At 49.5% G+C, this 50,463-nt stretch overlaps 2 protein-coding genes across 8 annotated transcripts; both read right to left on the bottom strand.

The window, feature by feature from the left end:
- Positions 1-1,664: 1,664 nt before the first annotated feature.
- Clptm1 (CLPTM1 regulator of GABA type A receptor forward trafficking) lies at positions 1,665-32,891 on the bottom strand. 2 transcript variants are annotated; one of them, XM_038340058.2, is made up of 14 exons: positions 32,805-32,891; positions 24,757-24,869; positions 15,014-15,137; positions 14,161-14,319; positions 11,803-11,920; positions 8,153-8,238; positions 7,258-7,378; positions 6,224-6,468; positions 5,636-5,729; positions 4,097-4,287; positions 3,741-3,836; positions 3,323-3,458; positions 2,478-2,645; positions 1,665-2,376 (listed from the first exon to the last, which is right to left on the bottom strand). In XM_038340058.2, the coding sequence occupies exons 1-14, from the start codon at positions 32,874-32,876 to the stop codon at positions 2,105-2,107; spliced, it is 1,995 nt and encodes a 664-aa protein (XP_038195986.1). In that variant the 5' UTR covers positions 32,877-32,891; the 3' UTR covers positions 1,665-2,104. The 2 variants fall into 2 exon arrangements, with proteins under 2 accessions (XP_038195986.1, XP_038195987.1); XM_038340059.2 differs by lacking the exon at positions 32,805-32,891 and adding an exon at positions 28,105-28,170.
- An 8,893-nt stretch (positions 32,892-41,784) lies between these two features.
- On the bottom strand, positions 41,785-50,234 carry Apoc2 (apolipoprotein C2). 6 transcript variants are annotated; one of them, XM_038339748.1, is made up of 4 exons: positions 50,077-50,231; positions 42,564-42,638; positions 42,246-42,405; positions 41,785-42,044 (listed from the first exon to the last, which is right to left on the bottom strand). In XM_038339748.1, the coding sequence occupies exons 1-4, from the start codon at positions 50,150-50,152 to the stop codon at positions 41,957-41,959; spliced, it is 399 nt and encodes a 132-aa protein (XP_038195676.1). In that variant the 5' UTR covers positions 50,153-50,231; the 3' UTR covers positions 41,785-41,956. The 6 variants fall into 6 exon arrangements, with proteins under 6 accessions (XP_038195676.1, XP_038195673.1, XP_038195679.1 ...); XM_038339745.1 differs by having other exon boundaries at positions 42,564-42,740; positions 50,077-50,216; XM_038339751.1 differs by lacking the exon at positions 50,077-50,231 and adding an exon at positions 45,007-45,417.
- Between the last annotated feature and the right edge of the window lie 229 nt (positions 50,235-50,463).

Consider the following 50,463-nt stretch of genomic DNA (forward strand, 5'->3'; position numbering starts at 1 on the left):
AGCATGCTAAGTCCTGTTCTGTAGCCCAGGCTGGCCAAAACCATCAAATCCTCCTGCCTCAGCCTCTCAAAATCGAGGATGAGATAGGATACAGAAGTTTCTAGGGTTTCTGCCAGGTTGTGAGCTTCACAGGGCTGTGATGGAATGCTGGTCCCTGTGGTGTATATAGAACTGAGCCAGTGGGGCTCAGAAGCTGCTAACCAAACATTATAGATCCACCCACCAGCACACCAGTAAGGGCTCCGGACATGTTCAGATGTCTGTGAAAGCAAAAGGACATGGCAGTCACTAAGACAACCCTAGCCATGTTCTCACAAGTTAAGTCTCGGTCCAGGGAAGGGACCTTGCCATGATGTACCAGTGGGCAGAGCTGCTGGGAGAGCATCAGGACTTGGGGGTGAGAGATTTCCTGGAAGAAACACCAATGCATCCTGCAGGTACTTGGGTCCCATGTAGGGAGGTTATGGGGCATGCAAAAGCCCCTGAGATCTCACCTGTAGGAGTCTTGTGCTTTTTTTGTTTGTTTTTCAAGACCTGTTTTTTTTTTGTGTGTGTGTGTGTAACAGTTCTAGCTGTCCTGAAACTAGTTCCTGTAGAAGACCACGCTGGCCTCAAACTCACAGAAATTCATCTGCCTCTGACTCCTGAGTGCTGGGTTAAAGGCATGTGCCACCACCACCCAGTGAGTCTTGTACTCTTCTGAGGACCCTGGGGAGCCATGGCAGGTTGAGTAGGAGCCCAGCAACTACCCTGAGCGAAAGACTTCTGACTTCCTTGCTTGACTCAGGAGGGTGGGGAAGCAGGTGGAACCTGGGTGGACCTTGGTCCAGGGCCTCCTTGCAACATGGATGAGTCTACAGTATCTGAGAAGATATGGTGAATAGCCAAGTAGCTATCACTTCTCTAGAGTGAGCAAACCCAGTTCCTGGTACTGACAGCTCAGCTGGCTCTTGAAGCCAACGTTGTTTAGGGACATTGCAATGTCAACCAAGAATTCACTCTGTACTGTTGCAGCCCAGGTGGTAAACTGGTACAAGACCCATTCAGGCATCCCCATTGAGGAGTGCTGAGTAGGGCCTATCCCTCTTGGGGGTGGCCTCTTTATACTGGTAGTGTCTAGTGTTCCAACCCTGCCTGGTTTCATGTAGCTGAACCACAGGGACACTGGATGTTTTCAGCCAGCACTCTCATGGGAGTCTAAGATGAAGAATCCTTTGGGAGGCCCCTTGCAGGGCAGTGTCATGCGTTTGGGTACGTGTGCCACCATGTATGCATGGAAGCAGACAATACTGCACCTGGTTCCCTCCCTTCTGCCTTATGTGTGTCCTAGTGATCAATTTAGATTGTGTGGCCTTGTGGCACAATAGTACTAACCCAGGGTGTCAGGGCTGTGTAGCAAATGCCTTCACCCACCGAGCCACTTACTATCTCTCTGAGACAGAGCTGCCATTTGCAGCTCAGGTTAGTTCTGACTTACGGGCACGTGCCACCATGACTGGTTTATGCAGTGCTGGGCATTGCTCATGCTAGGTAAGCAGTATTTAAAAAGCTAAGGAACAACCCCAGATCCGCATTCCCTGTCATTTACCTCCAGGTCTCCCTCCCAGACCTAAGCCAGCTGCCCATTCCAGGCAAGGAAGGCAGTGGAGGTGCGGTGGTTGAGCTTAAGTTAAACACCCATATGAATTTATTAAATCCAGACTCTGTTAAAGGGTGGCGGTCTGGGAGCAGGGTGGTCAGGGGATGAGGGACAAGATGATGGAGGACCACAGGCATCCCACAGAGGAGCCCTGGCCCCTTCCCCGCCTGGCCCACCCTCGGCGCCACATTGGCTTCATCATGATTCCCGATGGTGCTGGGCTGGCAGGGCGAGATGTCTGCAAACACACAGGAACAGACGAATAGACAAGACGACCGATGGTGTCTTCACATACATACAGCCATCCCTGGCCCGCCTGGCCCTCATCTCACACACTGGGCCCTGGCCCTAGGGGGCCTCCTGCCGCCCTGGCCTGATCTGTCCAGGAAGAGGGCGACAGGGAGGGGAGGGGAGGGGCCGGGGAGGTGGGTGGTGGTCACCAGGAGCAGATGAGGACCCAAGTGGCTAATCCATTTTCTTGTCCTCTGCTGGCTTTGGAGGGGCTTCCTGGGGCTGGCTGGCAGTACTGGCCTCAGGAGTGGCCTTTGGGACTGTGGAGGCATCCTCTTCAGTGACAGCCGTGCTGGACGCAGGTGTGAGAGCCCCTGCTGCAGTGGGCGCCTGGGCTTTGGATGCTGCTGCTGAGACATCTTCTCCACTCATACCAAACTCGTTCACACGGGTGGGGTCAACGCGGTAGATCCACCGTTGGTAGAGGTAGATGAAGAAAACCACATCTGGGGGAAGGGGCTGTGTGAGGTGCATGGCCCACCCCACCGGGGAATGAAGTTCTTTCCTGCCCACTGCATCCCATGTCCCTATGTCCCCTGGGCCTCACCGTCCCGCAGGCAGCCAATCCGATACATGACAGGCATCTTGATGACAAAAGCAAACAAGTCATCAATGAAGGTGTTAAGGGCCTTGTAGGTAAGCATTCGCCATGGCAAGTGAGCCACAGACTTGAGCTTGTAGTTGATGAAGAGCTGGGGTGTCATGGTGATGAAACCTGAGGGAAGACAAAGGACACCGTGACCAGTCACCCCAGCTCACTCTGCTTTTCCAGCACAGTCTACCCCAGGGTCTTTGCATTTTCTTTCCAACAATTTGTTTTGTTTTTTGAGACAGGGTCTTAGGCTATAGCCAGGATGGCTTTGACCTCAGAGATCACTCTACTGCAGACTTTCAAGTTTAAGAGTGTATAGGTTGAGTCATCACACCCAGATCTTCATGTTGTCCCCCTGGTCACCTCTAGGGACTATTTAGACATCCTTTCCTCAGAGTGGTTCCTAAGCCCCACCTAAGTGCACCCTTTATTGTCTGTACGTATCACTTGCTATGAATGCTTAGCTTCTCTTTGCACTTTGGGGCCCCCACAACACAGGAATTCCTCTCTTCGACCAGGACAGAAGCCTCTTTAGGGCTTCCTAGTCCCATGCCTCCCTACACTAGATGGGCATTGTCTGAAATGGGTCTGCCTCCCCTACTGACCAGTGAGCCCCAGGACAAGACTTGGCTGCCATGCTCACTATAGCTCGAGAACATGGGCCTGAGATGGTCTGCTGGTACCAGCCCTCTAGGTGGGGCAGTCAGGCCTGGCAGCCAGCTTCAAGGCTGTGGGTACAAGAATGATGGGCCTGACACTGTGGCAGGCCCTCCAGGCAGGGTAGAGCTGAGCCTGCTCACCAAAGGTCAGCAGGAAGCCGTAGAGCATGCTGAGCACCCACGAATACCAGCCCTTGTGCTCCAGGTACAGAAGGCTGTAGACGGCATAGCAGCCCAGCAGCGGAAAGAGGATCCATGACAGGTACCGGAACGCCATCTGTGGGGGTCACAGGACGGGCTGGGGCTGGCTCTGCAGGCCCTGTTCAGTGGCCCTACTCCTTGTCCTCTTCCACCCACACCTGGTCCAGCAGGCTGGGCCAGGGGAATTTCCAGGTGACTCTGGGAACTCTGGACTCAGCCAGGAAGTAGATGTGACAGGCGGGGAATAGAGGGTGTGATATGGGCCTGGCAGTGATCTGGCAGGCAAGACCAATGGCCCAGCCTGTCTCTCATGAGTGTGAGTACTTGGAGACCACCCCAGGGCCAAGGGGTCACTCACATCATCATATACTTTGGTTGAAGACTCAATGTAGGTAGACTTGTCTTTGAAGGTTGGGCAGGGGAAGATTCCTGCTACTCTGTGCTCCCGGTCCAGCTGTAACCGGGAAGGAGGTCAAGGTCAGCTGGGACCTGACTCCTGCCACTCCCCAGTCAGAAAGGCCCCTGCCCTTCCTCACTCCTCCCAGTTCCCCTGCCCTAATGTGACCCAAAAAAAATCCCCTGTTGCAAAAATCCCCTAGGTCTTGGGAGCCAGGCAGGCGTCGGGAAACCCCTAGAGACCAAGGCAGGGCCTGGCTGGGCAGGCGACCCCCTTCCCAACCTGCAAACCCCACAGCAACATGGTGCCTGACTCACCCGGACATCCATGACTTTGGTAATCTTCCAGAGGTCGATGAGGACCCCAATGAAGACGCTGACCTGTACCACAAAGTTGGTCTCATTGTCCAGGATATAGAGGAGAACTACAAAGGACTGGAAAACGCCAAAGAAGACAGAGCGCACTGACAGCCCCTCCAAGGACTGACGGCTGTTCCAGAACTGGATGTCTGCAGAGGGTGTGGGCACAGGCAATTAGCAACCTTCCCTGGGCTGCACTCTCTCCCACAAAAGCGGAGGGCACACAGGATCTTTTCCATGGTCACATGGGACAGGAACACCCTGTGCCGTGGGGTTGGTTGTTTTCTAGTGAGGACATTCAGGTGTAAGGAGACAGTTAACAACTCTAAGGTGTACAGTCTTGTACGGTAGAACCTGGGCAGACACCAGGTCAGTATCACAATGCTGCTTCCTGGACAGGAAGATCCAAAGTACATGCTTGGGGACCTTCTCTTCTGGCCTCCCACTCCAACCATGGGCTTCCTTAGGGCAGAGACAAGCCCTGGTTTCTGGCCTCCATGTGGACACCTGGGGGAGCTGAGTTGATGACATCCTCCTATTTCCTAGTCTCCCCCTGGTGCCTGGTTTCTAGGTCACAGTAGATCATAGGCGTACAGGACCCCAGGCCTTTGTGACACAGGAGCATGGACCCTGGTTCACACGACCAAACGTGGGGCTGAGCACACCCCATTCACAAGGTCATCCATCCCCCAGGACAGTGGGGCACCTGGTACAGGGAGTAAAGCCAAGCTCATGCCTGCTGCCATGATATGTGGCAATACCTGTACCCCACTAATCTCTATGCTGTATCGGTTTTGTTGTTTAGGGTTTGTTTTGTAATACTGGGGACAGACCCAGCATCACACACAAGATAGGCCAGCCCACCCTCTTCTCTATTCCAAGGCAGCAGAGCAAAGGAAAGCTCCCTATGTAAGGCCTTCCAGGAGAGGCCACACTGAGCACACTGAGAACCCCTCCAGTTTGCCCACCATTTTCTTTTGCTTCCACTGTGCAATGTCAGCATGACAGAGGTTCCCATCACTCCTGCCAATCCCGGGAGCTTCAGGACATCTCCCAACTCCCTGCACTGTGGCCACAGGCCTAGAAACTGACTGAGCAGTTGGAATGACTGCCACAGCAGAACTGTGCAGCTGCAGGCCGCAGTTCCAGTCACTAAGCCTCTGCTTCCTCACCTGGAGTTGAACAGAGCGATGGGCTGTTCCAGAACTGGGTAGATGCATGCTGAGGCCTTCCTGACAGGCATGGTACTGGGAGCAGCCCCGGGGCTTCCCTTTCCCTTGGCTTTGGAGTTCCCCGCCCTGCTTCCTGGTGTTGCCACCCTGGCCTTGGCCCAGGCAGCAGGCCCAGCCCCTCCCTCAGCTCTGTGCCTAGTAGGGTCACTATCCCTCCAGCCCATGAGGACTCTAGAGTGCAGGTGAGAGACCCCAGGCACAAGGAGAAACAGGGAGGAGATACTGCCTCTGCAGTTACCTTGATATCCCAGGACCCCATGCCTACCATTTTTGAAAGCCAGGAACTCAAAGACACTGTGGACGATGGAGACGATGATGGTGAGTGCCAGCAGATATGGGCTGGTTTCCAGCAGGGCCACCTGGGGAGGGGAGCTTATGAGCATTGCCCTGTCACTGCTGTGGCACCTCACTTCCAAAAGCCATTCCCCAATGTCCTTGGAAACCCTAGGCAGGACCTGGTAAGACCACTGTAGACCTGCTCTAGGGACCACCAGAGAGACAGCATTAAGCTCAAGAGCAAAGCAGGCCAGGGGAGGGCACAGGAGAGTGAGCTAACACAGGGGTCAGACAGAGAGGTACGAGAGAGGAACAGAAAAGAACAGTGTGGAATGGTGGCCCAGACAAGCCAAGCCTAGACCCAGAGCACACAAGATGATGATAGGAGACAGAAAGGGACTGAAAAGACATGAGGAGAAAGCAAAGAACTCAAGTCAGGGAGCCATGTCACCAGGGTTGGGGACCCACTTCCTGCCTGCTGCTTGGAGTGGGGAGCCTAGGCAGTTGCAAAACCAGGTTTGGGGGAGCGCTGGGTGGGAGTCCTCACTTCCCCTTGGGCCATGGCCACCCCACACACCTTCACCGAATCCTGTTCCTCGTCTGATTGTTCATACAACTCGTCACCTAAGAAGTTCCAGGGTGACTTGGTACTCTGTGCAGCATAGAGTTGCCAGCGCCACAGTGACAGCGGACAGAAAGAGACACGCAGTGGAAGGCTGGCCAGGCTCTCATTGATGGGGTAGTAATCCTTCTGCAGGTTCCAGTAGTCATTGAAATAGATGATGGGGTAGTAGTCGCCACTCACAGCATCAAACTTCACATCTGTGGGCACACAGGGTGGTGGGCACCGCTCAGCCTGGCCTGGGCACCACATACCATTTCCTTTCTTTTCTTTTGGTTTTTCAAGACAGGGTTTCTCTCTAGCTTTGAAGCCTGTCTTGGAACTTGTTCTGTAGACCAGGCTGGCCTCGAACTCACCTGTCTCTCCCTTCTGAGTGCTAAGATTAAAGGTGTGTCACCACTACCCGGCAACATATAGCATTTCTTTTTTTTTTTTTTTTTTTTTTTAAATGTTTATTTATTTATTATGTATACAATACTCTATCTTGTGTGTATGTCTGCAGGCCAGAAGAGGGAACCAGACCCCATTACAGATGGTTGTGAGCCACCATGTGGTTACTGGGAATCGAACTCAGGACCTTTGGAAGAGCAGGCAATGCTCTTAACCTCTGAGCCATTTCTCCAGCCCCATATAGCATTTCTTGATTGTGCCTTGAGGAGCAAAAGGTTCCCTGAACCTCCAGGGAAAGCACGCAGTGGCAAAGGCAGCAGCCTTGAATTAAGGCCACCAAAGCTTGTCTCTGGTACAGCTTACACTAGGATCATGTACCCCCAGCTCTATAAAGTAGTAAGAAACCAGGTGCAAACCTACACTCAGGGACAGTCTGCAGGTCATTCCCTGCATAGTGGCCAGGCCTTGCCCATGATGAGTATGAGAGACGAGCCAGAGGGCAGAGGCACAGCGTGGTCAGGAGAGCATACAACTACAAGGGTCTCAGATGGGGTTGGGGAAGACAAGGCTATAGGCCTTGGGCTTTTGGCTAGGCTTACATTGGTCCAGTGGGGGTGGCACGCTGCCCTTCACCCATGGGGTGTGGTCATCCACGATGTTGATAGTGATGTTGGGGTGCCAGTGTGAGATCACTTCCACAGGGCCATAGTCCTCAGCCCTCTGTAGGGAGATGGGAAATGAGCGGCAGGCCTCAGGCAGACAGTGGCCCCATAGCTACCACTGCTCATGCCCTCCCCTGACAAACGGGGTAGAACAGCAACCACCACAGCCATGTCTGGGAGGCTCACGCTGGAGCCCATCAGCTACTAAGCCTGCAGCAGACTTGAGATCCAACCATCCTCTACCTTCTCACCTGAAGGTAGGAGAGGCAGGCTGCCAGGAAACAGCGCCTGGCCCAGAGAAAGCACCTTTATTTTTAAAGAAAAAAAAAATTATTTATTTATTATGTATACAATATTTTGTCTGTGTATATGCCTTCAGGCCAGAAGAGGGCACCAGACTCCATTACATATGGTTGTGAGCCACCATGTGGTTGCTGGGAATTGAACTCAGGACCTTTGGAAGAGCAGGCCATGCTCTTAACCTCTGAGCCATCTCTCCAGCCCGAGAAAGCACCTTTGCATCCCCTCTCCTAGCATGGCTCTACTCCACTCTGGGACCATGCCTCCTGCCCAAAACCATGGGGAAAGGCGAGCTCATGTGCCTTTAGAAAAATGCCCTGGTTTGCTCAGCACACCATCTCCAGTGCCTGCTTTGTGCCAGCTGCACAGTGTCCATGTAGCCTCTCCATTTGCTGCCACTATAACTGAGATGGGTTCATGCTGCGGTGGCCACATCCCTGGACTCCTCCCAGGGAAGGTAACAGAGGTGTGTGCCACTTGGCCTGACCAAAGTTTGTCTGCAACTAGATGACACTAGCCCCCTTCTGCTTACCTTGATCATCTCCGGGTCAGCCTCTGTCTCTCCTGTTAGTAGGTTCTTGGTTTTCTGAAATCGCCTACGCTTGTATTTGTTGATCACTGTAGGCAGAGAGGGGTGGGTGAGGCCTGGAAATACTTAAAAGCCTAGATCCCAGAATGCTGTGCCATGGCAGCTGACTTCACTCGGGCAGCCCCAATCACCCGCTAATCTTGGGAAGCATCACTCCACCTTCACAGAGAAAGACCGCTACAGTCATCTGAGCAGAAAACAGAGCCTCCCTTCTCCAAACTTGCTGGGCCACTCCCTAGGCCAGCAGGGGACATCCATCTGCCTGAAACCCACACCAGGCCATTGATCCGTTCCTCAAGGTCTCCTTCCTGAATGGCGGTGGCCACTGTGTTTTTCTGAAACAGCAACTCACTATGTAATCTAGGCTAGCCTTAAACTTGAGGCCATCCTCCTGCTTCAGCTGTGGCTACAGGTGTGAGCCTCTTCTCCTGGACAGTGTCATCCTCAGGGCTCCATCATCACACACACCTGCCTCCTAGTTCACGCATGTGCTCTATGCCCTGGGCTCAGGGCAGGCCACACACGGGGGAGTCAGAGGACCATTTCAAAGAAGGCCTGGGACCAGCAACGTGAGAAGCAAACATGAGAACTCCGACACTGTGAATCCCCAACCACAAGTGGACTCACTTCCCCTTGCTACGATTAGGCTGGCCAGAATTCCCGCCACCTTGCCTGAGACAAGAGCAAAGAACTGACCACACCCTCTCAACTTGGATGCCGTCAGGCTCTAATTAATGTTGTGAAGGAAAACTGGAGCCTTGCTGGACCTAGTGGTCCAGTAATCCCAGAGAGGTAATGGCTGAGACAAGAGGATCAAATTAAGTTCAAGGCCAGCCCAAGCAACCTAGTGAGATCCTCTCAAAATAAAAATAGCAGTTGTAGAGATGGCTTGTGAGTGAGAGCACTAGTGTGCAAGCACACCTACAGAGGCAAAACACTCAAATACAAAACCTCAATCAAAAAGAATAAATGTGGCTGTGCATGGTGCACGCCTTTACTCCCAACACTCAGGAGGCAGACGCAGGCAGATCTCTGTGAGTTTGAGGACAGCCTGGTTGAGTTACAGCCAGGAAAACAAACAGACCTGTCTCCAAACACAACAATAACAAAAAAAATTAAAACTGATAAAATGGGCTCAGGACTGTCAGTAGTAGAGCCCCTGCCTAGAATCCCCCAGTGAGGAGCTGGGGTGTGGATGAAAGCACAGCACTTGTCTAGTGTGTGAGAAACCCTTTATTTCCAGTACTTAAGAAGCCGAGGATGCAGGAGGATCTCTGAGTTCAACGCAAGTCTGGTCTATAGCGCGAACTCCAGGACAGTCAGGGCTACACAGAGAAACCCTGTCTTGGAAAACAAAACAAAACAAAACAAAACAAAAACAAAAAAGGATTCTAATAGGGCTGGAGAGATGGCTCAAAGGTTAGGAGCATTGCCTGCTCTTCCAAAGGTCCTGAGTTCAATTCCCAGCAACCATATGGTGGCTCACAACCATATGTAATGGGGTCTGGTGCCCTTTTCTGGCCTGCAGGCAGAAACACAAACAGAATATTGTATACATAATAATTTTTTTTTTTTTTAAAAAAAAGGATTCTAATAAGAAATGCCTCAGTCCCATGGGAACAGAGAAGCCCTGTTCTGGTAGGCCAAGCTTCTAAAGCTGATCCATCCAGAATGGGGTCACAGGTGCCTAGTACAACTGGGGTGTGACACATATTCAGTATGACATTTGTTCCCCAAAGCAATGAAAAGTATCATATTTGTTCTATCAATTCCATGTTGAAACAATGTTGAATTCAGCATTCATTTTTCTGGTATGACATGGGCGCCTGTGTGTGGAAGCGCATGAGTGACTTTGTGGGCATGTGGAGGCCTGAGAAAGATACCGGTTGTTTTGATTGTTTTCTACTTTATATACCAAGGTGCGGCCTTGGCTGGAAGGGAGGGCTTGCCGGGCAGCCTTGGCAGTTTACATGGATGCTGGGGAGATAACGCTGGTCCTCACTTTAACTACAGAGCCATCTACCTGGCTACTTTCTTTGCTTGTGATCTGGCTATATAGCCTAGAACTTACTATGTATTCTAAGATAGCCCTGAGCTCACCACCCACCTGCCTCAGCCTCACAGTGCTGGGATTAAGGTATTTACTAGCATGTGTGGCTCAGTCCACGCTGGCAGTTGTCACTATTGATAGGTAGGTAGTTTCTTTATTTCCCTATAGACTTTTTACAGCAGTTAAGTTATAGACACCTCCTCCACAGACAGTGCTGCCCCAGATCTTGGGAGAAAAGGGGGCTTTTTTCCAGTTTTTTTTCTTAGGGGGGTGGTGGGCACAGGGTATCACACAGCCCACACTGACCTTGAATTTCCTAAGTAAGCAAGAATAACCTTGAATTTCTGCTCCTCCTCTATCTCTCTGAGGCCGGAATCACGGGTGTACACCACCACATCTGGTTTGCTGCACAAAGGATCCAATCCAGGACTTCCTCATGCTAAGCAAGAACTCTGCCAACTGAGCCCCAGCCTTAGGATGCAGCTGATTTCAAAGCCACTGTTCTGTGTCTGACTCTGATCAGCTCCTTCCCTCCACTCCAGCCAAGTTTATCGTCACCTTTCGTCCAGCAGTTCTATGCTCCACCTGCCCAGTCTCCCTCCCGCCCCACACCCTTGGTTTTTTATTTGTTTGCTTATTTGTTTTTCAAGACAGAGTTTCTCTGTGTAACAGTCCTGGCTATCCTGGAAGTCACTTTGTAGCCCAGGCTGGCCTCAAATTCACTGAGATCCACCTGTCTCTGCCTCCCAAGTGCTGCGATTCAAGGCATGCGCCACCACTGCCTGGCCACCTCCCCTTTCTTACTCTTTGCTTTTATTGAGGCAGTTTCGCTAAGAAGCCTAGGCTGGCTTTAAACTCGCCACTCTGCCTCAGTCTTAGCCCTCAACTCCCTAGCTAGGATGCCAGGCATGCATCATACCCTGTTGGGGCAGCTGGCCCAATCCCTGCGTTCAGGGGCATGGCTATCCCAGGGGAGTAGGGTACCCTTAAAAAGGACCGGGGCGCCGGGCGGTGGTGGCGCACGCCTTTAATCCCAGCACTCGGGAGGCAGAGGCAGACGGATCTCTGTGAGTTCGAGGCCAGCCTGGTCTACAAGAGCTAGTTCCAGGACAGGCTCCAAAGCCACAGAGAAACTCTGTCTCGAAAAACAAACAAACAAACAAACAAACAAACAAACAAAAAAAAAAGGACCGGGGCCCAGAAGAAGCCCCTGTTCTTGTCCCCCACGTTACCCTTTGCTTCGCTGGACCCTTGGCTCTGTAAGTTCCCTTATTTCTCCTTTTATTAAAACTGATTTATTCTAAAAGGACTATTTTTGGTCATTTCCAAACTCCTCCGACCGCGGCTACAATGCCCAGATTCACCTGCTCTCACTTGCAAGTCCCTGAGTGTCCCAGAGCTAGGAACAGAAAAATGAGGCCAGTACCTGTCTCATCAATCCCTAATCCCCAGAGCACAGGGTTCTTGCCCGCTCTATAGGACTGAGACTTTGCATGTCACACTCCAGACAAGATCCACCAGGATCAGAAGGGAGGCAACTTACTCCGGGACATGTGGACAGTGGCAAGTCGGCGATACAGGGCCTTCTGCCGAGGGTCTGGGTGGAAGCCACTCTTGGTGAAGTAGACATGGATATAGATGGATCCATTCTGCTGTACACTCTACAAGAGAAGGTAGCCAGTGGGTAGGGAGTAGAAAATGCCAAGGCTGCTTGTCACTTGCCTACAGCAGCTTCCACTTACTTCCGACTCTCCAGCTACTTCCTGAGGACTCAGGGCATAGAGACAGCTGACTGGTTTTGCCTCAAGTGCTGGAGCAAGATAGACTGAAGGTCAGATCCCAGATGGACCGAACACTGAGAGTTGGTACTGGCTTCCGTAAGCTCAGGTGTCCTTCACAGGACTCAGTGCCTCAACTGTGGGATGCAGGTCATCCCACCACTGCAGCAAGGCCTTCCCAGAGCACCCAGCCAACTTGCCGACTGGCCAGCCCTGCTCTAGTGTGCCATGATGCCCATCACTACACTTCACTGCACTGCGACAGGGTCATGACACGATCCTGCTTTGCTGATGAGGCTCTGGGTGCTCATATACACAAGGGTTTGCAGACAGGCTGCAAGAGAGTCAGAACCCAGTTGTTTGAAAGCCATCTGTGGCAGTATATGCCTCTACTTCTAGCTGTAGCAGGAAGACTGAGAGTTTGAAGCAAGTCTGGGCCACGAAGGAAGATCACATTATGATACAACAAAACAAAACAGAAAATAACTAGACTGTAAGCCCATGACCCTCCTTGCCACTCCGAACTCCATGTGCCATCTCCTGCTGGCCCTCTGGCCAAAGGCTTCCTCACCTTAGCTCTCCCAACTGCCCAAGAATGGGGACTTTAGGGGAGGAAACCCAAGCTGTGACAGGAGGAGGTGAACCGTGCAGGGCACTGGGGAAGGAAAGGAGAGCCCAAGTCTTCTCTGTCTGACCTTCAAGCAGAGCTTGGCCCACACTCTTCTCCAAGCCCCCAGGAGCTTCTTGGGAGGTGAGACCTGAGTCCCCATGACCATCTTATTGGTTCCCATCCTTTTCTGAACCTCAAGAAAGGGCCTGGGATTGACAGTATAGCCAGCAGTATCACTGGAGTCAGAGACCGTGTCCGCTCAGTTCCAGCCACTGAGAGGTGGGGCATTTCTCTTCCCCCATTCCTAAAGTCTGCTGGGCACAAAGGACAGGAGCTCCGCCACACCGTGAGTTCAAAGTCTGCCTGGACAACTCAGCAAGCCCCTAGCTCAACATGTAAAGTAAAAAAAACTGGAGGCCGAGGTCATGTGTGACAGCACATTTTATAATCCATGTAGTTGGGATATTGAGGCAGAAAGTTTAAACCAGCTTCTGCTACATAGCAAGACTAACCTGAGCTACACAAACTATCTCAAAAACTAAAACCCACCGGCAGAGGATCCAGCTCAGCTCTATGGTACTTACATAGTGTGCAAGATAGATGCTCTAGCTGGGCGGTGGTGGCGCACGCCTTTAATCCCAGCACTCGGGAGGCAGAGGCAGACGGATCTCTGTGAATTCGAGGCCAGCCTGGTCTACAAGAGCTAGTTCCAGGACAGGCTCCAAAGCCACAGAGAAACTCTGTCTCGAAAAACAAAACAAAAAAAAAAAGATAGATGCTCTAGGTTCAACTGCCAACACTGAAAATAAAAACTGTTGAATGTCTGTGTGTGCCCAGTCCTCTGCTGGACGGTGATGACACACACATTGCTACCCTCCTAGGTCTCAAGGACTGGTGAGAAAAGTCTGTGTCCAGACAGAAGACCCAGCATGCCTAGCCTACAGAAGTCAACAGGCCGTGAGGCTAGAGAACGTACTTAAACCAGCTAAGAAAGGCTTCCTGGAGGCTGCAGGCCTTGGACCCAGAGCTAGGGAGCCAAATGACTCTTCCACTAGATGCTGACCTTGGGAAAGCCACCAAGCTGCAACTAACCCCAGTTTCACCTATCACACAGACAGTAGACAGTGACAGCTACACGAGACAGTAATAAGTTACATGCTTTTGGTTTTGAGACAGATCTTCCCATTAATTCCTGGCTAGGTCTTGAACACATGATAATCCTCCTGCCTCAGCTGTCCAAGTTTCTGGAACTATAGGGGAGTGCTACCACACCCAATTGCAACACTTCTCAGTTTACAGGGTATAGAAGTTTCCATGCATCAGCCTGGCTCGGGCCTGCACAGCAAATGCCCCATCACCATTTATTTGTATAACCTTGAAGCTATGCTGTTTGGCATCGTTGTGCTAAGTAGGCCCTCAGGGACGGTGACCGATGGCTAACTGGCTAAAGCTGGGGATCACACTACACTGGCGGTGGCTGCAAGGACCCAGGCCAGAACAGGGTAGGGGTTACCTGCGGGATATCAAGCTCTGCAAAGTGCTCATAGCAGCCATCCGAGTTCTCCCCACTAGTCCAGTCGCCGTACACCAGGTCATGCTGCTCCCAGAAGAGTGCTGAGGTGGCATTGAAGTCTGTGAAGTGCTCGTGTTCTGAGATGTATACGTGCAGGTTCTGTGGAGAGAGGAGGGTGTTGGGGTTACCAGTCGGACGTTCATGGGATGACAGTATTTGTGGACAGCGCCTAATGTAAACTGGTAAACTCAACTTTTGCTTTTGTCTTGTGCTGGCTCTGCCCTGAGCTATGACATCAAGGAGCTTCAGATTGCCAATAACGAACTTACACACAAGGGGAAACAGGACCACCACAGATGGCTGTGGAGACCTGGGACAAGCAAGTCAAAGGCCAGTGCCTCAGAAGGGAAGGCAAGCTTGGTGACCCCCTCCCCTGTTCAGCCCGGCTCCGCCCTCATCAGGATCCACTATTTGGTAGTGGTCTGCTAATAGGCTGGGAAATGCAGCAACAGAATCAAAGCAAACGTGGATCTAGAAGGGGCTGAGCAGTCTGGTGATTGTGCCGTTAACCCAGTCACCCTGTTGCCTATGACCCACGAAAGCCGAACATGTTTCTGGAAGAAAACTCCCAGGGACCCTGTTGCAGCAGGTGCACAACAACCAGGAAGACTGCAACACGAGGTCCCCAGAGTCCTGTTTCCTCAGTCTCTGGGGTGACACAAGTCACCGATGGGGTAGAGCATCCAAATCCCATGTATCCACAGAGCTGAGAGCAGTCAGGAAGTGTCCCCTCCTGCTGGCCCTTAACACACCACTCTCCCAGCCCCTCAAGTTCTTTCCCACCTAGCATTACCATTAGAGTGTCTTTGGGGAAGAGGTTGCGGCTGGCGACACGTGGGGCTCCTCCAGGTCCTGGCTGGTCCTGAGGGGATGGCCCTCGGCGGAACCAGCTGCTGATGGCCCAGATGATGAAGATCCTGAGGAAGAAAGAAGCAGCAGGTAAAGCCCTATATGCTATGCCAGCATCCAGTGGATCAGCCTCCACACTAGCCCCTGCTTTCTGAGGGCTGAGGCAGTGAGAAAGCAGTGGCGGAGCTAGTGAAGGCAAGGTACTATCTTGGACAGAGGTTAAAGCCCGTATGCAAGCAGGCTGCCATCCACACAGGGCCACCACCTTGACCCCTCCAGGACTTCATACCATGCATGGGAACAGGGCTCAGACACTCAGGCTCAGAGGTGGGAGTCTAAGGCAGTCAGGTAGGTGCTCTGGCCCCAAAGAGGCCTAAGGAAGATTCAAAGACCTGGACTCTTCCCACTGCACAGCAGAAAACCTTAGTGCAGTTGCTCTCAGTCTCAATGGCAGACTAAAAAAGATGGAGGTAATGGGTCAGTCTTTTTAGCCACAGAAAACCAGTTTTAGTGGTGGTGGTGTCTTTTTTTGTGGTATTAAGAAACTGAGCCAGGCCAGGTGGTAGTGGCACAGGTCTTTAATCCCAGCACTTGGGAGGCAGAAGCAGGTGGATCTCTCTTGAGTTCGAAGCCAGCCTGGTCTACAAGAGCTAGTTCCAGGACAGGCTCCAAAGTTGAAGAGAAACCCTGTCTTGAAAGACCAAAAAAAAAAAAAAAAAAAAAAAGTAAGAAAGAAATTAAACTGAGGCTTCTCATATGCTAGTCATATGCTACCACTGAGCCACACCCCAGCCCCTCACTGGCGGGTTCTAGACTTTGGCACTTAGCTATATCCTAGCCATTTTATTATTTTTCATTTCGAGCCAGGTTCTTATTAAGGTGTCTGAGCTGGCCTTGAACTTGAGATTTCTTCTTCGATCACCTGGCCTGGGCTGTCAGGCCTAGCTTGAGCAACCTTTTCAGTCTCATTCTCCCAACCAAACTAATCAAAAAGGCTTGACAAAGCTTATTACCAACTGTGGTGCACACCTATGATTCCAACACTTGAGAAGTGGTGACAAGAGGAACAGAAGTTCAAAATCATCCTTGATAGCACAGTGAACTCAAGGCCAAAAAACCCAACAAAATAAACTATAACTGCAAATCAATAACAGCAAAACAAAAAGATTAGACAGATGGTTGAGGAGCTGCTGCAGACTGGCTTATGGCTACGTCTCTGCACAACTGTCTTCATTATTAACTGACATAAGAGGGCCCACTGTGGGTGGTACCTGGTGACCCCAGGCTGCGTAACAACGCTGTATCTAAGCAAGTGACTTAACCAACAAGCAGTGTTCTTCAAGTTTCTGCTCCAGGCCCTACTGACTTCCCTCAACGTAACCCAAAGAATACGCCAAATAAGCCTTTCCTACCTTGGGTTGCTCTTCTCAGAGTATTTTATCTTAGCAACAGAAAAGTAACTAACACCACTTCTAAGTCCAGCACTAAAGAACAATGTCCTCTCCTGGGCTCCGCACGCACACTCCCGTGTGGACCACACATGCACATACTCACTCTCTTTCATACGCACAGAATTTTTTTTAAAATTAAAACAAAACAAAAAACTGCTGGGCGATGGTGGCACACACCTTTAATCCCACCCAGCACTCAGGAGACAGAGGTAGAAGGATCCCTGTGAGTTTGAGGCCAGACTGGTCTACAAGAGCTAGTTCTGGGACAGGCTCCAAAGCTACAGAGAAACCCTGTCTCGGGGAAAAAAAAAAAACGACAAAACAAAAAGTTAAAATCAATCAATAAAATAATTTGGTTTTACAGAATTACTATATGCTAAAAGATCAATAGCATGCAGTTCAGTGGTCAGGAGCTTATCTAGTATATGCAAAGGTCCTAAGTTCCACTCTACTACTTCATACACATGCACACATTATACCAATGTATTTTCTATTTAATAATACTGATGTAGCAAGGCTACAAAGGACCCTCCCTATCTCCATCAGAGGAACCAACTTACAGATCAAAAACACTAAGGAAATAGAAAACTGTAACTGGGCTTGGTGACAAGCTTGTAATTCAGGAGGCTGGAGCAGGAAGATCCTCTGAGCCCAGAGAATCAAGGCCAACTTGATTCTGTCACAGACTGTCTTCTGAAAAGCAATGGATTTGGGGTTGGGCTGACTGAGCAGCAAGCCCCAGGTTGTCTCTCTTCCCATAACCAAGGTCAAGGTTTCAGATTTACTCAGCCACGCATAGGTACTAGGAATCTGAACTGAGGTTCTCATGCTTGGCCACTGGGTCATCTCCCCAGCCTTGGTTGGCTTTTTGAGTAAGTCTCACTCTGTAGCTGAGGTTAGCTTAGAACTCACAACCCTTTCTAATTCAGCCTCTTGACTGCTAGAACTACAAGTACAACACCCACTCCCAGGCGAGACTCGACCTTTTGTGACCTTTGGGGGATGTGAAGAGCATGCACCTTCCCCGAGTTCTAATGGCATTATACACGGAGCATGGTGCCCACCCCATGAATGTTTTCCCTGTGTGAGCTTCTCTCCAACTATTTCATCAGGGGAAAAAGCATGTACAGCTCCCAGGGTGGAGCTCAGTGACAGAGGCTGTCCTGGCAAGTGCAAAGCCTTGGGTTTCAAAACCAGTGATGCAAAAAACACAACAAAAAATAACAACTAAAACAAATAAAAAAAAAAAAACCCACTAAGTGGAAAAGTACTATAAGTGAACGCTCAGTGGGTTGGTACTTCCTAGCTGGCCCCATTAGGGCAGGACCCGGCACAGGGACTTGCCTCTGCCTGTTGAAGCCAAGGAGCCCTGGGGTCTGGGGTCTCAGGGGCTGCAGCCCAGCTGAGCCACCTGCTCCCAGATACACAAAGCTGACAAAGGTCTGGAACCCGTGCTCTCTGGGGACCCTGCGGCCTCCGGTTTCCACTTCAGTAAATACTCCAAGGGAGAGCATGAGAACAGCACTGTCCCCGTCAGAGAGGCCTGTGGGCTCTCAGCCTTCTAGCCTTCTGTCCCATGTGTGGAACAAAGCAGGCTGGACCAGTGCTTTCTTGAGTTCAGGCCCTAGTCACCTGGAATGCATGTGAGGCCATCAGAAAATCACCTCTGGAGCCCTCTCAAAGGGCTTGTGGGACAAAGCTCTTCCTCTATGCACCAGGCCTTCACAGGTTTCCAAACTTCTCTGAGTAAAGCAGGCATGGTAGCTCATGCCTGTGATTTCAACACCTGAGAGAGTGGCAAGCAAGAGGACTGCTCAAGTTCCAGGCCAGACTAGACTATGGAGTGAGACCTAGTCTCAAACCAAACCAAAAACTTGCTTTAAAAAAAAAAAAAGGCAAGCCGGGCGATGGTGGCGCACGCCTTTAATCCCAGCACTCGGGAGGCAGAGGCAGGCGGATCTCTGTGAGTTCGAGACCAGCCTGGTCTACAAGAGCTAGTTCCAGGACAGGCTCCAAAGCCACAGAGAAACCCTGTCTCGAAAAACCAAAAAAAAAAAAAAAGGCAATAAATCCTTTATCCCACTACAAATAGCCTCCATTTATTTATATTTATTTGTTTCTTTATTGGCTTTTCAAGACAGGGTTTCTCTGTGTAGCCCTGGCTGTCCTGGAACTCAGAGATCCACTTGCATCTGCCTCTGAGTGCTGGGATCAAAGACGTGCTTTTTTTTTTCCTGGTTTTTTTCGAGATAGGGTTTCCCTATGGCTTTGGAGCCTGTCCTGGAACTAGCTCTTGTAGACTAGGCTGGTCTCGAACTCACAGAGATCTGCCTGCCTCTGCCTCACAAGTGCTGGGATTAAATGCGTGCGCCACCACCGCCCGGCAGGTGTGTTAATTTTACAGTCACAAGTGCATAAAGCTTATACACCAATGTGGTTGTGACAGCTCATAACTGTTCATTCCAGCTTTCGGGGGACAGAGGCAGGAAAATCACCAGGAGTTTAAAGCTAGCTGGAGTACAGTGAGTTTAATGTCAGTCAGGGATACATAAGTTGCTATCTCAATACACAAACAAACAAAACAACAATAACAAAACACATGCACGTATGCGAGACAAAGACAGGAGCTGTAGCTCAGGAGGTAGACATAACTTGGCATAGCTAAACTCTACATTCCCAAGTACTGTCAAAAAGAAAAGTCAAGCCAAGAGAGGAAGCACTTGCAGGTGTGTGCAGGCACACGTAGGTACGTGTGGGCACACGCATGCACGCACGAGAACTAACCATCTCTTTGCTCCTTTCCATGCCCCAGTCCTTCTCCAGCTCCACTCCAGGTGAAGGATGAGTTTAAATCCATGCACATCATCCTAACACAGAGGGCCACTGTCACATAATCTGTTTTGGGGAGCTTTGTGTATCATACAACTATGCCAGAATCTTGGTTCTCATCTCTAAAACTGGCACCCAGGGCTGGAGAGAGGGCTCAGTGGTTAAGAGCAGTGGCTGCTCTTCCAGCAGACCTGAGTTCAATTCCCAGCACCCACATTGTGGCTCACAACTCTGTAATCCCATGCAGAAATAAATAAAAATAAGTTAAAACAAAAAAAAGAATCTGGCCCAGGTGTGTGCTTCACATCTTAATCCCAGCACCTGGGAGACAGAGGCACGCGGATCTCTATGAGTTCCAGGCCAGGCAGTTACATGGTAAGATCCTGTCTCAGTAAAGAAAATGAAATAAAAATTGAATTCTACGGCTTGTGTGATGTATGTAGTGTGTTACTATGCAAGCCTGGTGACCATGTAAAGTAGAAGAAAACTCTACAAAGCTGTCCTCTGACCCCCACACTCACCTTCACTGCAGCACACACCAGACCACCAACATCAAATACAAACAACACATAATTAAAAAGTAAAACAACCTTTATGCTTAGCATATTTGGGGCTCTTAGTTCCAACCACAGCAACACACACAGACACACACACACAAAGACTCACACAGACAGACAGACACACGAGACACATACACAGAGGACTTGAAATGGATGAGATGGTCTGTGAGCAGCCGCCCACACCCTCCTGATGTCTGCTGCCACTAATTCTAAGAAAGGAATGCGCCTGCAGAGGCTGAATTGGAGCCCCCTCTGAAGGAAGCACCCCTCGGTACTAAGGCGCAGATTTCCAGATATGAACTAATGAGAAGCACTGGGAGAGTGAGGTGCAGGTCGTGAGGAAATGAAGGGAAGGACTTGAGCAAGCTAACCTGTCCTATAAGTTGCTTGGTGCATGAAAGCAAAAAGTGAGCCAGAAATGATAGCACAGATTTGCGATCAGCACTCAGGGAGTGGAGGCAGGACTGTCCCAAGTTACAGGCCAGTCTCGGCTACATATCAAGACACTGTCTCAACTGAGAGCGCGAGAGTGAGAACAAGAAGGGTGGGGAGAGGGAGAGAGGGGGAGGGGGATGATGATGAACAAGGAAACCCAAGGAGCTGGGCATGTAGCTCAGTTAACAGAGTGCTTACCTAGCATACAGAAAACCCTGGGTTTGCTCTCCAACACTGTATAAACTAGGGGGACAAGGAAGTGGGGGGCTAAATAAAATCAAAATACATTATGTACAGGTATAAAAATGTTATAGGAAGGCCATTATTATGTATAATTAATATATGCTAATAAAAACTTTAACCTCAACACCTAGGAAACAGAGGCAGGGGGATCTCTAGTAGTGTGAGGCCAGCCTGGTCCACATAGTGAGTTTCACACTTGCTTCTAAATAAATAATTAAATCTTTAAAAGGAGCTGGAACGGCTAGAGATGGCTCAGCGGTTAGGGTACTGGGTTCAATTCCCAGCACCCACCTGGCAGCTTACAACTGTCTGTAGCTCCAGTTCCATGGGATCTGACATCCTCACACAGACACACATCCAGGTAAAACACCAATGTACATAAAAGAAAAATAAATTTAAAAGGAGCTGAAAATTTGGGTTAGCCACCTTGACAACTGATCTCATTCCTCAGGACCCATATGGTCATAGAAGAAAGCTGACTCTAAGTTATCCTCTGACCTCCACACGCACACCATGGCACATATGTACATAAACAATCAATCAATCAATCAATCAATCAATCAATGTAATCTTATAAAGGTTTGGTTCTGTTTATTTTTCAAGAAGGAGTTCTCTGTGTAACAGCCCTGGCTGTCCTGGAACTCCTTTAGACCAGGCTGACATTGAACTCATAGAGATCTGCCTGCCCCTTCCTCCCCGCAACTGCTGGGATTAAACTAATAAAAAGGGCCTAGCAGAAAGCTCAGCAGGAGGGTGCTTACTACTAAGCCTAAGGACCAGAGTTCATACCTGGAACCTATGTGGCAGAAAGAAAACACAAACTCCCACAAGTTTCCTCTGGCCTCTACACATGTGCTGTGGTACATGTGCATCCACAACAGGTATTCCCATGCAATAAATGAATGAATGAAAGTACAAACACACAGACAGGAAACAACAAGGAAATCTGAAAGCACAGGGTAAGAAGGGAAGATGAGAGAAAAAGGGATAAGGAACAGGTTCCACGGCTGAGAAGCCTGGGCACAAATGGCAGGAATGACGCCAGAATATGACTGGAGACTGCAATGCAAGTCTTTTTATTTTTCCAGTGCTGGAGAGAGAGCCTAGAACCTCAAGCATGCTATATAAGTGCTCTCCTGTGAGCCACGCCCATGCCCTCTACAGGGCATACCCTTCTAAAACAGCAGCCACTACCTTTTCTGTCACACATATACCTCCCTCCCTCTGGTGACAGATTTTCAAGGGATCCCTAGCATGAATTCAGCTGGGAATGCAATTCAGTTAGCAGAGGACTTACCTGGCACACATAAAGCTCTGAGTGGCATTCCTAGTACCATACATGGCATACAGGTATGGTGGCACATGCCTGTAATAACCATGTAAGAAACTGCAGAGGCAGAAGCAAGAGGATAGAAGTTGAGGGTCACCTTAGCTATAAGTTTGAGGCTACCTTGAACCACATGAGAACATGCTTTAAAAAGAAACAAACTCCAACAGGACAAGACATGGTAGCACGCGTCTGGAACACCAGCACTCAAGATGCTCAGACTGAAAGATTGCCCCAAGTTCAAGGCCAGCCCGAGTAACAGCTGCCTAAACGGAATAAAGGCTGCAAGATGGCTCAGTGGGTGAAGGTCAAGCCTCTACCAAGCCTGAACCTGAGTCTAATCCCAGGTCTTAGGTGGAGAAAATTGAATTCTGAAAGGTGTCCTCTGCCTTCCGAATTCTTATACACACGAAGTTTTAAGTTACAGTTGGGAGTTCGAGGCCAGCCTGGTCTACAAGAGCTAGTTCCAGGACAGGCTCTAGAAACTACAGGGAAACCCTGTCTCGAAAAACCAAAAAAAAAAAAAAGTTACAGTTGGGCAGTGGTGATGCACTTTTAATCCCAGCACTCCAGAGGAAGAGGCAGGCGGATCTCTGAGTTTTGTCTCAAAAAAAGGAAGAAAAAAAATTCAATGTATAACTAGAGAGACAGCTCGACAGTTAAGAGCACTGGGTTGGTCCCCAGCACCCACAAGCTGGCTCACAACTATGCCTACTCTAGTCCCAAGGGGTCCTATGCCCCTTTCTGATCCCTGCAGGCACCAAGCACACACACATAGTACACACAGGCAAAACACTAATACATATAACATAAATCTAAAAAATTTTTTTCTTTTCTTGTTTTGGTTTTTCAAGACAAAGTTGCTCTGTATAATAACTCTGGGTATACTAGAACTTGCACTGTAGATCAGGCTGGCCTTGAACTCACAGAGATTCACCTGCCTTTCCCTCCCAAGCACTGGGATTAAAGATGTGTACCACCATAGTCTGGCAACCTTTTTCTTTTAATGCAAAATGCGAAAGGGGGGGAGGAGAAAGCAAAGTAAAGCAAAACAAACAAACAAACAACAACAACAACAAAAAACCAACCACAGGGGCTGGAGAGATTGCTTAATGGTTAAGAGTACTGACCCCTCTTCCGGATGACCCAGGTTCAATTCCCAGCACCCACATGGTAGCTCACAACTGCATAATTTTAGTTCCAGGGGACCCAACACCCATGGCAAAACACCAATGCACATAAAATTAAAAAAAAATCCTTTATCCAGGAAAACATGTGGCTCCTAATGTCTGTGAACATTAGATACATCTGCTAGACCTAGTAGTTCACACCTGTAATCCTGGCACTCACTCAGAAGGCTGAGGCAGGAGGACAGTTATGTCTGAGGACTGGACTAGGGAGTGAGACCCCGTGCAAAGCCAACACACGCCTGCATCCCTACTGCTCAAGGACTAAGTGTGAACTGTGCATGGTCCCTAAGCAAGCTGGTGATTACAGTGAGGTCTCATGAGCCAGGAGGATCACTGTGAGTTTCAAGCCAGCAGGACTACATACTGAGACCCATACTAAACAAGAGGACACAATACCTATATTTGTTGTTAATGTAAGGCCTATTTACAGAGCACTGGCTGACAAGAGATTTTCTTTTTTTTCTTTTCTTTTCTTTTCTTTAATTGTTTTTGTTTTTCTGAGATAGGGTTTCTCTGCAGTTTTGGAGCCTATCCTGAAACTAGCTCTTGTAGACAGGCTGGTCTCGAACTCACAGAGATCCGCCTGCCTCTGCCTCCTGAGTGCTGGGATTAAAAGTGTGCACCGCCCGGCTGACAAGAGATTTTCTAAACTACACGAGAAGACACAGATGTGTGCTACGCACTTAGGATGTCACTGCACAAGTGTCACGGGCACATGCTCAACAGCCATGCACTGTGTTGTGTGAGGGCACAGATCATCTCTAAGCTTAAAAGGAAATGTACCAAAGCTGAGTCTCTAATTGTTTCTAGAAAACTTCTCCCCTTCCAGGGCCTGGTAGGACTCCATTTCCCATACAGAGTAGGTTTTCAGCCAGTCCTTGCTTCAGGCCCGTCACTTCAGCATTTGGAAAGCTGAGGCAGGAGGGTCAAAGGTTCAAGGACTTGGGACAGTGAGATGGCTCAGTGGGTGAAGGTTTGTGCCGTGAAGCCTGACCACCTGAGTTTGATCTCTTGGACCTATAGGGTAGAAGAGTAAGCTAACTCCCCAGTTGTCCTCTGACCTTCACGTGTGTACCTTGTCAATGCACACCTTCCTATGCACATAAAGTTAATAAGATAATGTAATAAAAAAGTTCAAGGCCTGCTTGGACTACATAGCAAGTTCAAATCCAGCCTGGCAACTTAGTAAGACTGTGCCTTCAAATAAGGGGCTTGAGGTGTACCTCAAGTACACCCAAGGCCCTAGGTTCAACTCTTGATACTACCAAAAACGATGCCTTTCATCCCAGCACTTAGGAGGCAGAGGCAGGTGGATCTCTGAGGGTTCAAGGCCAGCCTGGTCTACAGATAGAGTTCCAGGACAGCCAGAGCTACATAACAGAAAGACCCTGTCTCAAAATAAACCTACTTTAGGCTGAGTGCTGTCCAGGAGGGCTCTCTAAGGCTCAGAAGCCAGCTTTAAAGAAGGTGACTACTGGGGTGACATGAGAGGCTGGGGCTTATCCACAAGGTACTTCTCTGGGCATGGAGGTCGTGAGGCCTCTGTGTGCACAACCCCTCTGCCAACGCAGCAATGTGCTATTCCTGGTCACCAGTCTTTCTCCCCAGGTCTTGCTGTTTGCAGAGTGGGAGCCCCAAGCCCACCTGCTCACCTGAAAAGCACGCCTTTGATGACCTGCCAGGCGTTGGGGGCAGGCTGGGGTGGGGGGTTCTGAGGCTGGGTCTCGGCCGGCGTGTCCCTCCCAATGCTGCCATTGCTGGTCACCTGTGGGGGGAACAAAGTGTAGGGTGAAGGAGCTGATTTGGGCGCCCTGAGTTGCAGAGGCTGAACACATAAGGGTTTCACCAATCTTCAGGAAAGGCACACGCAGGAGTGCCCAGGAAGGAGGGTTCCAGAGGAAACTGCTCCCCAGGTATCGTAATTTTAAAAAGGCAGCACGTGAAAGAAAGAGGCCGAGTGACAGAGCTCAGATGCAAAGGTAGGAGGGGAGAGTGGAGACCAGACTCTGGGGACAGGAGCAGCAGAAAAGGAGAGGCAGACAAAGAGAGACATAGAGACAGGCAGAGAAGCAGAGAGAAAGAAAGAGACAGAGATTGGTTAAGGCCCACCTTTTAAAAGGGAACGTAGCAAATGTGCACAGAAGGTGCTCTTAGCGGCTGCAGCTGAGGATGGATCCTGTCAGGACCTCAAGGGCAGGCCAGTACAGATGCCTGAATACTACCACCAATACCTGTGCTGGGGATGGTGGTGACACAAACGCACTGACCTGTGTGGCAGCACCGAGAAGTTGGCGCTCAGAGGGAATCTGTGGCCAGACCTAGGGCTCAGGTGCTAAGAACTAAATCACAGTACTCTGGGGCAGGGAGCAGAAGCAGATACAGCCAGCAGCTGAGGGACAGTCCAACAGTCCAAACTGAACACTGTCCACAGAGAGCTGTCCTAGGACTCTGCAGTTGACATTAAAGGAGGTGGCCACCAAGGAAGGTCCTTCCCTGGGCATGAGGGTTCTCTCCAGTGCTGCAGTCCAGCAGGGAAAACAGACAGCCTGGAGCAGAACCTCACTATTGTGCGCCGGTATACAAACATCCATCCCTGCGCACCCAGCCTGACACCAAGCTCCGATCAGTTGCACTCTGCAACTGAGCAAAGACTCAAGAGAGGTTAAGACACTTGTCTGGGTTATTTAAGAGCAAGACAACAGGGAGAAGGGATCAAGTAGGGATGATGTGGAAAGAATCGTGTCTCACCAGGCAGAGAGGCACATGTCTATAATACCAGTACTTGAGAGGTGAAAGACGAAGAACCAGGAGTTCAAAGCCAGTCTATGCTATCTCAAAACAAGACCCCTCAGAAGCAGAGGCACACCAGAGACACTCTGACAGCCAGGAGGGAGAGTCTAGGGTAAGGCCGTCTCGAAAGCCTCTCTTTGGGCCCTGCTGGCTCCCCAGTCCTGTCCTCGTCCATCTCTCCTGCCAGCTATGCCATCCCGTCAGCCTTCAAGGCAGTACCTGAGGGCTCTAGGGAAGCACAGTAGTTCAGAGCACAGGCTGCTCTGAGAACCCCAGTGCCCAGCACCCACACAGTGGCTTACAACCATCCATAACTCCAGTTCCAGGGGATCCAACACACTTTTCTGACCTCCACAGTGCTAGGCATGCATGTAGTATATATGCATACATGCAGGCAAAGTCCTCAGATGTATAAAATAAAACAAACCAATCTTTAAAAAGGGGGTGGACAGGAGCTGCACCACCATGGGTATTGGGGAGAATCAGCGCCTGATCATACCTGTGAAGTCAACAGATAAAGTGCCTCAATGTCCCAGGGCCACACACACCCATGGTCCCCAGGCTCCACTGCTCAGCCTTCTTTCCCAGGACCTTGAACTCCAGTCTCACACATCTTTCCTGATCAATACCCAAAAGGGAACAGAGCACAGCAGTCATGGAGCAGGACAGGTGTCATTCGTTACCTCTTGTCCCCATTACCAGCAAGAGCCCTTCTTATTATTACCCAAAGTGCAGGACAGCACTGAGGTGGCAGGGAGGGGTCAACTCTGGGATCCAGTAGACCTCAACTTCTCCCACGGTTCTTGCCTGAGACTCCTTAGGCATGTCACGCACGCCCTATGCCCTGGAGATAAACTTGTGAAAATACTGGCACAGAGTTAACAGAAAAGCTCCCCTCCATGGGTTCCCAGAACTGATCTGCATTCCTACTGTGTGCCAGGCCCTGAGCTAGGTGGCAGCCCAGGCTGCAGCAAGATGGAAACATGCCTGCAGAACAGCACAAGTAGTAACGAGCCGCGTGCAGCGCCACATGTCTACCACGCCGACACTCACCTACCGACCGACCTAGCATCCATTTACATCTGCTTCCCTACCTTCTCCCTACCTGCTTACCTACCAGCCTATCCCTGACCTGATTTAGGCAGTAGTCTAGTGTCTACCCAGCCCTTTCTGTGGTACAATCAATGTTCTTCCTAAAATACATAACTAAGATAAACAGAAAATATGCTTTGGAGAAATAAGCAGAAGGCGACAGACACCAGGACATGAGATGTAGGAACCCACACAGACTGGGTCAACAACTCAGTGAGCCTCGCAGGCTGGGAGAGATGCAGTCACATGGGGAACCTAGGGAAGGGTGTTTTAATGGTGGGAAAGTATAAGGGCCAACAGACCTGTCTGGCTACAAGGTGAAAACCTTCCACCGGACCTCACTGAGAAGGCTGAAGGTGGAACTCAGCAAGTCTAAATAGACTCAGAGTCAGGAAGTGAGGTGGCGGCCAGGTCAGGATTTGAAGTCACACCTGGCTGCTTCTCCTCACAGTGATGGGAATCAAATCCTGTCATCTGAAAAAGCAACAAGTGTTCTTAACTACTGAGCCACCCAAAGGTTTTTGTCTGTCTGTCTGTCTATCTATCACTAAACATTGCTTTGTTTTGTTTTTGTCTTCTGAGGCAGGGTCTACGTAGTCCTAGCTATCCTGGAACTTTTTTTCTTCCTTTTTCCTCTCTCTCTCTCTCTCTCTCTCAGTTTGTTTTTTGGTTTTTCAAGACAGGGTTTCTCCATGTAATAATCCTGGCTGTCCTGAAACTGCTTGGTAGACCACACTAGCCTCGAACTCACTGAGATCCGCCTGTCTCTGCCTCCCAGTACTGAGATTAAAGGCATGCGCCACCATCACCTGGCGTCCTAGAACTTTTCTATATAGACCAGGCTGGCCTCAAATTTACCAAGTGCTGGGATTAAAGGTGTGTGCCAATACCCCTGGCTTTTGTTTTTTAATTGTGTATGTGAGCATGTGCATACACACTGTATATGCATTTGCATGCAGTTGCACTGGAGGCTGCTGAGCCTGAGCTGGAGTTACAAGGCAGTTACTTGTGAGTTGCCCAATGTGGGTGGATGAAACTGAACTGCAGTCTCCCACAAAAGCAGTATAGCCTCTCATTGGCTGAGCCAGCCAGCTCAATCCCGCAACCCCAGCACTCACGAAGCAAACACAGGCAGATTTCTGTGGGTTTGAACCCAATCTGATCTTCATGGTGAGTTCTGGGTCGGTCAAGGATACAAAGAAAGCTCCTGTCTCAAAGAAGTACACACACTCCAAAGCTACAGAGAAACCCTGTCTTCAAAAAAAAAAAAAAAAGTCAATACATGAGTAATTAATTACTTCTCATTGTTATGTGTGTGAGTGTGAACGTGTGTGTGATGTGTGTGGCGTCTGGAGGACAACTCTAGAGTTAACTCTCCCTTAGCTCTTATGTAGACTATAGGAACAAACACTGGTTGCCAGGCTTATATGGCCAAACCATCTCCCCAGCCTCTCCAACCCCAGAGTTTTAACTGCATTTAAGCAGGTGAGGTGGTGTATACCTGTAATACTAACTCTTTGAAGGAAAGGCTAGAGGGCTGCCTTGAGTTTGAAGCCAGCCTAGGTTATACATGAGGTCCTTTCTCTACAAAACAGCATTAAAGCTAGGTGGTGGCACACGCCTTTAAACCCAGTACTTGGGAGGCAGAGGCAGGTGGATCTCTGTGAGTTCGAGGCCAGCCTGATATACAGAGCAAGTTCCAGGACAGGCTCCAAAGCTACAGAGTTCTGTCTCAAAAAAAAAAACCAAAAACCAACCAACCAAACAAACAAAAAAAAACCAGAAAAACCAAACCAAAAAAAAAAAAAAACCCACAGAAACAATAACAGCAACAACAACAACAACAAAAAAAAAACAGGATTGGAGAGATAGTTGAGCAGTTATGAGCTCACAACCATCTATCACTTGTTTTAAGGGATCTGACCTCTATAGGCAACAGGCAAACATGTGCTGCATATACATACATGCAGGCAAAACACTCATATGAAAAAAATAAATCAATCTAAAAAAAACCTAAAAGGACAAAAACTAAAACTGCTTTTGTCCTGCACGTTTACAGTCTGTTTTCTGTCACATCTCCTAACCAACAAAGCACAGCAGCTAGCTACTTGCAGAGCATTTCCACCCCACCAGCACAGACCGTGAGGCAGGCAGGTTACATGACAACAGTGTGCTATTCTACAGAGGGACTTGGGCATCTGAGATTTGGGTTCTGAAGAAGGAAATCCTAAAACCAGGATCCTGTGACCTCACACTGTAGAGTACATCCAAAGCCACTACACTCTCAAACAACTGTGACTATATCTAAGTTGGACTTCAAAAAAGAGGTGACCTTCCTGTGGCTCCCCTTGCCCACAGAGTCAAGGCCAAATCTTCGCTAGCCTGGCACGGCATGCCTCCCCACTTCTCTGTTCTTTCCCCCATTACCTGTCTGGCTACAATGCTTACTTAGCCTATCTGATGCCCTTCCTCATGCCCCGTATCTTCTACCTCAGGGCCTTCACACATCAATGGTTTTTCCTTCTGGAAATTCTGTTTTACCTCTCTTAGGTCTTTGACAAAGTGCCACCTCCTCTGAGAAGTCTTCCCCAAGACTGTACTTAAATGGCAGCTCTCCCACCTACCCACCCCTCACTCCATACCACATCCCAGCGATACATCTGTCCAAGTCACTGCCATCCGAGATCAGGGAGATTTTTATTACTGTGTCCCCATCCATGCTTCCCCACCTCCGAGTGGGCTCACACGGTCTGGGAAAGCAGAGCCTATTTTACCCACAACCATGTCCCCAGAGAGTCAGGCACCTGTGGAGGGAAGAGGAGCAGGCTGCTGTGACACGGGCAAGGGAAGGATCTGCCTGCTCCCTACTAAGCCAGCCGGCTAGGGGACAGTGGGAGAAAACATGAAGGTAGCAGAGAAGAAAGTACAGGTCCTGTTGAGGCTCCAACCAGTCTGGGAGCAGCTGTGACCACCACAGCTGTATAGAACCATGCCTTCAAGGACCGCTGAGATCCACCATGACCACCCAGACGCCAACTCAGTCCAGCCTCTGGCTAAGTCCCATTCACTGCTGCAGAAGTGAGCTGGCACAGAACACCTGCCAGGGATGGGATAGGGTGCAGCTCAGTGTGGAGGGCTGGCTAAGCATGCAGGAACCCTCCTGGGTCCCACTACCTATACCATTGATAAAAACAGAACAGTCAGGCGGTGGTGGTGCACACCTTTAGTCCCAGCACTCCGGAGGCAGAGGCAGGCAGATCTCTGTGAGTTCTGGTCTACAGAATGAGGCCCAAGACTGTTACACAGAGAAACCCTGTCTCAAAACAAACACAAACTTTCCCCCTCTTAGCATCTTCTCTGGGCCAGCCCTGAGCTGAGGGGCTAGTGATACTGGCTAGTACTGGCTAAGAGTATAGTGGAGAAGACAATCCCAACAGAGTAGCTGGCCCAGCAGAACCCCTGGAGCCCAAAGGGCACACCTGATCCAACCTGGGAGAGGAAATCTAAGATCAGAGGACAAGTAAAGATCATCCAGGTAGGGGGTATGCTGGCTCCTGTCAGGAGGCTGAGGCAGGAGTTTGAATCTGAGGCCAGCCTGGGTTACATGGAGACTCTTCTCTTCAAGCAAACAAATAAACAAAAACAAAAACTGCCCCGCCTCCCATGGGTCCTGCACATGCCTTGCGATTACAGCTGCCTCCCAGGTTCCTTAGTGGATGCTCCTGGAACCTGTGTGAGAGGGCAGACACAAGGACCCGAGAGTGAGAAACAGAAGGAGATTGCGAGGGACGCTGGAAGCACTGCAGGAGGTCAGGTTTGCAGTGGGGACACTCTCCAATCCCTGGCTCTCTAGCACATGTCATTTTGCCCGCTCCACCCCCAAGAACATTTAGAAGTTTCTAGAGACATTTTTGGTTGTCAAGCCAAGAAGGTGCATGCCCACTACAACATAGTCTACAAACACCAGAGGCAGTGCTAAGCATCCTAGAGTGCAGGTGCAGCCCCACACTGAAAGATTTCCCAACTCAAAATGTCAATAACCAAGGGTGCTAAAAAGCCTAGTCTAGGCCAGGCAGTATTGGCGGGGGGTGGGGGGCAGAAGCAGACGGATCTCTGAGTTAGTTCCAGGACAGCCAGAGCTACACACAGAGAAACCCTGTCTTGAAAAATAAGAAGGGGCGGGGAGAGAGAGAAAGGACTAAAAAGGAAAAAGGAATTAAAAAAAAGCCTAGTCTAATAAAAAAAAAAAAATCCAAAAAAAAAGTCATGCCAGGTCTTGATCTGCTTAAAAAAAAAAGTGTGTACTTCATCCTGAGGACCAAAGGATGTTAAAAGTTTACAAGCATGAGCTAGGATTAGTGACATATGCCAATCATCCCAGCACTTAAGAGGCTGAAGCAGAAGGGTGGTGAGTTCAGGGCCAGCCTGAGCTTCATAAAAAGACCCTGACTCAAGTAACAGACAAAAGATTTAGGGCAGAGATGGGAACCAGAGAGGCTCCAGATGTGTCTGGAAGTTCAACACACTGTAAGTCTTGGTCTCTCATGCCACTGACACCCATTAATTAATAGGCATTTAAAGGAGGTAGGACCACAGTTCAGAGACTAGGAAGTCCCTACAGACCCAGCCAACGCACTCATTCTAGCAAGGACTCAACCAACGACAATTCCCAGAGCTGCCTGCACCCTAAGGCTGGCTGGAAATGCCAGAAAGATTTAGTCCAGATATGCTGGGCTCTATCTCATAACTTTAGCCTGATAATTCCCCCCAAGAAAGCGTATCTGCCCTGCCTGGGAGATCCTGCAGCCTCCATCCAGACTTCTGTCTCTACTCTTCTGTTTACACTGCAGCTTCTTCACCGACTCTCCTCACTGCAGGGATGTGGTTCGAGCCATCTTTACAGCCCACAAGGCTAGCCCTCCCACCCAATTCGTCCATTAACCACTGGCGAAATAAAGGCCCACAGAAAAAAAACTTGTCCAAGGTCACACCGAGTTAGGTTCCTGCCTCCCTCCCAGGCGGTACTCATCAGCCCTGAGCAGCCTCCTACGTGTCAGTGACATCCTGGTGGGTGGGTCGACAGCACCTTGCTGTCACTCCATCAATTCTCCCAAAAGCCTGCATGGAACCTGAGTGAACTGGTGTGCTCCGAGGTCTCGGTGTAGTTTGAGTGGTGCTGGGTTAGCAGGCAAATGCATCTGGACCAATTTCTCTATGTGGTCAGTTTAGACAGAGAGCACCCAGCTCAGGACAGACCACCCGCAGTCAGCCTTTTCATGGAGCGGCTGCCAAAGTTAACCTGGGTGACCTTCTGTGTCTTCGTCTTGCTGTCCCTGGGATCCTCGTCTGTAAAATGGGTCTGTCGGCCTCCGCAGCCCATGCCCTTTACCCACCATAATTACCGTATTTCCCCAGAGCTAGAAAACTCCCGATTAACCAAACACTGCCCCGTATCTCAGGCACTGCGGAGCGGACCCGGAACACCAGAGCACTCTAGGAACGGTGCTGGAGCCTGGAGCACAGTAGAGAACCTAGGACGTCTGGGTTTACGAGTCTGCGTCCCTCTCCTTGGCTCGAGCTGGGAGTCTGGCTGGCGCCCGGCGCGAGCCTGCAGGAGACCTGGCGCGCAACAGGACCCGGTTCCCGCCACGGCCCGGCCTCCTGGGCGGCCGAGTGCTGCCTGGGCCCAATAGTCAAGGTCCCTCTGGGGCAAGGAGCCCCCGGTGCACCCGATTCCTCCAAAAGAGACAAGACACTCAACGCGGGAGTGCCCCCCGCTGGGGAAGCGCCCCCCTCAGGCACCTCTCGGCCTCCGTACCTGACCAGAGCTGCCTCCCCCGGCCGCCACCACGGCGCTGCCGGCCCCGTCCGCCTCCTGCGCCGCCGCCATCTTCCCGCTCCGGGTCCCCGCCCCCGCCGCCAGCCCCGCCCCGTCTCCGACGGCGCCAGCGCGATCGCGCGAGATTTCACACTTCGCCTGCCCCGCCAGGCTACCGTATCCGGACCCCTTTGAAAGCCCGATTGGGCCACCGTACTCTGCTTCCGCCCTAACATTTCTCCGGAGGCTATTTGTGTGTGTGTGGGGGGGGGGGGGGTGTTGTTTGTTTGTTCTGACCTAACAGGAAGAAACTGCTCCGAAGCGCTCTTTCTAGTCTAAACTGTTCCTCTCATACCCTGGGCCAAGCTGGCCGGTCTTTTCGGACTGTACGGTCGTTCCTAGCAATCAGCTCCGCTTACTCTCGGCGTTTTTCGCGAGTTCTACAGGCTATAGTTACTGAGCTTTTCCGGCCACCGTAGAAAACCCGCTGGAGCCACGCCCGCTCGGACGGAAAGGCGGTGGTGAACCGTCTTGGAGCCGTAGTTCTCGGGCTCGCGGGTGGTCGTTAGTTTGTGTTCTTTACTTCTGGTGTGGTTTTCCTTAGTCTAAGCCTTCGCCATCAAGTCCCCGAAGGTGGTAGCATTCAGAGGCCCTATTTCAGGGTTTTTAACGACACCACACCTGGAAATGGGACCCTAGCAACTTTTAGGCACTTTAATGTGCGCTCCAATAGAGCTTTATGCTTTTTAGCAAACCTCACCGCTTTTAAACACCATTTCATGGACTCAAATGAATTTATTTATTTTGAGGTTTTTTTTCTTTTCGAGAGACAGGATTTCTTTCTTTTTTAAGAGACGGGGTTTCTCTTGTTGGACCCTAGAGGCCAACTACCAGGAGTAGTCGCCCCAAGAGACCATCTCTCACACCACAGTTGATGTAAAAACATGAGGATTTTATTAGTTCTGTCTTGACAGGGTCTTTCAGTATTGGTGAAGCCAGAAAGACCCCTAAAGGCTGGTACAGGCTACTTTAAAAGTAAAAAGCCACAGAAACAAGGGAGGGGGTGGGGGGGGGATTGTTCTTTATTATGATTGGCTTTTTCAAAAGGGCTATTACCAATAATTGGCTGGAAGGCTGTTGCCAGATCAAATGAGGTAAGAGGGAACATCTGAGGGTCACTTTACCCCTTTCTCAGGGACTGAGTCAAAACATTAGGAACTGAGTCAACACCTAAGGGTTATCTTGCCCCTTATTCAATAGAACATTCACAAGGACTCAGAGTCCCCAACATTTCAGTACGTGCATGTGTAGTTGTTAGGTCCTTGGTTCCCAGTGGGAGGGGAGCACCACTGCTGAGACTGAGAGGGCTCAGAATTGTCCTCAGAGTTTTCTTAAAATTTTACACTCTGTATCTCTGGCTGTCCTGGAACTCATCTGTAGACCAGGTTGGCCTCGAACTCACAAAGATCCGCCTGCCTCTGCCTCCCTGGGATTAAAGGTGTGCGCCACCGCTGCCTGGTGAAAGACAGATTTTTTTGTTTTGAGTATTCCCCCCACCCCATCCCCCCACACAAAGGATTTCTCTAGCGTTGGCTCTTTTGGAACTCGCTCTGTAGACCAGTCTGTTCTTAAACTCAAAGAGATCATCTGCTTCTCCCTCCCCAGTGCTGGGATTACAGGTGTGTACCACCATCCGGCACAATTTTTTTTTAAAGACAGGATCTCATACTGTACCCCAGGCTGGACTCAACTCGTGATCCTCCTTCCTCAGCCTCCATAGTGCTAAGGATACAGACATGAACCATGAGCTTAACAACCCTTCCTATTTTGTGTTTTGTTTGTTTTGACCTGGTAAGGGGAAATGAAATGGTCTTGAAATGTGGCAGTTATAGAATTTGTCACATTTTCTAGCTTCAGCTTCCCGAGCTGGAATAAACAGGTTTATGGCTAGCACACTAAGCTAGAATGCCATAATTTAATTAGCTACAAAATCAAAATTTAGATTAGCTCCAATATCTCCCAAAGGACTGCAATCAAGGATTGGGTGTGTTGGCACACGATTTTGGTCCCAGCACTCGGAAGGCAGAAGCAAGCAAATCTCTGGGTTCTAGGCCTGTCTGGGCTACATAACTATGCTCTGTTTCAGAAAGAGTTACGAACAGTTTGGCCTGCCCAGCCAAAGGGCTGGGAACTGAATGCTGGTCAGATGGAGACAAGCCTGCCCGACCAAAAGCTAGGAACTGAATGCTGGTCAGGTAGAAGCAAGCCCTCTTAACTGCTGAGACATTCCTTCAGCCCCACTGAAAACTCTTTACATTGTTTTTAGATTACTTTATGTCTTTTGTTTTTGTTTTTTGAGACAGGGTTTTTTCTCTGTAGTTTTGGAGCCTGTCCTGGAACTAGCTCTTGTAGACCAGGTTGGCCTCAAACTCACAGAGATCCACCTGCCTCTGCCTCCCGAGTGCTGGGATTAAAGGCATGTGTCACCACCACCTGGCTATTTTATGTCTTCACATATGGATGTGCACCGTGTATGTACCTAGAGCCACCAGGTCCCCTAAGACTGGATTTAGAGACTATTTTTTTTTCAATTTTATTTTATTGATATTTATTGAGCTCTACATTTTTCTCTGCTTCCCTCCCCCTTCAACCCTCCCCCAAGGTCCTCATGTTCCCAATTTACTCAAGAGATCTTGTCTTTTTATACTTTCTACTTCCCATGTAGATTAGATCTATGTAAGTCTCTTTTAGTTCTCTGAGATTGTGGTTTGTAGGCTGGCTTTCTTTGCTTTATGTTTAAAAACCACCTATGAGTGAGTGCATGTGATAATTGTCTTTCTGTGGCTGAGTTACCTCACTCAAAATAATGTTTTCTAGCTCCATCCATTTGCCTGCAAAATTCGAGCTGTTGATATTTTTCTGCTATATAGTACTCCATTGTGTAAATGCACCACATTTTTCTTATCCATTCTTTGGTCAATGGGCATTTAGGTTCTTTCCAGGTTCTGGCTATGACAAACAAAGCTGCTATGAACATAGTTGAGCACATGTCCTTGTGGCACGATTGAGCATCCTTTGGATATATACACAAAAGTGGTATTACTGGGTCTTAAGGAAGGTTGTTTCCTAATTTTCTGAGAAATCGCCACACTGACATCCAAAGGGGTTGTAGCAGCTTGCATTCCCACCAGCAATGCAGAAGTGTTCCCTTTTCCCCACAACCTCTCCAGCATAAGTTGTCATCAGTGGTTTTGATCTTGGCCATTCTTACAGGTATAAGATGGAATCTCAGAGTTGTTTTGATTTGCATTTCTCTGATGACTAAGGATGTTGAACATTTTCTTATGTGTCTTTCAGCCATTTTAGATTCCTCTGTTGAGAGTTCTCTGTTTAGGTCTATACTCCATTTTTTTTATTAGATTATGTGATCTTTTGGTGTCCAATTTCTTGAGTTGGAGATCAGACCTCTATCTGATGTGGGGTTAGTGAAGATCTTTTCCCATTCTGTATGCTGTCGTTTTGTCTTGTTGATCCTGTCCTTTGCTTTACAGAAGCTTTTCAGTTTCAGGAGGTCCCATTTATTCATGTTTCTCTTAGTGTCTGTGCTGCTGGGGTTATATTCCAGAAGTGGTTCCCTGTGCCAATGCGTTCAAGTGTACTTCCCACTTTCTCTTCTATAAGGTTCAGAGTGGCTGGCTTTATGTTGAGGTCTTTGATCCATTTGGACTTGATTTTTGTGCATGGTGATAGATATGGGTCTATTTTCATTTTTCTACATGTTGATATCCAGTTATGCCATAGAGATTATTCTGAGTGGCCATGTGGATGCTGGGAATAGAACCCAGGTGCTCTGGAAGAACAGCTGAGCTATCTCCGCAGACCCAATCAATAGCACATCTTTATCATAAGGGGCTGGAGAAACGACTCAGAAGTTAAGAGCACTGGCTGTTCTTCCAGAGGACCCAGGTTCAATTCCCAGCCCCACGTGGAAGCTCACAACCGACTGCAACTCCAGTTCCAGGGGATCCGATACCCTCACATACATGCAGGAGAAAGACCAATGTACCTAAAACAAAGATAAATAAATTAGCCAGGCAGTGGTGTCAAATGCATTTAATTCCAGCCCTCACTCGGGAGGCAGAGACAGGTGGATCTCTGAGGTCGCAGCCAGCCACGTGAAGTCTGTATCATTCACGTTTCCATTGCTATGATAAGATACCATGGCCAAAAGTGATCTTGGAAGGAAGAGTTTGTTTTGGGCTATGGTTCCAGGGAACCATATGGAACGTGGCAGGGACGCATGGCAACAGGCAGCAGGTACTGTGACTGGAGCAAGAATCAAAGAGCTAACCTTCAAATGCATGCATGGAGCAGAGGGAGAGAGAGCTGTGTCCATCATGATGCCTCTGTCAACGTTCACTTTCAGTGACATATTTCCTCTAGCTCAACCTCACATCCTAAAGATTCCCAAATGGGACCAGGTGTTCACATGTCTTGAACCTATGTGGGAGGGGACATCCTCACTCAAACTACTTTAGGAAGACATGGATTGTTCCTGTAGGCAATTCTTGCTGTATCATTGGTTCCTCAAGTTTTCTGACTATGCAAAAAAGGCAAACAGGATCCCCAGAGAGAGACCCTCCTTTTCTCATTTTCTCCCTTTGTTCCCTTGATTTTTCATCTTTTTTTCCTTTTTCTTTTTGCCTTTTCGAGACAGGGTTTCTGTGTAGCCCTGATTGTGCTGGAATTAGCTCTATAGACCAGGCTGGGCCTTGAACTCACAGAGATCTGCCTGCCTCTGCCTCCCGAGTGTTTGGATTAAAGACGTGCACCACCGCTGGCAATTTTTCGTCTTTCTTTCCTGCCTCAGTCTCACCTGGGTTCATATCAGGTTGTGGCAGGGAATGAAATTCGGTGGAACTCCTAACCTATGGAGGAAGCCCTATGTTCCATTCCTAGTACCACAGCCAGCTGGGCATGGTGGTGTACACCTATAATCCTGGACACAAGTGAATCAGATGTTCAAGGCCAACCTCCACTACATAGCAAGTTCTAGGTCAGTCTGAGTTACTAGAGACCCTGTCTAGCAAAAAGAAGAAGAAAAGAAATCCACATCTGCGCTTGACAGGCTAAATGGCTTGACAGCATCTCCCTTCCTCCTAGCTATGAATTATATTACTCCCCTCCCCCCCAGCATGGTCACTGTAAAGACCTAGTAAGATCAAAAGTGTAAAGATAACACTGTTGGGAGTTCAAGTCCTGAAACTCACATGATGAAAGACAAGTAATTACTAAAAGATGCCCTCTGACTTCCACACATGCCCCCCATCGCAATAAAATGTAAACAGTAAGCATCTACCCTTTTATTCTCTGCTTGCTCTCCTATCCTTTAGATCTCACCTCTCTGGGAGTACCTCTTCCTCTGGGAAGCCCTCCAGGTTCTCTAGTCTCCTCATTTCCCCCATATATGCCTATTGAGTAGCAATATTCCCATGACTGAATGTGTCTCCCTGCACTATGCAGGCCAGACTTGAGATTACTGTGGTCACTGATGTGTCCCCAGCACTGACTTCAGGATCACTGCTGAATCAAAAAACCAAGCTCTCGTCACCACATGGCAAGAAGAAACTGAAGTATATGGGTGTGGCTGGGCTGGGTGGTGGCGGTGGTGCATCACTGGGGAGGCAGAGGCAGGCAGATGAAGGCTGCAATGTTGGCTCGGTAGTTAAGAGCACTGGATGCAAGGCTGGAGAGATGGCTCAGTGAAAGAGCACTGGCTGCTCTTCCAGAAGTCCTGAGTTAATTCCCAGCACCCACATGGCAGCTCACAACCATCTCTCTCGGGATCCAATGGCCTCTTCTGGCCTAAAGGTGTTAAGTGCACATAAAGCACTCACATATAAAATAAATAAACCTTAGAAAGAGCACTGGATGCTAGAGAACTCAGGTCCTAGGTTCAATTCTCAGTGCCTACATGGAAGTTCATAACCATCTGCAGCTACGGTTCTAGGGGACCCAATGTTCTCTTATGACCTCTTTGGATGCCAGTCGTTCACATACAGGCAGGCAAAACACTCAAACACAAAATTAATTTTTGTAACATTCAAATGAGGGTGAGGGTGTTTAATAGAGTGCTTGGTGGAGCTCATGACACCCTGGGTTCAATATCCAGCACTATAAAACCAGGGCTTTTTTTTTGTTGTTGTTTGTTTTTTGAGACAGGGTTTCACTGTTTAGTTCTGGCTGTCCTAGAACTTGCTTTGTAGACCAGGCTGGCCTCAAACTCACAGAGATCCACCTGCCTCTGCCTCCTGAGTGCTTGGATTAAAGGTGTGCTCCAGCCACCACCCCCCAGCACTTTTTGAACACCTTTAATTCCAGGCAGATGCAGGTGAGTTTGAAGCCAGTCTGGTCTACAGATCAATTTCCAGGACAGCCAGGTCTGTGCAGAGAAACATGCCTTGAAAAAACAAACAAGCAAGCAAGCAAACAACCAGGCTTTTGTTGTTGAGAAAAGTTCTCACTATGTTGTGGAGGCTGGGCAGGAATTGTCATAAACTGAGATTACAGGTCTCTCTTGGCCTGCACTCAGAGCCGGTTTGAATCATAACGTTAAGTGGATCACAGAATCGACTCATCCTGTTCACCATTAGGGGGCACCCAACTCCACCAGGAACTGTGTTTACAGATTCCAAAGAAGGGGGACTGACCCACCCCATTTTCTAAGTCTTCAGGAGACAGAACTCAAGATCCACAGTCCTAAGTCTGAGAAAGGAGAAATCTAGGGTTCCGATCACTCAGTTCTTAGAGAGACAGAATCTGGGCGCCTGGACAGTGGGGTCCTAAACGGAGGTGGTTGGGAATCCGAGAAAGAAAGGAATTCGCGGGTGGCACCGGGATTGGCTGAGAGCAGAACTGGCCTGGGCAGTGGTTCCCTTTGGCTTGAGTCTGTGGGAAACACTGGACAGAGCGGGAATTGTTCCCCTTGCATCTCCCCCTCCCAAACACCCCCAGAGCTTGGCAGCCTCAGTTCTTCCCAGGCCCTGGGGACTTGGGAGCCTTCCACCGCCCCTCCTTCCAGCTCCCTGTTTTTTACTGAACTCACAGCTGCCCTGCCTCAGGACCTGGAAAATTGCCCCAGAGTATTGAAAGACTGGTACGTAGGTTATTGCCGAACAAATTAAGAGAATTCAGGACATGGGTCTTCTACGGGACCAACGGCGCCACCTATGGGACACAGGAGGGAGGAACACAGACCTGTCCTCAGTCCTCTCAAGAGGGTAAGGGGGAGATCTGGGCTGCATGTAAGACCTTATCTTCAGTAAACAAAAGAACAAACAAAGGAAATTTATGACGAAGTTATAATCATCAAAATGCTTTCAGCTATTGACTTGTTTTGTTTTTGAGTCAGGGTTTCTCTGTGTAACAGCCCTGACTGTCTTGGAACTCGCTCTGTAGACCAGGCTGGCCTCAAACTCATAAAAGATCTGCCTGCCTGGGGTTAAAGGTGTGTGCCACCATTGCCCGGATGGCTTCTTCTTCTTTTCTTTCTTTTTTTTTCCCCACAGAGATCTGCCTTCCTCTGCCCCCCAGGTGCTGGGATTATAGATGTGTGCCACCATGCCCACCTAATACGTTGGACACACGGAGAGACTGAGTTTGCAAACTTGTGTAAGAATAAAGAAAAAATCTTTTATATACAGGACTTGGTCTCCTGGTTGTGTTTTGGGGGGACTCCGTGATCTGGGCAATTTGTTTGTTTTTTGAGACAGGGTTTCGTTTCTCTGTGTAGACCTAGTTGTCCTGGAACTAACTCTGTAGACCAGGCTGGCCTCGAACTCACAAAGGTCTGCCTGCCTCTGCCTCCCAAGGGTTGGAATTAGCTGGGTGGTGGTGGTGCATGCCTTTAATTCTAACACTCAGAAGGCAGAGGCAAGCAGATCTCTGTGAGTTCGAGGCCAACCTGGCCTACAAGAACTAGATCTAGGACAGCTAGGACTGTTATTCAGAGAAACCCTGTCTTGAAAAGCAATAAAATAAAATAAAGGAGTGTGCCATTGTATGTATATGTATAAGTGTATACATATACACGCACATACCTGTGGAGGCCAAAGGACAGCTTTGTGGAGTGGTTCTCCCCTCCCGCTTGACGTGGGTTCCACGGATAGACCACCTGTACTCTCAGAGCCACCTAACCAGCCCGGTGTGTGTTTGTCTATTTGGTTTGGTTTGGTTTTGAAACAGAGTCTCATGCACCCCAAGCTAGTTTGAAACTCACTATATAGTGGAGAATAACCTTGAATTTCTGATTTCCCTGCCTCCGCCTCAAGACTTTGGGAGTGTTGTAAATATAGGCTCCAGCTGCTACATCTGGATATTTTGGGGGTATTAAAATTATGTATTTGTTATTTTAAAATTGTGTGTGTGTGTGTGTGCGCGCACGCACGTTATTTGTATGATTGTTTTGAGACAGATCTTACACTGCCACCTAAGATGGCCTCAAAAATCTTGCTGTGTAAAAAAAGAAAAAAAGAGGGAAAAGGGTGTGGTGGTGCACATCTTTGATCCCAGCACCAGTTAGGCAGAGGCAGGAGGATCTCTGTGAGTTCAAGGCCAGCCTGGTCTACAGAGCCAGTCTAGGACAGCCAGAGCTACGTGGAGAGACCGCATCTCAAAACAAACCAAGTAAATAAATAAATAAATAAATGTAATTTAAAAAGAAAACTAAAACTCACTGTGTAGCCCGGGGTTTAGATTGCTATGATCCTCCTGCCTCAGGTATCAAGCTCAGGTTCACACCCACATACCTGGCTTGTAGTTACCCCTTCATTCCAATGCACCATGTCTGGGGTTAAAGCCACAGGCATGCAGGTGCTCACCAAATGTTCATATGCTAGCCATCTTGCCAGAAAACCACACCCATCAAATGTTGACTAAATTCCATAGGCTCTGGGAGTCTCAGAAAAAAGGCCACACCAAAGTCAGTGAACTGGGTTTGTTTTATTCTTTCACTGAAAGAATTCAGTCTGGAGATGGGAACAGGAAGACAAGGGCTGCTGTGATAGTGGAATGTAGACCCATCCTGGTCAGGTGATGAGGGCAAAGAGCCCGAGGGCTGGTTCTCCCTCCCCCCCCCACCCCCCACACGGCGTTTACTCGCCCTTTAGGAGAGTAAGGATCTGATCCGTAAAAATGCTGGCGTAAGTGGTCATGGCCGCCGAGCTTTTGCTGTACATGTCCCTGGAGAGAAAGCACAGGGGATTGGAGGAAGAGCCTAGAAACTGGAGCCCTGGGTCTGAGGGAGACAAAGCAGGGTCTGGACCTCTGCGTTGGAGAGAAAATGAGATGGGGCCTATATTCCTCTGTCTGAGAGAGGAGGCTGGGCATGGTCCCTGATCTACAGGAGTGTGTTGGGATCTGTCTCCACCAGGCAGGACGCACCTGAGTTTCTCATCCACACTGGTCAGGTATGTTTTCTGGTATAGGTCTTGGGCAGCCGCCTTAGCCGTGTCCCAGTAACTGGAGATGGACTCCTGCACCTTGTCCAGCAGAGCTGGGCTGCCTGGATCATCTTGCTGCAGCTGCTGGGCCGCTTGGACCTCTGGGAGAAACCCGAGGTGATGGTGAGATTGGAGGCAAGCAGAAGCATTGTGAGGGAGAAGAGGGGTGGCGGAGGAATGTGGAAACCTGCTTGAAGATGACTCCACCCCTTCCTCACTGACCTCCACCCTCTCCCCACTGCCTTGAAGCCCCACTCACCACATCCCAACACCAGGAGGACGAGGAAGAGAGCCAGGAGGAACCGAGAGCCCATGCCGTCTGTGACCTGGAGCACTGAGGACAGTGTCGTGTGAGCAGAACCACTGAACTGGACGTTGCTAGGGGTGGCTGGGGACCTTTCTCTGTCCCTGCTCCTGCCCAACAAGGGCTTAAAACCTGTTCATTCAGATAAGGTGTCTTCTGGAGTTCTACTGTAGACGCTTCTTGGGGGAAGAGGGTGAGCAACACAACTTCTCATTATCTGGTCCCGCCTGACCTGGAGCTCACTATGTAGACCAGGCTAGCCTTGATCAGATAGGCACCTGCCTTGGCCTCTCAAGTGCTGGGGTTGATGGTGTGTATCACCACACCTGGTTCTTTTTTTTTAAGTGCCAAGGATAGTGGCATATGACTTTAATCCAGTACTTGGGAGGCAGAGGCAGGTGAATCTCTGTGAGCTTGAGGCCAGCCAGGTCTACAAGAGCTAGTTCCAGGACAGGCTCCAAAGCTACAGAGAAGCCCTATCTTGAAAAACCTAATAATAATAATAATAATAATAATAATAATAATAATAATAATATAATAAATGTATATGGAATTTTTGCCTGTGTGTATATAATTGCACGCAGTACCGAGCACATGCTTAGGACCTGCAGAAGATCCCCTAAAACTGGAGTTAGGTTTGTGAGTCACCATGTGGATGCCATGAACCAAACCCAAGTCTTCTGCAAGAGCAACAAGTGCTCTTAACTACTGAGCCATCTCTCCAAACCCCCACCACTTTTCTTTTGAACGCAGAGTCTCATATAAACCGTGTTGGCCACAAATTGACTAAGTTCACTGGGAACTTCTGATCCTCCTGCCTCTGCAGTGCTGGGATCACAGATGTGTCCCACCATGCCTAGTTTCTGTGGTCCTGGGAACTGAACCTGGAACCCTGAGCACATCAGGCAAGCACTCTACCCAGTGAGCCACAACTCCAGTTCTGCGACAATTTCTGCCTTCTCCTTTCCTTTTCTAACAAGAAAACAAAAATAAAAACAGATTCATTTTGAGTAGATGAGGCTGGCATTGAACTCTGAACATTCCCCTGCCTCTGGAGTGCTGAGTGTACAAGAGTACTGTCATGTACCACAATGTCAGGGGACATTTTTTCCCCAAGTAGTAGGGATCTCACTCAGGGCCTTCAATACAGCCGGCCGTGAATCCCAGACCAAGAAACTAAGAAACACCTCTCCGTTCATTCGTTCATTTGCTCCCTCAGGAAAGCTGTCAGGAGGCCTAAACAGGCCTGGATTAGTAGAAAATATAAACAAACCCTTTTTAAAACAAACACATTCTTTGTTAAAACCTCGAGGATGAAGCTGGGCATTCTGGGCGGATTTGTTCAGTGGGTGAGGGGATCTGCCGCTAAGCCTGAGGACCTGAGTTCAATCCCTGCAACCCACATAGTGGAGGGAGAGAACCAACTGCAAGTTGTTCTCTGACCTCTACGTGTGAGCCAATGCACACACATGTGGGCACACACACACACACACACACAAACAAAAAACTAAAATATAAGAAAATGTAGCTAGACAGTGGTGGGGCACCCCTTTAATTCCAGCACTCAAGAGGCAGAGGCAGGCAGATCTCTGTGAGTTCAAGACCAGCTTGGCAGAAAAAAACACCCTGGGACAGAGTCCACGCCAAGACTTGTGACTCTAGAGGTTTGTCTAACCAAGGCACAGAGTCACCATCCATATTTTGGGAATGGAAAACTGGGACAGCAACAGGCTGAAATCAGGGCTGGAGAGATGGCACTGACCACTCTTACAGAGGACCTGGGTTCAATTCCCAGCACCCCCGTGGCAGCTCACAGCTGTCGGAGTCCAGCCCCAGGGAATCCCATGCTCTCTTCCTCAGGTAGGTAGCCAAGCCTGCCCCTGGTGCACATACATGGGAGCAAAACATCTATACACATTAAAAAAAAAAAATAAGAGATCCAGCCAGGCAGTGGTGGCGCACGCCTTTAATCCCAGCACTCCGGAAGCAGAAGCAGGTGGATCTCTGTGAGTTCGAGGCCAGCCTGGTCTACAAGAGCTAGTTCCAGGACAGGCTCCAAAGCTACAGAGAAACCCTGTCTTGGAAAAAATCCTTTGAAAAAGAGGTAGAGATGAAACCTGGGAGAAGGGCCAAGCTAAACAGACTACAAATCTGAACTCCACTGTTTTAGTCAGACACACCAGAGCAGACTAGCCTGAGGCAGGAGGATCAAAAATTCAAGGTTACCATGGGCTACATAGTGAAAGACCTTGTCCCAAATAAAACAAAACAAAATAAAAATCCTTCCATTCCATGATTCCAATACAAACTTCTAACAAGGTGACGCCTGTAATTTCTGGTTTAGGGATTTCTGTCCCTCCCTGATGTTCCTGCCCCCTCCCCTCTGTCCCTCTCTTACCTGAATGTAACGGGCAAGTTGGGACTGTCCTCACTAACTCCAGTGGGTTGGCAGGTTTTATAGGTCTGGAGGGCCCCCTCCCTCCATATCAGGCAGCTCCTCTGTCCTAGGCCAAAGTCCTGGCCAACAGAGCCGTGGAGGGGGTGGGGTGGCAAGGCTGGAAGGGCAGTGGCCAGTGACGTCCCCTGCCAGCTTAAACCCCAGGGAAGCCCCATTTTGAAAGAGCTATCCATAAACTGGGCAGAGCTGAGATCTCAATCTCTCTCAGAAGACTGAGGCAGGAGGATCATGAATTCAGAGTGAGTACAGGAACCACTGGGTGGCTTAGCAAGATTTTATCTGAAGACCAAAAGGCTCAGCTTGGGTTTTATTCACCCAGGGTCTCAGGTAGCTCAGGCTACCCCGGAACTCTCTGCGTAGGTGAGGCTGTCCTTGAGCTTCTGATCTTCCAGGTGCTGGGATTACAGGTTTGTAGCACCATACCCAGCTCAAAAGGAAAAAACAAAGCCAACCAGGGAAACATGGTAAGTTCCAGAACAGTCAGGGTTACATGGTGAGATCCTGTCTAAAAATACATGGAAAGATAAGAAGAATTCTGGGACTGGGAGGAGAGGAGGGAGGGGAAGTTTCAGTGGGAATATAAAATAAATGAAACATTTAATTAATAAAAAAATAATTCTGGGAAGTTGACCCATCATGTAAAGGAGCTTGGACCAAGACCAAGGATCTGAGTCAGTTCCCCAAGAGAAGGCACAGAACAACTCCGAAAGTTGTCTTCTGACCTCTACAGCACACATGATACATGCACCTAAGCAAGTACACACAGACTCTCACACATAAATAAGTGTAATTTTTAACAGACCATTGCCCTAACCTCTTAGCTACTTTGTCATCCCCTAAATGAATGTAATTTGTTTGTTTGTTTTTTCAAGACAGGGTTTCTCTGTGTAGCCCTGACTGTCTTAGACTCACTCTATAGACCAGGCTGGCCTCAAACTCACAGAGATTCGCCTACCTCTGCCTCCCGAGTGCTGAGATTAAAGGTGTGCCACCATGGCCCAGCATAAATGTAGTTTTTAAAAGAGGGCTGGGAGTGTGGCTCGGTGACAGGGAACTTACCTGGCATGTGTGAGGTGCTGGGTTCAATTCCTAGGACCTCCCCAACTACCTCCCCCAAAAGAAAGAGACACAACCCCCCAATCCCTGGATTTGAGAGGGTTGGATTTGAGGAACCCACTTGGAATAGGGCTTAAGGTCTGCATGGTCAAGGAAGGAAGAGACACTATAAAGATATGGCTCCTCTGAACCATGTCAACCCTCAAGGCTTTGCCTCCTGGATCTGAGCAGGCGCCTGGAAGTCTCCAGTTCACTTCAGGCCGGAACCATGAGGGGAGGGGGGCTTATCACCTTGTCCCCTTCCACTAAAGCTTGCCTAGTGTCCTCCCTGCCAGGTGACAGCCTTTCCACTTATTAACTCCTAGATATGACAAGCGGTGACCTCTGGCCTCAAGTGGAGCTACTCAGCTGATGACACAGTTTAAGAACAAACACCTTTATTGTGGGTGCTGGAGGTTGGGGGGAGGTGTGTGGCACTTTAACCCTGAGTTCAGTCTCTGCAGAGCAGCCGGGGACACAGGCTGTGGGTCTTGTTCAGGAGCTGGTCTCTGGAGCTTTGCAGCCAGGCCTGAGTGCGAGGACCCAGGTCTTTCAAATGGTCTTCATAATAGGTCTGCACAAAGCCCTGGACAGCCCCAGGGACCCTGTGTAAAGGGGACATCTTAGTTGACATCCTGGATACCACAGGGGTTTGGCCCATTTGCTTCTGACCTTCTTCAGTCTCAAGACTCCAGACTCTTAGTCACCCTCAGACCCAGGGGTTCAGCCCTCCTCCCTCAAACCCAGGGGTCCAGGCCCAGCCTCCTCCTCCCTCAGACCCACAGACCTAGGGGTCCAGCCCTCCTCTCTCAGACCCAGGGTCTAGCCTCTGGCTCTCTTTCCTTTAACTCTGGCGTTCCTTCCCAGCCAAGTAGCAGAACTCTCTCACCAGAACCGCTGCCATCTGTCCCTAGTCCTGGTCACCAGCGGCTTCACCAGCTCCATCACCCTGGTCCTCACCAGGCTCCAGCGGCTGATCTCAGGGCTAGGCGTGGGGAGCAGGCTTTCTGTGGTCACGGATGCTGGGAATATCAGAGGAGCTTGAGTGGGCCCGGATCCCAGAACCCCATTCCTCTCCCACTGTGCGCTGCTCCTGGGGGCAGGTGTAACTCACCTTGGTACCCAGACTCCCATGTCACCCGTCACCGTCACCACAGGCCACATCTCACTTCCTCAGTCCTACACTCAGTTTCCTATCCTGTAAAAGGGGCACAGTGACTTCCTACTTGAGGGCTACTGTGCCACCTAGGAGCAAGAATACAGGAAGTGCCCTGTATCTTGTACACCTTGCCCAGCCCTGTCCACCAGCTTGGCTGACTGGCTCCTGATTCCATTGCCTCCTCCTGCCATTTTGTCATTTTCCCTTTCCCTCTGCTGGTTCCTCCCTTGGCTCTGTCTCCTGAGATTTCTTGCTCAGTCTGCACCTTCACTTCCCAGATGGTGCCTCTTTCCTCCAACCGCCTAACCCTACTGCCCAACGATGACCCCTAACCCGGAACGGCCCCTGCCTCCCAGTTCTTCCCACAAAACCAGTGACTGCCTCCATGCACTGAGGAGCAAAAGCCCACTTTAATTCGTCCATGCCCTCGGCTTTGCTTTCAGTCCCTCCGGGGTCACAGTTCTCTTCCTCTTCCTTCACACACACACACACACACACACACACACACACACACACACACACACACACACCTCTTGCTCTAGCACCCACACACCTAGATAGAGACTCACCCGAGGATACTAGCACACAAGTATAGGCACGCATGCTTGTATTTTTGTTTTGTTTTGTTTTAACCTCTTTTTTTTCATTTGTTTCTGTGTTTTCTTTTTTGAGAGAGGCTTTCTCTGTGTAGCCCTAGCTGTCCTGGAACTCGCTCTGTAGACCAGGCTGGCCTCAAACTCACAGATATCGCCTGCCTCTGCCATTTGTTGAAGACTTACTTTAATTATGTGTATATGTTCCTGTCTGTATGAGTATTTAAGCAAGTGCACTGCCTATGGAGGTCAAAGGCATCGGATCCCCTGGAGCTGGGGTTCCAGGCAGTTGTGAGGGTGGGAACTGAACTCCAGGCCTCTGTAAGAGCAGTACATGTCCTTAACCACCTGTCCTTAACAACTAAGTCATCCCTCCAACCTGTAACCTATTATCTATCTATCTATCTATCTATCTATCTATCTATCTATCTATCTATCTATCTATATCTGTCTGTCTGTCTGTTTTGAGACAGGTCTCTTGTAATCCTGGCTGGTCTCATGAGGCTGAGGATAACTGCTGATTCTCTTGACTCTGCCTCCAAAGCCGTGGGTTGACAGGTGTGTGTTCCTGTCCTGGTTCATGCAGGGCTAGGGCTGTACCCCAGGGCTTTCTGTGTGTTAGCTAAGCACTCTACCAACCAAGCCAAAGCCTCAGCTTGTCCGGCAGCCTCCTATGTAGCTTATGCTAGCCTTGAGCTCCTAATCCTCCTGCCTCCACCTCCCAAGTGCTGGGGGTCCAGGCACGTACCATCACACCCAGACCACAATGTACTCTAGCACCAAGACACTTATGTCACCTGCTGTCCTAAGCCTCACCTATGACTTCACTACTCCAAGACGCAGTCTCCCATTCTGTGAAAGGGGCACTAAGCTAAGCACAAGAGAAATACACGGGAAAGGACCTGGCACCAACAGCACTGTCTGTAGGAGAAGCATGTATATTTTTATTTTTATTTTATGTGTATTGGTGTTTTGCCTGCAAGTATGTTTGTGTGAGATCAGTTGTGAGCTGCCATGTGGGTGCTGGGAATTGAACTCAGGTCCTCTGCAAGAACAGCCAGTGCTCAACCCTGAGCCATCTCTCCAGCCCCGCAGCATGTTATACAGAGTACTACTGTATAACCGTGGCTCACCAGGAACTCACTGTGTACACCAAGCTGGTCTCAAACTCATGGAGATCCACCTGTCTCTGCCTCCCGAGTGCTCGGATTAAAGATGTGTACCCCCACCTCCTGGCTATTTTCTGAATTTTTAAAGACTGAAGACCCCAACCATCAATCCTCCTGCCTCAGCCTTTGAGGAACTGGGATTACAGACCTGTGCCAACATACTCTTCTCATGAGAATTTTGAATACCTGAGCAAAATAAAAAGCCATGTGTGAACACACAGACAGAAACAGCCACACACTTAGACACTTAGAACTTTTACATGGACACTGTAGAGAATCACAAACACACACACACACACACACACACACACACACACACACACACACATGTCCACCCAGGAAGCATTGCATGCCTGGGATTTTAGAGCTTAGGAGGTAGAATCAGGAGGATCAGGAGTTCAAGGCCAGACTGGGCTACCTGAGATCCTTTCTCAAAACAAAACAAAAAGCCTGACAACAAAAAATCACGAATAGACAGAATTAGGCAGCAACAGCAACAGAAATCATACTGGTGACCATCAGGGGACATGTACATTTGTCACTGCTGGAGCTGCGACCGAGCAGCCAAGGATAAGTAAGGCTTGGCTGGCAGAGTTCTTGTCTTGCATGCATGAGGTCCTGAGTTTGACGCCCAGCACCACACAACCCAGGAGTCGCAGGGCATGCCTGAAATCTGAGCACTTCAGGATGGAGGCAGGAGCATTAGAAATTCAAGATCATCCTTAGCCTTATCTGGAGTTTAAAGCCAGCCCCGGACTATACAAGCCTGTGTCTCTAAAGAACAAAATAAAAGAAACCCCCTGTGGTTGAGTGTTTGCCTGGCATCTGAAGACCCTATGTTCTATCCCCGTGTGTGGCTGTGTGTGTGTGTAGGTGTGTGTGCGCGCACGCGTGTGTGCTATACTTGTCTTACATAGCTACTGACACATTTGATGAAACCACAGTGGTACCCCACCCAGAGGATCCCACCTCCAGCACGTCCCCGACTCCTCACCTACAAGGCTGGCCAGGAGCAGCACTGAGAAGCAAAGTGAGGGCAGGGCCTGCAGCCTGCATCCCAGGAGGGACATTTTTGGGGACTTGATCCCTCTGTCCCTCTGTCCCTCTGTGCTCCACTCTGCACTGGAAAGAGACCTCCCTCTGTCACCTCTCCACTCCCCTTGGCAGAACTTCAAAGAGACAGGCCTCCTGACACTGGCAGTCAAAGGCCTTGTCCGCCCTTGCCTGCCTCCCTCCTTCCTGCTCTCCCAGTGTGCTGCCCTGGACTGACAGAAGACAGAAGCTCTGACACCAAAGAGGATTCTAATCCTTCCTCCACCAAACTTTTCCTGGACCCTGTTTCTCACTACAGTCTATACATTGATTGAGACTACAATCTATA

This window comes from Arvicola amphibius, chromosome 8, assembly GCF_903992535.2.
Source record: "Arvicola amphibius chromosome 8, mArvAmp1.2, whole genome shotgun sequence".
Lineage (NCBI taxonomy): Eukaryota > Metazoa > Chordata > Mammalia > Rodentia > Cricetidae > Arvicola > Arvicola amphibius.

What these genes read in the sequence shown, in the direction of transcription:
- Apoc2 (XM_038339745.1), bottom strand. Translation starts at nt 50,152, where the DNA reads ATGTCCCTCCTGGGATGCAGGCTGCAGGCCCTGCCCTCACTTTGCTTC. An exon ending in GCTCCTGGCCAGCCTTGTAG is followed by an intron (nt 42,741 to 50,076) that starts GTGAGGAGTCGG and finishes CTGAATGAACAG; the next exon opens with GTTTTAAGCCCTTGTTGGGC. An exon ending in AGTGTGGATGAGAAACTCAG is followed by an intron (nt 42,045 to 42,245) that starts GTGCGTCCTGCC and finishes CTTTCTCTCCAG; the next exon opens with GGACATGTACAGCAAAAGCT.
- Clptm1 (XM_038340058.2), bottom strand. Translation starts at nt 32,876, where the DNA reads ATGGCGGCGGCGCAGGAGGCGGACGGGGCCGGCAGCGCCGTGGTGGCG. An exon ending in CTGACCCGGAGATGATCAAG is followed by an intron (nt 7,379 to 8,152) that starts GTAAGCAGAAGG and finishes ATCTCCCTACAG; the next exon opens with AGGGCTGAGGACTATGGCCC. An exon ending in CCAAAGTCATGGATGTCCGG is followed by an intron (nt 3,837 to 4,096) that starts GTGAGTCAGGCA and finishes TCCCGGTTACAG; the next exon opens with CTGGACCGGGAGCACAGAGT.